The 72,089-nt window shown below is 48.4% G+C and overlaps 1 protein-coding gene across 2 annotated transcripts; it reads left to right on the plus strand.

The window, feature by feature from the left end:
• Nucleotides 1-20,003: 20,003 nt before the first annotated feature.
• LOC144114842 (uncharacterized) lies at nt 20,004-38,427 on the plus strand. 2 transcript variants are annotated; one of them, XM_077648832.1, is made up of 3 exons: nt 20,004-20,412; nt 30,254-30,419; nt 32,328-38,427. In XM_077648832.1, exons 1-3 carry the CDS (start codon nt 20,217-20,219, stop codon nt 32,593-32,595), a joined length of 630 nt encoding a protein of 209 aa, XP_077504958.1. In that variant the 5' UTR covers nt 20,004-20,216; the 3' UTR covers nt 32,596-38,427. The 2 variants fall into 2 exon arrangements, with proteins under 2 accessions (XP_077504958.1, XP_077504959.1); XM_077648833.1 differs by having other exon boundaries at nt 30,257-30,419.
• The last annotated feature ends 33,662 nt before the right edge of the window (nt 38,428-72,089 follow it).

The raw sequence follows: 72,089 nt of genomic DNA on the forward strand, positions 1-72,089 counted from the left end.
CGATCAATGAATGATTCAAAAATAAACAAAAGCAATAGGTAACGAATGAATGAATCAATAAATAAAATCAATTGTTCGAAATTGATCAATTTGTCAATTTACAAACCCATCCAATTGAATCAGTCAACCGATCGACCAATCGATCAATCAATCAGTCAGTCGATCTATCAATGAATAGTTGAGCCAGTCTATCATAAATAAATAAGCTCATTCATTCAATCTATCGATCAATATTAAAGCAAAAATTACTGATCAAATTAGCAAACATATCAGATTAAATCAATAATTCAATCAACAAACCAGTCAGTCTATAAATCAGCCAAATGACTGATTAATCGCCCAATTGACTGATTAATCGGCCAGTTGACTGATCAGTTGATCAACACTAAATAAATCAATCTGTCGACGGACCAATAAATCAATCGACTAATCGAATAATCAATAAACTCGTCAGGCATTACATTAATAGGCTAATGAATGGATCAATCTGATTATGAAATCTATCATTCAAATGATTCATTCAATCAAATGACTGATCGATCGATCAACTGATAAACAAATTACATCAATAATTGGATCTACGAATCAGTCAGTAAATCAGCCAAATGATTGATGAATCGGTCAACTGAAAAAAATCAAATAAAATATATGATCTACCAATCAATTAATCAACCACTAAGTCAATCAAGCTAATGATTATTTAACAAATTGATCACTAAATCTATCTAATCAACCAAACATATCATTAATTCAGTCAATTGATCAAATGATTAACATATATCAATCATTCGACCAATCATCAGTCAACCATCCAAATAGTTTATTAGATCCTCAATTCATTGATCATTTGGTCAATTTATCAAGCTATCAAAATAATTCAGTCAATTAATCGGCAATCATGGACTGATTCAATCAATCGATGGTATATTGCTAATGAATGAATCAACCAATCAAATTAATAATCACTTGGTCAATTGCTCACACATAAAAATTAATCAATGACTCAGTCACTCAGTTAGTAGATCTATAGATTAAGGAATTGATCAATCATTTTATCAAATAAATCAGTCAGATCATTAAAGCAATAGATCGATCAATGAGCCCCACCGCAGTAGTCCAATTTTTAGGGCACTCAGCTGCTGGACCCGGAGACAGGTACTTGGTCCCGGCCGCGGTTCAATGGAAGCGAAGCAAATGGAGCCCGTGTACTTCGTGATGCCAGGGCACGTTAAGGAAAAGCAGATGGTCGATATTAATCCGAAACTTTTCACGACACCACCCCAGTCCTCATAGCATACGTCGCTCTGTGGCCAGAGGGCCACGATGAACACATCTTTTGGGACCGCCTCGCAGACCCACCGCCCGAAGAATTCCAGAAGGTTATAATCTCCCAAAAGCAGGGCCCCCTGCTAGCCAGCTTAGGGTGCCTCGATGCCAGCGCCGCCGTCAGCGCTGGCATCGAGTCACCCTAAGCCAGCTCTAATTCGGATGTGCAGTCGTCCACAGACGTCTTTAGAGCGCTTGAAATCCTTTGCGGCTGCGCTCCGCAGCGCACAGAGCGCAGACGGTGCGGATTTTCAGCGGTCTAAACAGGTATGCGAACATCTGTACAAGTCCGGGTCACAGCACGAGCCCAAGAGGTCGCGTTCAGCACTGACTGAGGGCCATCTCGTGGTGTGGATAGAACCGATCAATCACTGTACCGATATTAAAGTTTTCTGACTGGCTAACTGACTGGGGCGTTAAACCCCATGTGCTAAGAAGGGGAGAAAGATGGACAATTTTGTTATAATGCATGGGTGAAAAGGCGTAAAAAGACAAACGGACGAAGAAAAAACACAAGGACAAGTTCATTTTCAACCATGCCCATATACTAAATCGCGCAACAATCAATCAGTCAACCAGTATATCGATCGCCCAATCAATCATTGCAATCGGGCAATGAATCGACAAATCGTTCGTCATATTGATCAGTCAAATAAATCGGTGATGATTAAATAAGTTATTCGCTTAATGAATTAGAAAATAAACCAAATCACAATATTCAACAAGTTAGTCTTGTCGCAAACTGCCCAAGCGTTAATATTAGTTCGCGAACTAATACAGAACATGGGCAAACTCGATGAATACACAAAATCACGCCTGCCCGGCGCGCCAAACATGGCGCCCTCTAATCCTCAAGCCACATTTCAAGAAGAATGGCTCTCAAGTCACCTCGTTGGAGCGGAGGATGTCTCGTGCCACGCGACCCCTCACTTAACACGCGCACCTGAGCGGGCGCTATTGAAATACCGTCACAAGCATCCGAGCACCTGCGCGAGTGAGCGCCAATAAGAAGCGCGCAAAGGCGTCAAACCAGCAACAACACGTCGCGGACACCGTAAAGATAGGCTTAGCACGACCCGGTCCCGGTGACTTTGACTGCCCGTGGAGGACGAAAAAGTAGGTCAACATGGCGGCTCTCCGCCCAGCACCACTTACCGCGAGGCTTGGCTCTCTCTGCCTTCTCACCCTTTGGGGTCTTGGTGGGCTTGAAGTCGTCCATCATCCCCGAGTCTCCAAAACAAGAGGAAAAATGCGCACTGTTAATTGGGGCATCAAATCGGAAACGTATCTTCGACCAACCGTCGCTTACCAGAGTCCGTCGCGTTATCCAGAGACTCCCCGTAAGCAAACGATAGGTTGTAATCTTTCCTCCATTCTCTCTCTCCTCCGCGTACGCTTTTGTTTGTTTTCTTTTTAATCGTCTGGTTTGCACGTCTTTGCAGACATCTTGCGTTCTCTTTCCCTCTTCCGCGCGTGTGCAACTCTCGCTCATTAACGTCCGAGCGCGATCGGGAGGAATTAAACTAATAACAGACAAAAGAAAAGACAGTGTTGATGGTGGACACCTTTGCCAGCGCGAAGGAGCTATGACCATATTTGGTATTGGCGACGGACGCTGATTTCATTGGCCTGCGTTTTGTTCTGTGCATCATGAACGGGGTTTTTGGAGATTAGCTTTACGACAGTTTGGAAACCGGCGATAGTTTATATTAGTATTACACTTTGATAAAAAGAAATAGCGTTTCTCAGCGTCATGATGTCTTTGTGGGTCGTAAAATAAGTAAAGGATATCGACGAAGCCTAATAAAAAAAAAGTCGCGGAATAAAATTTTGATACCCTGCGTCTACAGGATAGTGTGGCAATGACGGCTGTATTTTCGAAGCAAAATAAAAAAGGACAATTACTGCTTTTTTTATGAACCACGAAAGGAGGCAGTTAATTTGCGCTTTGAAGTGGCAATATTATCTCTCAAACAACAAAACAGCGCAGCTGACCGGCAAAGATGGTTCCGGGGAATCATTGCAGCCGCTTCTCGGTCAGCCTGTCGTAAGAGGGGCTGCATTTCACGTTATCTTACGCCTTAAATGAAGGTGTTTTGCTATTAATACCTCACAAGATTAAGACACGCGGCACTGTAGTAGATAATCTGCGATCATACTTGGTTCTTGATGTGTCCTGCGGAAATACATGGACAGGGATGCACAAAATTCGCGGCTTTGAGATGTCGTCTGACATCATTGCCATGAAATAACGCTGAAAATGTGAATAGAGGGTGAAACAGTATTAATTGTCACAAACTCATTGACCGCTGGCGGCTTGGCCTCAGTGGCACCCCCGTGGAGAAGTGATGGATGGCTTTGCTTAACAGCTTGGATGCCAGTGCCGGTTTTTCTTTTTGAGCTTGGTTTTTCTTTCAACCATTCTGAGATGAGTGCACAACTTTTTATTTCCTAAAAGAACAGAAAGTGTTCCGCTTGCTGGCCCCTTGTGTGGTGGCTTTTTGTTCCATTCAGGCGATTTCTTCTGGGCTGCGCAGGCATGAAAGTCGTCATGGTGGTTCTCGAAGCTTCGGAGTGTACCAGAATCTCCGCCAGCTACTCTTTATGATTAAGTTGACTCGAGGCACAAAATGTATTTAGTCAAAACTGGGGCTACGCCCTTGGCGGTCGTATCAGATACCGCAGCAGGAGCACATGTGGCTTTCTTGCTTCGCTTCCGTGTAGAAAGCTGCTGCTCTGAAGTTGCTATTTTGAGGGCGCTGGGTTCAAGCTGCCAGGTGCGTCTACATCGGCTCGCAAGCACCTTGGAGCGGCCATTCATAGAGAAGGAGGCGCGCTCATGTTGGGTAGATTAGTGGTTTTTCAGGAAATAAAGGGGCGCAGTAACTGTTTAACTTCTTGGTGGGCACCTCTACCGTGCCGTGAAGGAAGGAAGGAGGTGGATGTGAATGAAGAAAGGCTGAGATAGGCGCCGTAGCTGAGGGCTTCGAATTTCGGCCACTTGCTATATTCAACGTGAAACGAAATGACGCCGCCGTGGTGGCTCAGCGGTTTTGGCGCTCCGCTGCTGACCCGAACGACGCGGTTTCGTTCCCCGGCCACGGCGTTCGAATGTTCAATAATAATAAATTGGTTGTGGTAAGAAATGAAATGGCACGATATCTGTCTCAAGTCTCGGCGGTCACCTGAACCGCGCCGTAAGGAAAGGAAGAAAGGAGGGACTGAAAGAAGAAAGGAACAAAGACGTGCCGTAGTGGAGGGCTCCGGAATAATTTCGACCACCTGGGGATCTTTAACGTGCACTGACATCGCACAGCAGACGGCAGCCTTTGCGTTTCGCCCCATCGAAGGGTGGCCACCGCGGTCCGGTTCGAACACAGGTAGTCCGGATCAGTAGCCGAGCTCCACCCGCCGCGGTGGCTCTGTTTAGGCCGCTCGGCTACTGATCCGGAGTTCCCGGGTTCGAACCCGACCGCGGCGGCCGCGTTTCGATGCCCGCGAAACGCTAAGGCGGCCGTGGGCTGTGCGATGTCAGTGCACGTTAAAGATCGAAGCCCTATAACTTCGGTGCCTGTTTCTTCCTTTCTTCTTTCATTCCCTCCTTTATGCCTTCCCTTACGGCGCGTTTCAGTTGTCCGGCGATACGTGAGACAGATAGTGCGCCATTGTGTTTCCCTAAAAACCAATTTCATTTCAGCCGAGCGTGTAAATAGTTTGTATATATTACTTCTCCCCCTATCCTCTCTTCCTGTCCCCTCACCTCTTTCATTTCATTGGTCCATTCTACATGCTATCCTTTATTTCCGCTGCCCCAGCTCAGGTGCTTCAGTATCGATGGCAGATGCCGGGGCTGGCAAAAATCTTTTCCTTCCTTTTTACTAATATTTTAAAGAAGAAACACTACCACCCCCAACAGTCGAGCGCCCTAACCACCGAGACACCGCGGCGGGTTGGTGGAATTTTGATGGAGGCGAAACTCTCGAAGATTGTGTACTGTGCGATGTCAGTGCACGTTAAAGAACCCCAGGTGATCGAAATTTCCGAATACCCTCCACTTCGGCGTCACTTATGGCATGAGTGACTTTGGGACAATAAACCCCCATAAATAAAAACGAAATTATAATGGGCACCGTCGATTTGGGGCCACGATTGCACTGTGTCGTGAACAGGTTAAGCAATCTGAAAAACAACGCACGCAACAGCAGACGTTTTATCAAGAAAGGCAACGCAATGTTAGCTCCGACGAGGTGACGTGCGGCATTTCTTCTTGAAACGCGGCTTGAGGATTTGAGGTCGCCATGTTTGGCGCGCCGAGCAGGCATGATCTTATTTATTCAGCGAGATTGCCCACATTCTGTATTACTTTGTATAATAATATTCATTTTTAGGCAGATTGCGACAAGACTAACTCGTTGAATATTGTGATTTTGTTTATTTCCTAATTCATTATGTGAATAACTTGATTAATCATCACCGATTTATTTGACCGATCAAAATGTCGAACGATTTGTCGATTCATTGGTTGATTTGAATTATTGATTGGGCGATCGATATACTGATTGACTGATTAATTGTTGCGCAATTTAGTACATGGACATGGTTGAAAATGGACTTGTCCTTGTGTGTTTTTCTTCGTCCGTATGCCTTGTTTTGAACCGCTTGAAAACCTTGGAATCTTTCAAGTATACTTAAATACAGTTAGTTGTAAGGATCGATAAAAACCGGAGTAACTTCCCAAACGCCAAGAGATGTTCAAAACGAAAAAAAAACGAGTTCTTAGGCGCGTTTTCTATTAACTTTATGTTACCATTTCAAGTGCTACTTTTATTTTGGGTAGTGTGTTAATTTAAATAAATGCTTCAGCATAAATTGCACCGCTCAGTACTTCAGTAACCTTAGTATTATTGTTTCCAACAGTTGCGGCTATGGAGTCTAGCGGGCTTTGTGGTTGAATCTTAGGGTTAGTGCAGCGGTCACGATACTACCGGGTGAAAGGCTTTATTCAATTTCTGGGGACAAATATTCGTAGAGGCAGTAAAGAGCCTTCAGTTTTGTTTCGCTGGAAAGTGTGTGAATAAATTTGCGCTAATCTATATTCTAACGCACACTGCGCTGCGTTTCCGCTCGTGGTAGTGTTGAGGAATCCTCCTCACCAACCTATAAGGTCGCGAGTTCCAGAACTTTATTCAGCTTTCTTAGTTGAAGAAAAATAAAAAAAAACTTCCCAATTCTGAGGATTCAGACTTGCGGCTTGTATTTTCGTGAACTGAATTGTGTTGATTAGTAACGCGATGCACTAGAATTCGGAAAACAGCGCTGATTTTTAGTCTTCAGGTCCACACACTACGAAGTGGCAGCCCTGGGAATTAGAAGCCCCTGTAAAGATTTTCTGGTCTTTCAAAACTTAGGTTCACTAAACATGATTGAGATTCCCGCGCTTCGAAGATTTGTTTACGAGCTCAAAAAATCCCATTATAGGGTGACGTATCTAGCGTTTAAAGCACAGAGGAAAGTTTTGCGTTGCATTACCTCGGAATTGTACCTATTGTTTCGCCTAAGAAGTTCCGCAAGCGTTAAATCTAGTGCATCGAAGTTCTTTTTGAGTTATACGGGTACTTTTTTTGTGCATAGCATAGTCAGTGGTGTAGCGCGTCAGAATACAGCTAAGACGTGCTAACTACTAGGATCGTTACGTGTCAACTTTCTAGCTATTTCTCTTAGTTTCTTATTTATTGAGAAGCTTTTAGAACACCGTAAGGTCTATATCAATTTTTATAATTTCAAAAACGCAATTACCCTCGGCGCTGTTGCCCAAAACATTTTGCGCATTTCGAAAAGGTGCGCGTATTGGAGGGGTTGCATTGCGTGAAACCTTCTCGAAAGCCGAAGTTTTTTGTTGCGATGTCGGCAGTATTTGTTGGGCGACAGCGCAGTGGGTAACTGCGGATTGGAAATTATAAAACCGATATATATTTTACTCACACTGAGCTAGAAGCTCCTCAGTAAATAAGAAGACTAACAATAAAATCCAGAACACTAACTATTTAGTATTAATTAACCAGCCTACTAACTACCGCCTCTTGTGTGTAATGCGCTACGCCGCTTACAATGCAATGGTGGGAAAGCGCTCTACTAACTCAAAAGGCCATTTTTTTTTAAAAGTGCAGAACATCTTAGGTGAAACACACAGTATATGTGTACAGCCAGCCCTTCGGTCCGTTTCTCTATACTGGACGCCAGTATTTGTTTGATCATGAAAAAAAAAAGATTCATTGGTTTCGTTGCCCGACAAGAAATATCGACGCTGAGAGCGCCTGTCCTTGAAAGCTGACTTTTCCTGACGGACTCTCTTCTTGATAGGAAGACCCCCTCCGGCTATGCGAGTCATTCGCAGCTACCAAACAGGTGCACGTGCGCAATTTATGCACGAGGGTTCGATGCCTCCTTCATCAAGTCCTAATAACATCTAACCTATTGTTGAATGCTCCGTTTCTTCGCATGTCTGAAAAATATACCAAAATAACAGGCAGTTATTTTGTTGGAAAATTACAAGTGACGTCCTGTCAATAGGGCATGGGCCGGGAATAAGGGGGTATTTTGTATATGGCGAGGAAGTGAATTCATTTGATGCATAGGAAGGTAAAAATATAGATGCTACAAAACTATGTCACGAGAGCATAAAATGATGCAGGAAATCATGCATGTAGGGGACAAAAAAAAAAAAACTTCGCACTGCACCCGGACGATACCTCGGTGAGGGGTCTGGGGCCGCCGTCCGAGGGATGAGAGCAACAATCTCATTGCACTAAGTACCAGAGAACTCATCAGAAACTGAAATGATGGTGGGACATTCACGTTGGCTGCACGGAAGAATCAGTAGCGTTTTTGTCCAGAATTGTTGGGTATTATTGGGGAATCTGCGCTGTCAACATGGCGTACGCGTCTGTAAACTGGGCTAAGAAAATCTGCTCTTATGGGCCTATCGGGTCACAATTCAAAGAAGGAAGTGACCTAGGCACACGGGTCTTATTCGTTGAGTTCTTTGTCTCGGGGCGTTTCATACGCGGCCAGCTTGTCTTCGATACAGAGCACGAACCGGTTTCAGAACGGAGAGGAAGCTTCGGCACAGGATCCCTCCCGCACAGGGCGGGAAATAATATATTGTGGTGATATGTGGTACTGTGTTGCAATCTGTGGCGTTGTGTGTGGGGTAGCGTTTATTGCATGGCGGGCTGCTCTGGCGTTGAGTATGTCCTCGTCACTTCGTTCATTCCTGAAAGCATGGTTTTGCTTTTTCTTTGAAACAGTTCGCTGCAATAGCATTCGATACATCTGACTCTCGTAAGGAAATGAAAGAAGTACTTCTACACGTGGCGGTCCAGCGAAAAAAAAACTGAAAACGAAAAATCAGTAAAATAAACGAAGTCGTCATCTTATCCCATTACCACGCGTCTTTCAAGAAGGTTATGATGAAAGGAGAATAGTTCCGTGTTCTGTAAATTGTTTGAATTGTTTGAATTGTTAAGTATGTAGATACTAATTCAAACCTGATCTTTTGACAAGGCAGATGCGGAAAAATATTTAAAAAATCTGTCGCACAAAACTACCTGCGATATTCCTTTTCATGTAATGCCCTATATTGCGCTGTAGTTTACAGCCGTTTGATATTGAAAAGGACAAGCACTGCTTTTCTTGTATTGATCCCATTCGAAAGAGGTGACGGCATTCCTCTCTTCCCATCCTCCGCTTTATTCATTACTGCTGAAAATTGCATGTAGAGAGGCGGACTTTGTCGTCATTTTCATGAAAGCCATGCCTCTCTTAATCGTAAACGCCGAAATAGACATTCAAACGAATTAGCAAAGCTACACTCAAAACATAAGAGGAGTGTAAAGGGAGTAAACTGTCTTCTAGCGCCCTCTAGGGGACAGCATACTTTCTTTTTTCTTCCAATTAGGCGTATTCATGATTACAGTGTAGTACACGCAGGTTAAACTTCCCCGCAAACCAACATCTGCTATCCCCCGCATTGACGCCGTACGTGCAGAGAAGCCCCGCAAGAAAGAAGCCAAGTTAGACACTCGTGAATACGGCGAGGGACGTTCCCGTCGTGGCCGGGATGGCGCCCCCAAGAAGGCGAAGAAGGAGGCCCCCGGCTCCTGGCCCGAGGCCCAGCCGCCACGAGGCAACGTCGCCAATTAAGAGGAGCCGCCGCCAGGGGTGAAGAGCCTGACGCCGTTCCTCCATCCCGCGTCCGGCGCCACTAGCCTTTGTCCAAAATGTACAGCTCGGGAGGGTCGCGCAGTTCCCGGAATCAACGGATGGTTGACTTGAAACTAACGCCGTCCGCCACCAGTGCGTACTGGCTCTGCTTCTGATTCGTTCAAAACATCACCGGCTGCCTCAACTGCTTCGCTGAGCCTTTCCCGTCACGGCTTAACGTGGCGCTAAAATTTTTTTCATGGCTGCATGGAACTAACCTACTCTGCAAGGCACGAGCTATAGCCTATGTCTATTATCCTCACCTGTGTATTACGTGCAGTACAACGGAAAAGTAATGGACGAGATTATCAAGAATTACTTGGACAACATCTTGCCGGATATGAGCACGGTCGTCGAATCCAAAGAGAGGGATCCTCCATTGCCTAGCACCAGCCGCCAGTTCCGCTGCTGTGACCCGGACACCATCAAGCGACGCTGTCGTGAGAGAGAGGGAGAGAGAGAAACTTGTTCCACTTTCGAACACAACTTTCGTGGTGATGAGAGTTACTGTGTAAGTACTTGTAGTTGCGAGTAGACCTTTTTTTTATTCGAGAAGCGTGCCATGAGGCATAAGTTGAAAAAGGGAAAGGGGGGAAGGAATGCACGAGATTGAAAGTTAAAAGAATTAGTGAAGAACCGTTGCGCTGAGGTAGTCGCAGAGGTTGTTAATGAAACGGTTGTCCATAGTCCACTTCACGTAGTCACTTTCGCGGTTCCACCGCAGGCCCACCTCCCTGAGGAGCCGTTTTCTGATAGCAGCCGTCGCTGGGCACGTCCACAACAAGTGCCGCACATCACAAATGTCGGTGCAGCGCTACAGTGCGGGCACCTGTCAGGTGCTGGCAGATCTTTGGCGCGCCACCGATGACGGACAGATGGTGTCAGCGCAGCCCCTGCCCGAATCCGGCGCACGGATACCTCCACCTGCCGAGTAAGACTACGGGGGAGAGGGTGCGAACACGGAGGAGTTAGAGCGCGTGTTCGCTGGCGCAGAACTTCGGAATCGGAAACATAGGACAGGAACGGATCTGGGGGAAGAGGGGAAGGTGGCGGATCGTCTAATGTATGAAGATAAGTCATAGCATCCGCTTGAATGTTATGTGGATTCTGGGCATGGCCGCGAATCCAGTGTATGCGCACAGGACATGGATACTTTGCGCAGAGCACATGAATAGATTGTGAAATCTGGAACGTTCGTCGAACAGTCTTAAGCTGTTTAAGGCGGCGCGGGAGTCGGTGTAAATATGAACTGTATGAATGTTGGAACGAGCGGAAGGGAAGCAATGGCATTATAAATGGCTTGAAGTTCCAACGCCAGGGGAGTGCACGTATCCGCAGTATACGTCGCGCGAGAGTTGAGATGCGGATGAGATGGACTATACACAGCAGTAACTCCCCTCTCTGCAGAATGTGATGCATCCGTGTATGATATGCACCCTTCAGGCAGATACGCTGTTGATACCGACGGGGAAACAGTGGGGCGATTGTCAGTGAGCTGACAATAGGACCACGGTGGAAGTGTCTTTAAACGATGAAGTTTGAGAGACTGTTTTCGAGTTCTATTGGCCACCCGTTGGTCGATGATTTCACTGAGTGTATTAAGTTGGGCGAACTCCTGTAGCACAGGTATGGGTGTTAAACGAGGCAGGTATGTTATGACGCGCATAGCCTCACGATTGATAGCTTCAAGGGAGTCCCACTGTCTGCGGGTGAGACATTGAAATTGTGCCTGATATACTATCCGTGGCTGAAGTATAGAGCGCACAAGCTGGCGGGCCGTAAGAGCACGTTCGCCACCAGAGCGCATAACTATGCGACGAATCAGACCTAGAGTAGCGTGAGCCGATTTACGGGTGGCTGTCAGCCACGGGGTGCCAGTCCCAGATGTATGGAGGAGAAGACCAAGAATACGAACAGTGTCTACCTGAGGAATCAGAGAATTATGTACCGTAAAATTTAAAGGGGGAGCTTTCCGTAAGGCGGCTTTATTTCCAATTCTAATGAAACATGATTTAGTAGGAGAGAGCGTTAGACCCAGAGGTGGGAGACGAGATGTCAATACATCCAGCGCGTGTTGAAGGACCGACTGATGAATATACGCATCTGGATGACAGCACCACAAGGTGATATCATCGGCATATGCAAGCACTCGGATAGAAGGGATGGTCTCTAGGGCTCGAACAAGAGGAATTAAAGCCACATTAAATAATGTGGGGGCGAGAACGGAGCCCTGCGGCACTCCTCTATTGGAAGTGAAATCACCAAAGGGCTTTCCGTGGACACGCACGCTGAAGGTTCGATTTGCTAAAAAGGCGTGAATGGAGAGGAGGAACCGGTGAGGGAGACCAAGAGTTTGAAAGGAGGCAAGAATGGCAGAGTGAAGGATGTTATCATATGCCTTTGTTATGTCTGTAGCGATTGCGGTTCGTACAAGGTGACTCTGCGGAGAGTGGTCAAGCACGTCAGCAGCCAAAGTAGCAAGGCCGTCCTCCGTTCCAATTTGTGGGCGGAAACCAATTTGGGAATCTGGGTAACAATCATGGGATTCCAGCCACCACGACAAGCGTGCGGCTAGAATGTTTTCATAAAGCTTGCAGATGGTAGGCGTAAGGAAAATGGACGAAGGGCCGAGAGAGATACTGGAGGCTGACCTGACTTGGGTATTGGAACCACAATAGAATGCTTACAGTCTCCCGGCATGACGCCAGTAAGCCACATTTCGTTAAAAGTATCAAGTAGGGTTTGCAAAGCCCTCCCTTCCAATTTACGGAATAAGGAGTTAGGTATGCCGTCGTGCCCGGGAGTAGTAGTAGTTTTTAAACGTTCAATGGAGGCCAGCAGCTCTGCCATGGTGAGGTCAGAAGTAATCCCATCGGGGGGCTCTGCTACCGATAAGTCAGGTGGAGACGTAGCGGTGCAGTCGTGGTTTGGAAAAAATTGACGGGCCGCTTGTTGTGCAAATGTGTCCTCATCCACATTTAGCGCGAGACGAATGCTCTCTGTGTAATCTGCAACCTGAGAAGGGCGCTCCATGGCGTGAAACACTCTCCAAAGATGTCGATTGCCCTGCGTAGAGTACAGGCGGGCACACCATGCAGCCCAGCGTTGCCTACCTAGCCGCTTTGCATAGCGCCGCGCCCGTGCGGTAGCGCGGTGAAGAGTAGGAAGAGCCGAAGGGTCATCGGGGTGACGAGTAGCGTAAAGATCCGCCTGGCGACGAAGAGCCCACAGATTCAAGATATGTATGTCCGGGTTTGGGTCGTCTTCATTTACAGTAGTGGTAATAGTGTGAGTAGCGAGAACAGCAGAGAGAGTAGACAATGCTGAAGAGGGGTTGAATGTAGATAAATGATTGTCTGCGCGTACAGAGTCCTATGATGTTATTCTTACAGTGCGACGGATTTTCCGTAGACGCGTAGGCGTGAGGGAGATAAAAATAGGGCTGTGATCGCTACCCCAAGTATCATAATCAACAGCCCAACGAGGGTTACCGGGGCCTAACCACCAAATCAAATCAGGTGAATACGGGCCACCTCGTGGGCGGGTAGAAGTATTCGGGTGGTTTAAAAGTTGAAAGGAATGATCCGAAAAGCTCCCTTCGATGTGTGCACCCCTTGAGGAATCCGATGGGTAACCCCACAAAGTGTGTGCGCCGTTGAAATCACCACCAACTAGAATAGGGATACCCGAGTTGGTAGAACGTAGAAAACGAACCCATCCCAGATTGGGAGATGCGGAGCCAGGACGACTATAAAAAGAAACTAGAATAAGGGGTGTGCGTGCAGGTTTTACGAGAAGGGCGACAACCTCTTGACGTGTGTTGCACCACCGTGAAAGGTCGACCGGTGTGTGCGGAACTGAACTGTGAATATAAATTGCAGATTTACCTGGGCTGAGGTAGGAGGCGGTGCAACGGCGATCAGGGATAGAGGGTGAATGGTATGCGCAGAAACCTGAAAGGCGTGGGAGTGCATTATGCTCTTGCAGTAGGAACGCCCATGCCCTCAGCTTTCCGTCGCGAAGGCGGATGTCCACTTCAGAGGCCTTGTCAGCGAATCCTCGACAGTTCCACTGCACCACCACCGATGATGATGCGCAATCCATGACGAGGCCGAAGAGCTTCCACGATGAGGGTGTCACCTACTTCATCAGCGCTAATATTTTATCCACTGTCGGGGTAGTCACGGCTAACAGGTGGTCGGCACCTGATTGTGGCCCAGTGCTTACCCTAGGTGATTCCTCTGATGGTTGCTCCCGAGTTATTAGAATTCTTCGAGAGGATTGAGAACGACGCTGTTCCCGGCGCTGGGAAAGTTCGTCTAGTCGGCGGCGAGCCTCCGCGATTGCGTTGTCTAAAGCTGTGTCTTCATCTGTGGTATAAACATGTGATGGATGCACTGGACGTTTTGGCGTACCATTTGATCCGGGAAGGTGAGCCGCTTGTGCATATGTACGCTGGTGAGGAGACGTATGGTGAGCAGCAGGCTCAGATAAAGGAAGTTCAGGGAAGTCGTTGTCGTCACATGCGAGAGCTGCAAAGCGATTGCTTGTAGGAACATCCATTTTTGCAGGCGACTTGTGAAACTTCTTTGCTTGCTTCTTCTTTGGACAAGCGGGGGAGCGAATGTCATGGTTCGGCAATTTGCACAGGGCACAATGAACTGTTGGTTCATTCATGTCGGCCACAGCTGCTGGATTAGGGCAGGTATTTTGCATATGTCCTTCTTTGTGGCAGTGATAACAAAAATACGACGAGGTCGGAAGGGCTGTGGTTTGACGATCGCACCGTAGTAGGTAAGGCACTTCGGGAGAGTCAACGGGCCTTGCAGGATGGGCAGGTATGAGCCCCGGCGACCCATAGGCCGTGCTTGCAGTACAACATGAGTTGAGCAGCGAATATTTGCGCGCACCTCCTCGGGAGGGCTCGTGCTGTCGACATGATAAACCATGCAGCGGAGTGTGTCAAGACCAGATGCAAAATGTATTTGCACCGTGACATGCTTGCTGTCATCCAGGGGGATCCGCGTAACTGCGCAGTTTCTTGGCGTCCATCAAGGATGACAAGTTTACCGTGATGGTGTTTGATGGGCGATGGACGACAAACCCGCAGTAGTTCGAAGAGCCAAGAGCGTGGTCAATTGTGGCTTGAACATTCCGGGCAGGGATGGCAGTCATATCTAAGCGCAATGTAGGCTTGATGGTAACGCGGAACGAGTTCGCAGCAGGCGGAAGAGAGCCTTGACTCACGGGAGGAATCTGTGGATCAGGCCCAGACGCTAGTGACGGCCCTTGGTGAGAATACTGAACTGGCGCGACGGGCACAGTTTCTTGAGGGAGCGCCACGGGCACGGAAGCGGTAGAGCAGTCCATGTCACAGGCCAAAGTCGTAGCATCGGAAGACGGCGCAGGCTGGAGGCCCAGAGGCGCTGACGATTGCGTGGACGTGGAGGCTGCGTCAGGTGGCAACACAGCGGGCATCCGCGTAGCTGTCGTCGACAACGCAGAATCCATGCAGACGCGTAGCGCGGTCTCGCTCGGCAGCGCCGAGCTAAGCCTAGCTTGCCCCTGAGGGTTCCGGTTGGGTTTTCTCACTTGAGAATGCGCCCACCGTGCCGGGAATTTCTCCGCAGGGGCGTCGTCAGCATTCGGTCTCACGGAGGGCACTGTCCGACCCACGCCACACGCGAGAAGACAGCTAAAAGCGAAAACACAGACCTAGAAGCAGACACGCAGCCACCCACTAGGTCTTCGTCTTCTTCCAGTCCGAGTAGACCTGCCAAGTTGGCGCGGAAAGCAATTAAGTTGTGCGGCAAAGCCGCATTTCACGTTTGCAGGAGATGCTATGCGGAGAAAATCCGACGAGGAAATCATGGAGAGATTACAGTCGGCAATCTCATTCCAACATATTTTACCGTGGGCACTGCTAATTTAAGCAGCGTGTTTCATTTAATAGTTTACACAATTTTTAATAGGCTTTCTGAGTTAGAAGCTCGCTTTTTCGGCATAGTATTGTCAGCGGTGCAGTGCATCAGAAAACAGTCGAGACGTGCGAACTATAGAAGGCTGGGTAACTAATACTGAATAGTTAACTTTTTAACTATTACTGCCAGTGTACTTTGTTATTGAGATGCATGTATCCCACCGTAAGTAAAACCCATGCTATGTTTTTAGAATTTCGAAAAGGCGGTTGCCCTCAGTGGCGTGGTCCAACAAATTTTGGCTATTTCTGCGAGTTAGCTGCACTGGAGCGGTTGCTTTGCCCGCAAGCTTCTCGAAAGCGCATGTATTTTAGCGCGATGTAGCCAGAATTTGTCTAACCACAGCGCCAAGCGCAAAAGCGCTTTGGAAATTATAAAAATTGTTATAGATATGTTTCATCGTGCGCTACACGCCTCTCGATAATTGAATCGCCTAACGTGTAAAGTTAATTGATTGACTATCGCAATCTTAGTAAACGAACCTGTTAGCTCGTATTAGCTTTATTCTGATTTACTACACAGCTGAGTATGTTATGGCGAAAAAAAGCCTAACTCAAGAAGCCTATTTTTTTAAAATTGTGTAATATCGTGAAAAACCCTGGCCGATTGCACCGATTGAACGTCTGGAAAATCTGTTCCTGCTCTGGGGGCTTTGACGCATGGCTTAGATGCTTTCTGCGCGAACTGTGCAGATCTACGGGGCACTCCAGGTACAGGGTTGGTCAAAAGTTCCCAGGCCACAGGGTCTTCTTTGAAGCGGTATAGTACGGACCTTCACACCGCTATGGGTCTAAGAAGGCTCTGAGAGGCGAGAATGATGCCTCTCCTACGCCATTAGGCTTCGAAGGTGCTGTAAATGCCACGCCACACTTGTAAAAGCAGACCACGTGGCCTGGAAACTTTTGACCAATAATAATAATAACAAGTACAGGCTTTGACCAAGCTTGTACTTGCAACTCTAGCTCTCAGTAGGGTTCCTGTATATGCTCCCGCAGGGAGCATATACTCCCTACGGGAGCATATACAGGAACACGAACACTAGCTCTCAGTAGCTCTCAGCAGCAACTAGCGCCATCTGTCGGCAGCATATTGATAGCATACACGGTTGCAAATGCGCTGCAAAGGCCTGTGCAATAGTTCCTCTTCTTGCGCCCACTAGTTCTGACGGACACTGAAATTCAGTGGTGAGTGCCAAACGTCCAGAATTCCTTGCGCTATTATAGAAAATTCAGCGCCATGCAATACGTTGTGGGAGCGACGCCGACTAAAAGCGGGTGCCCAGAGTGTCTAGGCTTACGCGGGGGAATGTTAGCATGCAGTGGAGTTCACCACCGCTGCCCACGTTCAGCGAAGCGGATGAACAATTGCGTCCGCGAAAATGCGGTATTTTCTTTGAGTGATCACATGGTCTCAAACAAAGGTTTTAAGACTTTTATTGGGAGATTTGTGTCGCGTGTTTGTTTTTTTCCTTTGCAGCAAATACGAAAAAGCTGTAGGTTATTAACTTAGTTAAACCAAGTAGGGGTGCGAAATGATGTGTTTAGCCTGGTTGGTTCACTGTTTTGCTTTGCTGGGTCGTTGGCACTTCTACCGACAGATTAGACTCAAGTTAAGCTCTGATCGAGGTTAAGCTGATCTGATCTCTTCGCGCCGCAGATGGAAGTTGATGAATATGGCGATGTGCAGTGCACAGCGTGAGAGTGTATTGCTGTTGAACACGAGGAATGGTAGGCTGCTTAAGTGTAACAAATAGCATGTCAAAGAAAAGACTGGTTTGCATAGTGCCCTCGTGCACACAAAGCACCACACAAATGTGACAGTTCACCGACCATGACACAAAACTCCCCTTGGCGAGAAGCCAGACCTTGACGGACAGAGTCGATGTGTGGAGTTTAAAAAAGGAAGATTTTGCAGCAGGTTGAATATACATCCCGTGAACTCGCTTAAATAAACTCGAATCCATAAAACCAAGGTAAGCCTGCCGATACACGGTCACAGGGAACAGAGATTCTATTAGTACTTCTGTTATCTGCCTCCTTGACAGGTCAGACGAATATTGCAACGAGAAGCGAACAGTCAGGAAATGAAAAATATCAGCAACGTTCTTCAGGAAGTCTCACAAAACGCCCTCTCGGCCATGACCAGTCGAAGCACTAGAGGCGACAACTCAGTCGTCTTCTAAGCACCGCTAGCATAAATGGGTGGCTTGCAGGTTCGAAGAAGGAAAACCAGGATACAAGCTGATGGACAAACGAGTGAACAAGGCCAGCTCCTCCAGACTTGAGAAAAAGAAACAAATAGTCTCGACAGATAGGCTCGCGTTGGGAGCGCCAAACAAATGTCACGAATATCCTGCGCAGTGCTTGAACCCACTTCCTCGCATAGTGCGCCACTTGCAATGCATAGTCGTGTTTACAACTAAGAAGACGTTGTAGACTTGTGCCCGAGTAAAAATCGAAAGCTCACCGCTTATCCAACCGTGCGTTTGACGCCGAACAGAGATAATTAGTGACTCCCAATAAGGCCCATTATGGCGGACCTGATGAAGGGGTACCCCAAAACCGAGGGAATCAGAGTCCCAGCTAACGCCACCAAAACGTTTAGGTTTCATTTCGCAGTAACCCAACAGGAACCAGTTAATTTTTTTTGATGTTTAGAGCCGCGCCAAACAAGTCAAACAACTGCGCTGCTAAATGCAAAGGTTCAAGCGCAGTCTTCTTATCTGAACAGAAAACGGCGACGTCATCAGCATAGGCGAAAGTTCTAATTTCCGACTAGTCAAGTGAAAATCCTAGAATAGCTCGAGATCTGATGATGCTAAGGCACGAAGGTTCGAGGTATAAACCAAATAGCAGAAGTGAAAAAGGGCAGCCTTGCCGGACATACTAGATTAGTGGAATTGGTTTGGTCAATTCATGAGTAACGATCAATCGTGTATGGGACGATTTCTGGCATAGTCTAATGCCCTTAAGCAATGCATCTCCAATGTTTGTACGTTTAAGGACTGCAAACAAGAACTCATGACTCAACATATCAAAGGCCTTCGGAATATCAATGTGAATTAGAGTAACCTGACAGGCCTAATATTTTACAGACTCCAACAACAAACGTGAAGTATGTTTGAGTTTGGATGCCCGGTCACGATAGACACGCGCCTAATGCGAAACTATAAAATCCAGCCCCTAAAGCTGCGAGCGGGATGAAACGATTTTTGCAAATATTTTATAGTCTACATCACACAATAAAATTGGAAGTAGAACAAGCCAAAAAGACAGGCACTAAGAATGAAGGAAACGTTTTGTAGAATTCGCAACTGAAGCCATTCTGTGATGCAGTGTTTTTATGGGACATACTTCAGCGAATAGTCAAACGGGGCGTTAAGATCTCGCCTTACCGTATAAGGCTCTTGCCTGTCCTGAAAGACTCCGGTATTCCGTGCGATCTCATTAATGCTGATTGAACTTTTAGCTTGTGGAAGAGCCGCATGATGGATCAACACGCGGAACCACCTTGTTCATATAAGCCTCTGTTCAGTGAAAAGTGCGCCTTGGTGTGGGGTGTTTGCGCTTCATTTTGGCAGTAAATGCTTGGCGCTTTTTGCTTCGCAGGACCGACCGTCTGAATGGTTGCCGATTTTTTCGCACGTGTATGTCTACCACAATTTTGATGTGCTGGTGAAGTAGCAGTTTAGGAAGACATGAGAATATGTTTCGGTATTGCATAAAGTATGTATTTCCGAAAGCACTTGGTAGCCTAGCGGATTTTATTTCGATGCAAATAAAGAAAAAAAAAGATAGAGCTGTCGTGCAGTGGGCAGCGAAGCTGATCTATTCGCGCCGCCAAAGGTTTGAATCCCAGTGGCGGCAAAATTTCTTTTAATGTTTAATTTTTACTAGGTAAAGGTCAAGGCTTCAGCGTTGAATCGGCTTTTGCAGCTCTGATCGGGAAGATGAGCTTCCGCACTAAAAGGCAATAAGTGCACCATCTGGTTAGATCTCACGGAGAAGCGCTTTAGCTATCTCATTCTGGTCGGTTACTGTGCGTCCAAAGAACGAGAGCCTGTGTCTGCTTCAGCGAATATATATGGGCTAGAAGACTAAGGTCACGATGCCGAGTTCGTCTAGCATATAACGATGCTAATTAGAAGGAGTTCTCCAGACCGAGTTTTACGCGTATTATCTAATAAGAGAGACATTCTAAGAAACTTTTTTTTTAATCCATTAGCGCCCAGTTTACTTTGCAAAGTACACTTGGTTTTTGAGCTATAAAAAATTTTAACCGAATATTCAGATTTGGCTAGTTTGCATTTATGGCACCAGGTGTTACAGCAAGACACTCCTAATCTGATATATTGGCTCGGTACCCTTTCTTTCGATCTACGAGTCGTCATCATCCCGGAAAACGTGTGCTGTTCGAATGCTTCCGGTGAGTACTGCTTTTTTTCTGTGTTTTCTGCTGTTTTACGCCGTATATTGTATAAATAATGGCATATTCAGCATTATGTGGCGTAAGGTAATCGCTACCAAGCACAGGAAGCATCTAGAATGATCTATTTTGATTAGAGGGGTAGATAAATCGCGGTGTATTTTGTATAGTACAACGTGCCTTCGCTGGAGCTTAGACTTGTTTGTTGTTGTAGGTTGCCTCAGGATGGATCCCGGTGTTTTCTTTGGAAAAAGACCGTTTTGCCGGTTGTCTGAGGCTCTCGAGGTTGCCGCTGATGTTGCTGTGCATGCGGAAGAGCCTGTAGATAGTGTTATTGTGCCTCCTGAGCCTAGCGTGGATACTGATGTGGAGGAGGGAGACGACGACGGTACAACTGATACGGTGGTAAACGACGTCTCAGGTGACTAGAGAGATCCTTTTACATACCTTGATTCAAAATCTAGAGAAACATAAGCCTTTATATTGCTTTCTAGGCACGCTGGAGTTACATTGCGGTGGATGTGAGGAAACTCGGGACGATGCAAGGCCGCGCAACAGAAAAGCAAAGGTCTAGCGTCCGCTTTGGAAGAACAGCCAGCCAGAGTATCACTGGGCCACTCCAACTAGGGGCATTAAGGAGAGAGAGTTGAACCTCAAGTCTTTATTCTTTGGAAAGTCTCCGAATGAGGTGTTCAGCACAATACTCGATGATGAAGTTCTGACTCATATTGTAGTGCAAACCGGAAAATATGCGAAGGAGAATAATGAGCACGGTTTTGTCATCAACATAGAGGATGGTAAGAAACTCATTGGAAATCTGTTGCTTAGCGATATCACAAGCTGCCCAGCCAGCGAATGTACTGGTCCATTGACGAGGACGCTTTGGTTTCGTGTTTTGCAAACTGCATGAGCCGACAGCGATTTCTGGATATAAAGCGCTTTTTGCACCTAGCTGACAATGATTTGATTCAGAGCACAAGTGACAGAATGTTCAAGGTGAGATCGCTAATTGAGCTCCTGAACAAAAAGTTTAGACAGCACGGAATTTTTCATGAAATCCTGTTCATAGATGAATCAATAGTAAAATATTTTGGGCATCACTCATGCAAGCAGTTTATCAGGGGGAAGCCAATACGCTTCGGCTACAAAAACTGGATGTTATGCAGCACCAATGGGTACTGCTATGCATTCGACACATACTGCGGCAAGTCCATTACACCTGATACAAGGCCACTGGGCTCGCGTGTCGTTTCTTCTCTTCTTGAAGTTGTACCGACGGCAAGCGAGCATGCTGTATTCTTTGAGAATTTTTTACCAGTCACAGCCTTCTCGCGTCTCTTTACACTCTAGGATTTCGAGCAACCGGGACTATTCGAGAGAATCGTCTGAATGGATGCCCTCTGCTTTCTAAGAAGGAGATGGAGCGAAAGCAACGTGGAGAATAATGCTTTTGTTTTGATCCCGAAAACGAGGTTCTTTTAGTGAAGTGGAGAGACAGTATCATAGTGACGATGGCGACGAATTATGACACCATTGAACCCCTGAGCTCGGTGAATCGATGGTCATCTTCCGAAAAAAAGAGTAAAGGTTCCGCAACCAAATCTCTTCAGCAGCTACAACAGTGGCATGGGAGGTGTGGATCTTAACGATCAAACTGTGAACAACTACAGAGTTGGCATCCAAGGAAAAAAATGGTGGTGGCCCCTATTTACGCAGATGATCAACATGGCCGTAGTCAACGCATGGATAATTTACCAACTTGTAGGCGATTCACAGCTTGACTTACTCGCATTCACCCGCATCATAGCGAGGCACTACCTGCGCCTTGGTGTGCCTCACTGGATCACCAAGAGGTCTCCACTATATGTCCTATCTGCCATTATTCTCAATCCACACGGACATTTTCATAAGAAGCTGGACAAACAACTCCGCTGCACTGTCTGTCACAAAAGGTCGAAATGGTCTTGCGAAAAGTGCAGTGTTACACTCTGCATAAAGCATGGTTGCTTCAATAAGTTTCATGCACCGTGCTAACTTTCACATTTGCCATGGGAGCGCCCAGTGTACTTTCTAAAGTACAGTATCATAACTTGTGAACTAATAATGGTAAGGCCATGAAACTTTCCACGTGTTGTTATTTACTTCAGGTAATAAGGTGTGCAAAAGATAATTCAACTCCTATTAGTAGTTTCTCCGTGGGCCTTAATGGGTTAACTTCAGATCGCATAGTACAAGTTGACAGATTAGAAGTTTTACATGGCTGTTGTACATTATTCTTGCATCGTACTGTCGTTTCTTTACATAGCTGTGGCATTTACTCAAGTGGCACCTGCACTCTAAACACGAATACGCCTACAGAGAAATAAACTGGGAGTAAGCGCTCTTATGGCGCTCTTCCTTTTATGTAAGCAGTTGTAGTGAGAGACAGCTTACTCCCTTCTTACTCCTTCCTGTTTATAGTGTGCCCTTGGGCACATTTCAATTTCGGCACTGTGCCACATCCCCCGTGCTGACAAGGCCGGATTTGTGAGACGCTGTATAAATCCTCAGTTACAAGTGGTGCCAGTCTTGTCATTTTCACATGCCTGCTTAGTCCCCGTTTCCATTTGTGCAGCCTTCAGAATATGCTACAAATATGAACCAACTGGTCCAAACCAAAATATTACTTAAAAGCTTAGATTTTTTATGTTAATACCAGTCAGCTTTTTATTACATCCTTCACTGCTCTGTTCAGCATGCAGCAGTGTATCACAAGGTAGCACAACAAAAAATATCATAGGGTCATGCTTAACTAAAAAGAATTGCTCCTGCTCTTCGATGAAATTATTAGCTAAAGGCGCACAATGTCAAGCTTTTACCAGCAGCACCCATATATCATTTCCATTTTTTTTTACATTACTTCCTAACTGCTTAACAAACTATTTGACAACTATTGCTAGCAGCGCACAATGCTGCAGCGAATGGACATGAAGCGCAGCATAAATTCTCGTGGCACTCGCCTCTCACTGGCTGATTTTAGCGAAGTAAAGCGCATTTTTTTTTCTTCACGGTCCAGGCTTCTTCTGGAGCTTTGTTATAAGCATTAGAAAGCGATAAATAGCCGGGCATCCTGACTGTAGACCCGACGCACGCATGCCGCGGGCCGCACAGGAGCTTCAGACTGATTTGAAAGTGACGAGTAGCTGGGCAAGGAGAGCTGCTGGCTTACAGGTTGAAGATCCCAGCCCCGCGCGCGGGCTGCGAACCATTTCGGAAGCAATGAAATAACCTTAAAAAAAGTTTTTGAGGAAAGGAAATGGCGCAGTATTTGTCTGACATCTCAGCGGACAAGGGAAGGGAGGAAGATGGGAGTGAAAGAAGGAAGAAAGTGGTGCCGTAGTGGAGAGCTCCGGAATAATTTTGACCACCTGGGGGTCTTTACTGCTTGTGTTTTCGGCCGAGTCGAGCTGCGTGTATTGAGTGCACTGAAGAGTTCTCCGTAGCCGAGAATGGCACCGAAAATTATAAAAGGCATTACTCTCACGTCACACTACGCAGCTGATCGCTGGCAAGTGCCCAATCTCAATCCGGCGGTCTCAGCTACTCATCACTTTCAAATTAGAGTTTGTTGCTAGATTGTCAGGGGAATCAGGGACCATGAAGGAAGAGCAGAGAAGGTGCTCTCAACTAAGCACTCAATCGGAGGCGAGTGCCGGGAGAATTTCAGCCCGATGATTCTCGCGACTGCCGGTGGAACAGACACTGCCTTTGTTTTGGCCCTTATGCACTACCAACAAGGAAACTAAGCGTCGTGGGACAACGGTCGTGCTTAAGTAACTTACTCTAATATGACGCGACTTCGGTTTAGTGTCTCGCAAGGGAAGCGCCGTGCTGCACAGCCTAACGAAAACATGTTCTCTGGACGAAAAGGCGAACAAGACACGCGCAGCAATCATCGCGTTTGTTCAGTCGAAGCGGTTTCCATCAAAATAACAGTCACTGAGTGCTCCTGTAAGGCTCACTGATCATATCTCATGCTGGCACAGCTTCTGACAAATGTCGTACACAACAAGCGCAAAGGAGACTATTTTGTACTAAATAAATAGTTATGAAACACCACGATAGAAGCAGCGAAACCAGAGAGAAAACCGTGTGAACATGAGCGCCGCCATTAAAAACGATGGACTACTGGCTTCTTGGCTACTTCGGCGCTTCGACCATGTACTGCACTTTACACTAAATTAAACTATACAACAACATATACTTATTTTATTTATTTATTAATCCATAGCCCTGCATTATAGCTACTTTAAATTTTCAAACCTATTAGCGCTGCTCGCAACTAGAAACCGGAGCCGCGCGGCGCCAACGTCGGGGAAAGCGCGATAGATAGCGCCAACAGCGGAAATAGATTGCAGCATGGAGGAAAGAAAAAAGAGGCCGTCACGTGACATTTTTTGAAGCCGGAAACGAGCTCGGCACCAAATTGTCCCGGCGCGCTTTTGTTTATTTTTATTTGCGCTCTTGTTTACGTTTCTCCTCGTGCGCGTTTCAAACCACGCGAAGGAGCCAGACTAGAGAGACTCCAGTGCGAGTGCCGCTTGACTCCTGGCCGTTGTTCATGTATACGGGAGACGTCGGAAGCGTTCGTGTGAGACATCCAGCTGCTTCCAGTTATTGCTCTTTGCCGCGTCGTCTCCGCGCCGTCCCCGCTCTCTCGTTCGAACGAAACAGTCCGGCCTTGCATGGCCATAATCAAGTAGCATTCGGCAAAGGCACTTATCGCAACTGTGGCAAGCGCGGGAAGCAACTTATTACGGTGGTCCACCATGGTAGGTCGTTTATTGCCACCTTTGCCTGCGTCGTTTTGCGAAGACGGAGATATGTGTCCGTGAGTTTCTTCCAGGCTGCACTTTGCGAAATATACTGGTATACTTACATCCGGCTCATCCTAGACTCGTACGAGTTAATAGCAGGGCTAGAAGGTTAATTTCACCAGGTAAGGTGAAGGACAAAAACTAGTTCAATGAAATTGTGTATAAATACACAGCTGCTGCCAAAATATAGCAGAATAAAACAAAACCAAATCTTCCATATATATACTTTGAAGAGCATGCTTTTTGTTCTCATTTTTTTATATAAACTGTTACACATGGTGCCACTGAAATAGAACTTATAACTCTGTGCCGTGTATCATCTTTAATTCTTTTTTTATTCTGTGTGCCTTGGATTGCACTGTGTATTTCATGATACTTCTGAAAGAACTATCCCACTTTAATGCAATGTAAAGTACTGCCTTTAAATTTAAGCTTCCTGAAAAGCTTTAGAACATGGCTACCCTGGAAGCTTTCCGTGTCCAGCTTGCTGGCACAAGGCTTATATTTAAATGGCCCTCTGCAATACTTTGTACATGAGAACATCATGATTTTCGAATGGACAGCTGTCAAATGTGCTCATGAGGTTTTAAAACAATCTTTATTTGCTGGAATGAATTCAGAGCTTCATGCCTGAGATCCCTGAGCAAGGTTCTTGATGTCGAGATGTTTGCATGCTGCGTTCGCATAAATGTGGTCCGTATACTGGCCACACTTCAATCACGCTCTCTGGCGGATAGCACAATCCTCTCAGTATTATGCTGAATGAGTGTGCGCGTCCATGCTTTTGGCTAAGTCGTAAACAATGCTTCCATGATGCACGATAACACCGCAGCTTAGTGTTCAACCTGCCTTTTAATGCTGCTCTTGTTGATGAATATTGCAATCTCTATATTGCATATGTTTGGGAAGCTGGCTGTTTCAACAACGTCTCCTGCTGCAGCAGTGAGTACAAAAAGAATCCTGGAGTATTTTGTTATTGGTCTTGAATACTGTATTTTTCTTCATAGCAAGTTTTCGTGTGGCTGGCCATGCCGGGAAAGCTTTCTCATGCATCAGCGAGGATTGGCAATTATACTAAGAAGTCTGAGTTCTTGACCCTGAATGCAAAACTTAGCATCATAACATATTCATAATGATGACCGCGCCAACAATGACATTTGATCCACAACTTCAAGAGCCACTCATAGAGGTGACAGAAACAGAGAGTGCCGACAGTGGCGATAGGAGCACGGCAGGGAAGGATTTATGGTGGGGGGGATGTCATCCCCATTCAAAAACCTGACATTTTACATAGGAAAACCGTGCCGAGCCCCTATTTCTCAACAAAAAAATTCCAAGAAATACATGTTTCATATGAGACAGCCCCCTCCTCCCCCCCTTTAAGAATGATCCATAAATCCACCCTTCTAGCATTGACACGTGGCAGGTTTTGCATCCACAGATCTAGTGTAGAGCATGATTATTTATATACATGACCGTACCTTTTCAGACTGCTTCTAGAAGTTTAGGAGTACCCAGTGGCTTCAGTATAGGTTTCACAGTGCTGCTGTGCGTTATTTCATTGCTATGTTTCATGTTTAACGTGCACAGTTGCAGCTGTACACATAAATTTTCTCTAGTTGTTGAAATTTTAGCTTGTAATGCCACTGCAGAGTAGCACACTTTACTTGTGATCCACCATACAGAAAATGAAAGTCAATGTATTGAACACATCAAATTATATTTTTTCAGCATAACTGCAGGCATCTTTGAAATTGAATGCACATGTGCATTCTCATTTCAATGAGTACTTTTTACCACAAATGACACTGTCATAGGACATGGGAAAAATAAACACATGTGAGAAAAAGCGCCCAAATTCAGTTCGAGCTTCATTACGCAGTGAAAGCTCGGAGCGTAAACGTCCATACTATTAATACGCGAAGGGTGGCAAACGAAACCATATGGGGAGTTGAAACATTTTCGCTGTCATGAAGTGCGAAATTGCTTCGCCTTTTTCGCACTTTTTTCTCATGACCTCAACAAAGCAACTGCTGAACCTGCTACAGGAAACGGATCTAAAAACAGCGTGCGACCAGAAATACAGACTTGATCTCGATATGAACGAATACACATGAGCCCGGCACGTCCCAAAGGCAAATAGCGTGCACGACACTTCAGACAGGCATGCGACAAAGTTTCTATATACTAAGAACAAAGCGAGCGCCGCTGCTTCCTTTGCAATATCGCTCTCCGCCCATGTCATGAACCCCGCCGCTCACACAAGCGCAATCGTCGAAAAACAAAAATACCAGTTGTATTATAACCAACACCAGTTGCAATCGCTGGAGTGTTGCAAGAACACACATAACTAGCAATGAGGTTTCACTGCTGATCGAAACGGGAACGCGAATAGCACACAGCACGCACAAGACACGAAACATTCGCACAATACGCCGACGACCGCTCTGTAGTGCACGCCGTTTCGAATCACTGGTGAACGAACAGGGCGAGTGAACAGCGCCCCCCCCCCCCCTTTACTGCTGTCCGGATATTTGCTTCTCAGTTTTCTAGTTCGCTTTCTCCATTTCGTGTCAACATTCTTTATATACAGGTATCTGAAAACTTTCGTAGCCCACTGCCCATTCGTAGCCCGTCCATTTTAGCCGTGATGTTATTGTGACTCCTAGATACTTATATTCTTTTACCTCTCTGACTGCATTGTTATTTATGTTGTATGTAAAATTAAGTTGCGTAGTCTTTTTACTGATGCAGAGATAAACTGTTTTGTCGAAGTTAATAACCATTTCCTATTTGTTACACCATTTTGCTAATAATTGTAGATTTTCGTTCAAAGTAAGCTAGTCAGACACAGATTTGACAGAATTAAATATAGTACAATAATCCGCAAACAGCGTTTCGGTCACAGAGGGTTAGAGAGCTTCTGTGAGGTTTTTATGCAGATATTGAAGAGTACTGGACCCAAAACCGATCCCTGAGGCACACCTAAGTAAACTTCTAAGAATCGAGAGGTTGCTCCATCGATGTCGCAAACTGCTTTCGTTTTGATAAACATGATGTGACCCAACTGATTATTTGGTCCGGAATGCCTAATAATTTCATTTTTGTTGCTAGTTTATGATGAAGAACTTTATCAAAAGCTTTGGAATAATCTAAAAAATTATGTCAACCTGGCGACCACAATCAAACACTTTGACAATTTTACCTACAGTGACCCCTAGTTGTGCTGTAGTGGAATATCCTTGACGGAAGTCATGTTGGGCTTTGGTCATTATTTCCGTCTGGTCTGAAAAATTGTTGTGGTATTTGGTGATTAAATGTTCTGGCACTTTTGTAGGAGGTGGAAATGAGAGAAATAGGGCAGTAATTACCAACTTGCAGTCGGCTGCCATTTTTAAAATCCGGAATCACGTGGGAAATTTCCCATTCATCTGGTACTATACCCGATTCAAGAGACTCATTAAATATTATTATCGAAAACTTGGCTAGTATTGCAGCGTAAATTTTAAGAAAGGTAGTGGGAATATTATCGGGGCCGGGGGTTCCTTGGTGTCTAGCCGCAGGAGTAATTCTACTATTATTTCTCTGCTAATGGTAACACTTCTTTCGAGACTGTTCAGACAACAGTCGTTAAACGTTGTATTAGATTTAGTAAATACGCTTTGGAAGTAAGTATTAGAAGCATCAGCTATCCCCTTTTTATCTGTAATGGCACAGTCGTCGATGATAATCTTGTCAAGTTTTCTAGTTGCTTTGTTTGACAGAAACTGCCAAAATTTACTGGGATTTTCTGTCACGAAAAAAACCAAGTGTCTCACCATGGAAGCCAGGTTGAAACTCTTAGTCGTAGCTGCATGTTTGCCCCTACCAAAAACGCACGGCACCATACTTCTGTATAATGACGTGGTATGCAGCACTTTTTGGTTGAAATCAGCTTCACAAGATATGGACATTGTTGCTGTCTTCTACACTTTAGCGTTAGGCTAAGATTAATGAAAATGACTCTTCAAACATTCTTGGGTTGGTAGAGCGTATTTCGGACGCGTATTTCGGAGGTTGTGGGTTCGGATTCCATTGATGACATGTCGTTTTTTCTTCTGCTTTCTAATAAATTATTTTAAAAATAATTACCCAGTTAATCTTCCGTCGATGAAGATGACAAATTAAAAAGACACTCCTTGGTTTCAGTGAATATTGGCTTCTTTCATGTGTGTTAATTAGAGTGTGCGAATATCTGCGGTGCTCACCGCTGCTTGTTGCTTTCGCAGCGCTAGTCGAGGCATGGCAGAGAAGGCCAAGTGGCCCGTGCGCCGCGGGGATAGAAAATCAACTATTACAATTTAGTTAATCAGCTTACTAGTAAAAGCAATTTACCAGTTGGGAGTTGAGTTGTACGCTGCAGGTGGTATTAACCTTGTTTGTTCTGCGGGCAATCTCCACCGTAGCGTGACTTATATGTTAATAATGACATAAACCTTTCGGATCAGTTGTCTGGTGTCCGCTTTAACTCGTATTACTACGCGTCAAACGCCATAATGTTACCTCAAAAAGCCTATTTTTTAAAAAATTAGTGTCAAGCATTCCTGAAAGACCTGGTATATCGCCTGCGACGTGGAGCACCTAAAAAGCCCCAATTATCAAATAATTCCCTCCGCGTATGGATCTCAAGGAAGCGCTGGGCAAATTTTTAATAGGTCCGTTAGGTTTTCGGGGTCGCCGCCTGCAATCATCGCGTCCCGTCGGCATCGTCACTGGCATGAACGCTTACTTTCTGAGCTTTTTTGTCAGCTTTGGAACAATCGAACCTTGAAGCAAGTGCCAGGTATCGTAGTAGCTTATAAGAACGGTCAGCGTTCATGCAGTTGTCCCCGATAGTACAGAGGCGCGCTGGTGGTACTTCGCACAAGCAACTGCACGATGTGATTAAAACAAAGCTCCTCCTGCGGTAGCTCGAAAGTGGCCTCAATTTCGAGACATATTCTCGCGTCGGCTGTCCAATCTGCAAATTCCGGTTTTTGAGGCTGATATCCACCATCAGCTGTGGGTATGCCCGGCGCTGGAGCCGACGAGAATCTGGCACCTGGTGCGGCAGCGGGTCTCTCGCCGGCCAATACTTCGTTATATATCGCTTGGAGTCAGGGACCGCATTATCAGCTTTATTAGAACTGCCAACATTTTTCCTTTATTTAGCCATCATTATCTTTCAACCATCATTACATACCCTTTTTATGCCCTCAGGAAATAAATAAATATCGATTTGTAAGACGAAAAGACGAACAAACAAGAAAGCCGTGGTAACTCTTCTGTGCATGTCTGTAGACGTGAATTTGAGATGGCTGGCGATTAGTGCTGGAACTATAATTCGTTTCAGAGCTCTCCACAAACTATCTGCTTTTTTTCCCGCAGAAGGCGGAAACAGCGAGGTCAGACCAAAATGTGTCTTCTCCTGCGGTGCATGCGGTGAGCTGTTTTCAGCGCAAGATCTCTTGGAGAAGCACAGGCGGCGCAAGCACCCGCAGAGACCAGAGGGAAGGCACTGCTGCGCCCACTGCCCCTATTCGAGCGATCGAAAGTAAGACAAGATTTGAACTTTCCTCTCGTTTTGGTTTTGTTATGTGAGGTTTTAACTGGGGGATAAATAAGTTATCCCCGATTAACCGCTGCTCACATGGTTCAAAACTGCCCGGACCCTACCCCGTGATAGCTCGCGCTACCGAGCGCACGCCGACCACGTCGGGCCTTGCTCTGTGTGGGAAGAAAGGAGCAACACTCTGGCTGACTCAAACAGGCATTTATTGGTACAGCAACAATAACGTCGCCTAGCAACAAAATATGCGAAGGAATTGAGGTCATCCGACTCACCATCACGGTTTCGAGCGAACATTCGCCCACGCTAGGGCAAGCGAGAAACTCCGAGGCCAATAGGGACGAGCTAGCGGGAGGGTGTTCCCAACATGAGGCCTCGCTCCGCTAGCGAAGAGCGGAGCGCCGCGCCGAACAGTCGGTACGCGTCGAGTTCCCGAGCCGAAGATCGGGCGCTATATGCTGTTGGAGATGGCGCTTCGTTCCCACCGCTGGACACCAGTTGTTGAATGGGGGTTCAGTGTCACTCCCGACGGGACCACAGGTCAGGAACGACGCTTGCTCCGAACTGCGCCACCACCACCAGGATAGGACTGCTGACGAGGTTAAGGAGTTAGATGATCGGAGGAAGGTTACTGGAGGGTTCATTTACAATATTTACATAAATAGAGTCAAAAGGAACTTCTCTCCGAAGAGAGGATATTAAAAGGAGGCCTAAGGAGCCTTAAAAGGGAGCATGATCCCTAAATGAAGCACGATTCAGGGAGCGCCCAAATGGCGCACGATTTTCACTGCACTCGCTGTCCAGTTTTATACTGTTCTTGGTCCCTAGATTCCCCAGGTTGAGGACGTCTCCGCCAGGGTGGGAGTGGTCTATCTTATATTATCACGCACAAACACGCACCACCGCACAGAGGGACATGCCCTCGTCATGTGTTGAGCCAGGGAGAGAGGAGGATGCCCTCGGGTCCACTCCGACTGCGGAGGGAGATGATCTCGTAGCCAGCCGAAAGATTCCACGCACCGCCGTCATCTGTTCTTTAGATGTCAGGCGACGCCCCGGACAAGAACGCATGGTCGGGTCCAGTAGTCGGAAGGGTCGCTTCGTTCCTGGCGACGCCTGCGAAGGCTGGCGGACGACATTGCTAATCCGCCGCCGTTTTTTCACACAGAGCGTCTTCTACTGGGAATGAGGCCGCATTAGTTCCCTCAACTTAGTCACGGGCATTTGGGGAAAATAGTTGCCGTTGGCTCGCTGCGGCGGCCTCTCCGCTTCGCCCGGAGTCCGCCCGGGATCCGGGGTACTCGGGTCGGAAACGTGGGAGGATTCTTATCGCGTGGCTCGGGACCATCCCGAAGAAGCTTAGTGATGGCTTCCTGCAGGTGAACCTTGCCGAAGACGCTGCCAACCCAGAAGAGCGGGCCCCCGAATGTAACAATGCAATGCCCCGCGCGCACGTGCAGCAAATACGCAGTTTGTGGCACTCGTTTCGTTGCGACGGCGGCGCCCTTCCTTGTTATTTAAAGTAACTAAAAATTAATATAGAGTTAATATTAATATATAGAGGGAATATGCAGATACACCTGCGACTTGCGACAAAGGTGCTCCAATATTTATATTCAAAAATGGCAGGAAGAGGTGAGGGAAATAGCTGGGTATTACTGCAGGATAATGTTACAACCGGATGGTGTTGCATTATTGAAAAAAGAATACTCCCTTTCTTTCTTCTCTCCTTCCGGACGAAGCAGTGTCGGTGAGAGGTGGATCCGCGGCCCCGTGTGGTAGCATATACGCATGCAGTGGGCTTCTTCTAGTTTTTCAGCTCTGCGTCGTCAGTGTGGCTAACATGCTCACAGTGTCTACTTTTTAATCCCCCTTTCATTTGCTTCCACACAGACCTAATGTCGTCAGACACGTGCGGACCCACACGGGCTGGCGGCCCTTCTTGTGCCAGGTGTGCGGGAAGGGCTTCGCACGGCTAGACCATCTCACCGGCCACCAGCTGGTCCACTCGGGGGAGGGTCTGCACGAGTGCCCGGAGTGCGGACAGCGCTTCAGCCAGGCGTCTAACCAGACTGGCTGCTCACCGCAGGGTGCAGCACTGTGTGGACGGCGGGGCTGCCTCGCACCTGTGTACCCGCTGCGGGAAGTGGTTCAACCATAAGGGCCACCTCAACAGGCACCTGCTGACAAACACGGGGGAGAGGCCCCACGTTTGCTCACAGTGCGGCAAGAGGTTCACGCGACTTGTTGATGCCGTGAGACCTGAGAGGGTGGTGCACGGCCGCCAATACCAGCTCCAGTGCCCGCTCTCGTGAAAGGCATTGTGAACATGGCCAACATGAGAATACATGTGTGCACATGCCACAGCTGTGCTAAGGATAACGAAGAGCTGTGCAGCGATGAGTGAGGGACTCAGTGCAGGTGGAGGCATGTAAAAGGCTCCTCTTGAGCCCTGTCTTGTGTGTTTTTTCGTGAAATTTTCACATCTGTGAAGAATTACACAAACTAGAATTTGTTTTTAGCACAGAAAGACACCACACGAAGAAACTAACTTCACAGTACCAAGCGCTAAGAACTCGGTTTTTATTGACAGATCGCTTGCTTTTATACAGCAGCTGCTCATATCACATCACATCACATCACTTTATTTTCCTTAAAGACCCCTTTCGGGGTGTTACATATGGGGTGGGGTTTACAAGATGCAGGCGATCACAGAAGTCGAAAATGTGGATGGACAGGTTATGGCAGCGACATGGTGGGGAAGGCCGTACCAGTCAGTTGCTGTTCGTGAAAAAAATGAGTTCATGAAGGTAGTAGTACGGGCTCGTGGACGCAAAACTTGACCGATGCGATGGGATCTGCGTGGTGGGGGTGCGCAGATGTATGGTTCTTGTCTTAGGGGTGAATAAAAAAACTTGTGATACAAAACAAGACTGGCAATGCGACGGCGAGCAGAAAGATCACACAAACCTGATTGTAATCTTAGAGATGATATGCTAACGTCGTATGAGTATGAAGAGAGAATAAATCTGGTAGCTCGGTTTTGTACAGCTTCGATGGCATTTGTTAAATATGCTTGATGAGGGTTCCAGATGGGCAATGCGTATTCCAGTTTAGTTCTGATAAGTGAGATGTATGCTTTTGTCACGTGTTGAGGGGCTTCCCTCAGGTGACGTTTTAAGAAACCTGTTTTATTAGCTGATGATATCAGATTAGTTACGTGCAGTCGCCAAGATAAATCATTAGAAATGGTGATACCTAAGTATTTGTAAGACTGGACGAGGTCAACAGGGCAGTTAGAAACGGAATATTCAAAAACAAAAGGGTTGCGACGGCGGTGAAAAGACATGTACTTACATTTGTTAGGGTTGAGTGTCATCATCCACTGCGAACACCAGTTTAGTACGAGGTTTAGGTTTGCTTGAAGGGATTCTTGGTGAGAAGGGTTAGTTACCGAACGATAAATAACGCAATCGTCAGCGAACAAGCGGATATGGCAAGATACGCGCTGGGGTAAGTCGTTAATGTAAATGAGGAATAACAAGGGACCAAGGACGGAACCCTGCGGGACGCCAGAGGTGACTGGGAGTGGGTTGGAGGATTGGTTATTAATGTAGACTGACTGAGAGCGGTGCGTGAGGAATTCGTTAATCCACGCGTTGATGTTTGGATGTAGGTTTAACTTGGAAAGTTTAAGAAGCAAGCGTTGATGAGGTACTTTATCGAATGCCTTAGCGAAGTCTAAGAAGATGGCGTCAGTTTGCAGATTAATATCAAGGTTGGCGTGAATGTCATGAAGAAAAATGGCTAGTTGAGTCTCGCACGAAAAACCCTTACGAAAACCATGCTGTGACGGATGAAAGAAGTTATTGTAATCTAAGAATTGCATGATTTGGGAGTAAATGACGTGTTCCATGATTTTGCAGGGAATACTTGTTAATGAAATGGGAATGGCCGATAATTAAGAGGTGAATCAGTATTACCTGTTTTGTGCACGGGAACGACCTTCCCCACTTTCCAGTCGTCTGGAATGGTTCCTTCGGAGAGTGATTGCGAAAACAATAAACAGAAAATACTGAAACAGGCTGGGTTAGCGTTTTTCAAAATTTTTGGATTGATGTCATCTATGCCGGCGGCAGAGGAATGTTTTATTTTATCTATTATGCACGAAATTCCACTACTGCTGAAAGTTATGGCGTCCATGGCTGTAGTAATAATAAGTGGTAATGTAAAACATGGTGCTTGGGATTCGTCGGTGAAAACAGATGAAAATGCAGAGTTAAAGATGTCTGCAGAGTCGGAATCAGCCACGATTTCACCAGCATTGTTAGTGATGGTGATAGCGCGCGATTCCTTCGGGTTTATCACCTTCCAGAATTTCTTGGGGTTATCAACTATCATTTTTGGTAGTACTACTTCGAAAAATGAACGCTTAGCACTTCCAATCTCGGCCAAGTATGCGTTCTCAGCTTCATAATATTTTTCCCATGCGTGTTGGTTTGCGTGGCGTTTCGCTGTACGAAATGTGCGTTTTTTCTTGTTTTCGAGCCTTTTCAGTGTCTTTGTGAACCAGGGTTTCTGATTACTCCTTCGTAAACTGCATGATGGAATATATTTATTTGTTAGTTCGATAACTTTATGTTTGAAAAGGGTCCAGTTCTCATTTACACTTCTGGAAAGATAGGACGTTTCAAAGACCGACAGAAAGTTCGTTATTTCAGAGTTGATTGCTTCATAGTTTCCCTTATCGTAGAGCCTAATAGTTTTCTGGGAAGTTTGTCTTAATTCAGGTGAGAAGTTAAAGGTGGCATGGATTACTTTATGGTCGCTGATTTCTCGGAGGCCTGTAATGAAATTAAGACTGTGTGGATGAGTGGTCAGTATGAGATCCAGAGTGTTCGCTGCTTCCCCTGCGACGCGTGTCGGTTCCGATACAACTTGGGTCAAGTTAAAATAAGTCAAACGTCAATGAAGTCATTCGGCTCTTTTTGACTAACTATGGGCTGAGGTTGGTTACTCCAGTCGATATTGGGGTAATTGAAGTCCCCAAATAGTAGGATGTGTGCTTTAGGGTGCTTTGATACTAGTTTGTTCAGAACATTGTGAAGCTTGCGGGGAGAGTCGGGACTTTTGCGAGGTGGCCTATAACACACACCAATTAATAACGTCAGAGGTGAGGCACGGCACATAATCCACAGCATTTCTATGTCTGACGCGATATCAATGGCAGAACAAGACAATTGTTCGCTGACTGCAATTAGGACTCCTCCCCAGCGAGAATACTTGTGATCAGCGCGAAAAAGATTAAATTTGGGCAGGTCAAACAGAATTTCTGAGTCAGTGATATCGCTGTTCAGCCACGTTTCGGTCAATATAAGTAGATTGCTGCCTGACGAAGTTACAAGGTTCGATACGATATCGCATTTCACCAGGAAGCTGCGAACGTTAGTAAAGATTACTGATAGTGAAACGTTGGAGCATGGCGTAGGTGGGGGATGAGCTGAGGGCGATGATCGGCAAGGATGAGCTGATTGCTAGGGTATTTCTCTTACAGATTCTGAAAGTTCATCGAAAACGTAACGTTTGGGGCCAATATGCAAAGTTTTAAATCTCAGGGAAAAAGGCACGGACTTCACCCTGGCAAAAGCGACAAGATGTTTCCGGCAGTTTTGAACGCGGCGCGAAAAGTCTTCACCTACGCTGTAGTCTGTACCTTTGAATTTAGAACCTTTAGAAAGAATTGATTCTTTAGTTTTAAAGGATGTAAACATAACGATAATTGGGCGTTTCCTGTCCTTAGAGTGTCGTCCGAGGCGATGGGTGCGTTCAATGTCGTTAGGGCTCAACTGGGTGACCAGGTGGTCAGAGCAGTGGCGAATGATCAAGTCTTCTGTAAGCGAACACGTTTCGGTGGGGTTGGTATTGGGTAAACCATAGAAAAGTAGGTTATTGCGCCGAGAGCGATTCTCTGCGTCATCTAGACGAGCTTCCAGCACACCAACTAAACGAGACGTTGCAGCCGAAGTGGCCTGAATCCCCTCCAGATCATTGCGGAGTGTAGACAGACTTTCGTAGTGAGTTTCTAAGGCGCTGAGACGCGTAGTTAGATTAGTCATTTTCAGGTCTATTGAGAGCAGTTGGCCCTTAAGCTCTTGCACTTCCTTAACCAATTCTGTCTGGCCAGTAGACATCTTTTTTAGTTCGCCAAGGATTACGTCTAGCTTGTCGGGGCCGGGGTTGCTCTCAATGTCACCGCACATCAGTAATAGGGACCGAACAACATGAAAGCACTCGATACAGGTAGCAAGGCAACACTGGGGGCTCGGAAGCTGTACCAAAAAGTAGTTGCTGTTTTTTTTTGTGAATATAGTTCGATGGTTACCAACCTGCATGGCGAAGAGAAGTGGGTTATGCAAACGTGTTGTGGCACAGCCACCGAGCCCACAGGGTATGGTGGATGGTCGCTGCTCCTTTATAGATGGCACGGTGAGTGTTGTTGCTGACGATGGGGCCTCCCAGTCTGCGCTGAGTGTCAAGTTGACTTGAATCGGCGGGTTGGTAGTCGCTGCGCACAATGTCCTTCCGTCAGCCGCGCCGCGCAACGGCGCATGCTCATTCGCGGTCGCCCAGGTAGCGCAAAAGACAGCATTGAGCAAGAGCCAGATGATCGAGGGCGAGTGCACCTGCATGGCGAAGACAAGTGGGTTATGCAAACGTGTTGTGGCACAGCCACCGAGCCCACCAAGTGAAAGAAACAAATTCACTCCAGTCCTCCTCGAGGGATGACGGGATCTCAGTTGATCTGATATGTTCGTGTGTGAATTCTTTTCTTCCACTTTGTTGATATGAGCAGCTGCTGTATAAAGGCAAGAGATCTGTTGATAGAAACCGAGTTGTTAGAGCTCTGCCCTGTCAAGTTCTTTTCTTCCTGTGCTGTCTGTCTGCGCTAAAAAAAATTCGAGTAATGCACCAACTAGCCTGCAAATACGTTCTCCCAAGTTATAACAACCAGCCCTACAACAAGCCTAACTCATCCTATGCAAATATTGTGGAGCAATTAAGTACACTCTGCAGAATGCTGAGGACTTAGGACTAAAGCTAGCGGCATTGCGATCTCTCGGCAGGGTCGATATACGCGCGAGGGCAAAATAATAGTTTCCTTTCAACAAACATGTTAATCCGGTGATTTTCTGCAAGAACTAAACAAAAATATTTCTGTGACGAATTGATATATTAATATACAGAGACACTAAAACGGGCCATAAAAAATGCACTTGCCTGAGGTGCAGTGATGTGTGCTGCACTGCGTTTTCTAAAGAACAACAAAATGGAAAACCTGCACGCATTTTTCATTAGCGTAATTTCTCAGTCAACCGTGACTGCTTAAATTTTTGCCTCGTGCTGCATTCAGTCAGTTCTTGACACCTATGCGCATCATACCCACATTGAAGGTGTTATGAGGTACAGCGACTATAGGCGGCTTGAGGCTGTAGTGCTTGCCCATGAACTGACCCCATTCTGTTCGCTTTTGTCCTGTTTCTATTGTGCTGCTTGGAAAGTGATGCTTTTCATTGTTTCATTAAAAGGCGTGGTTCTGCATGTGCCAAAAGGTACGAGGAGAGGGGGGGGGGGGGGTGCCAGGATAATTCATCTTGCACCATTTTGAAAGTTCACAGTTTTCTTTTTTCACACTTCATTAGAAAGTGTCTGTCTCATGCTGCCGTTATTGTATTGTTCGCGTTGCACAGCCCACTATTGTTTGCATTCGATGTTCAATCTGCTCGCGCTGTGCTACGTTCTGTAGCTCCTGTATTTGACAATGCAACTGAGTTGTGGCATGTTTGGCATTTGAGTTTTTATTCTACTTTTCTACTGTTGCTTGCGGTTGTGGTTAGGAACACTTTCTGAGCTGTATATTGCGTTTGTGTTTCTAACCCGCCCTGTAGCGTTCCTACAAACAGCAATGTCAATAAAAAGTGAGTAAAAAAGAAAAGCACATGCTCTTTGATCCGCATAACATATGAATCTGACCGCCAGTATGTCAGCACCATGCATGAGCTATTTATACAGCTTTTTTTTTTCGGAAAAGCCGAGGCTAATAGTGAAGAAACAATGTTGACTAACACCAAAGACGGAGAAGAAAATCTGGCTGGATCTTGCTTTCAGTTTTCCTGCGGTATATGGCGTGCTTTACGCTAGGATTCACAGCAGATCATCTGCTCACGTATAGAATCTCGCCAAGGTAAGTGTCGGAAGCTTTCTTCTTGAGTGAATGATTAAGAAAAGTTGTTTGTATGGCGGTGTGTGCCTCGCGTGCTATGTTGTAACAGGCACTACAACCTCCGTATACGACCTGACGCAGAACTACAGCACCAATAACTGAGCTCCCTCTTCCTAGACGAAAGTCTGGAGGAAAACTGATAACTACTTGCGCAAATTCTCATCTGCCCCGTGTATTGCTGTGGAGCATGTCTCCGCCTCAGTACGCTCGGTGGCCTGGTCGCCGCCGCTGTATCGGCTTAAGCGTCAAATAGATTCCACACGGCTTTTGCTATGGCCGTGAAATATAATCTAAAAATTGTAAAGTTGAATATCCTGTCTGCTCTGTTTGCCGGGTAATGAAAACTACAGTACTGGATTATATCACGTAATACGGACTGTTATGACGGTGAGAAGTATGTTATGTTGAGCACGGGCCGTCGATCACCCCCACGGGTCTGTTCTCTTCGCCGAAAACTGAATTGCTGGCGCTGAATTGCAAACGGCGTAGATGCTTGACAGCATGCTGAAATTACCAGCAGATTGAGGGCGCAGGCTACTTGACTGCTTATTAAGGGCTAAGCTTAGGCTTCGAACGGATGCGCATTTTTGCTGACGCAGTCCGTCGCGTCGCCTGTCGCCGATGCTTACATGCAACCTGGTACGAGTTAGCGGTGCTTGCCGCGCGCAACCAGGCGTGCAGATGGCGATCTGTGCTATGCTGGTAAGTGCGCATCTTTGTAGCATCTCGAAAGCAGCAAATAGAGAGTGTAACTTAACTGCGTAGCCTATTCATTGAAGAGCGCGTAGCAAGCAGCATGGAGGGCTTACTTTGAACGAGGCTTTGGCCATGTGTTTACAGCGATGTCCGCCGTAACCTAATAATGAGAATCCACGGAGAATGTTGCAGGCATAATTAAACAATTTATTTTAACTCAAGGATGAACCAACTAGCCCGATTTAACACTCGAAGTCAGTGTTCGTGAGTTCAATTATGAACCGTATAGAGGGCATGACACACGCATGCCCCAGACAACCTCGTCAATTCGATTTGATATGTACGTCGCTGTGAGACATTCATGTTGCACCAGGCCTCTACTAGAACTGATTGGAATCACAGCCTGCTGGAATACATGCAGATTTTAGAGCATAGACCTGGTGCTTTTCTCCTGGCTTAAGTATATTAATAAATAAACTTGCTTAACGGTATTTCAAAGGCTGAGATTATCTCTGGTGGGTACTAGCAAATCGGTAAAGCAAATTAATCCTTCCATGAATTAATATTTATATTCTGTCATGTATTTTCAATATAGCACGACTGCTGGAGTCAAAGAATTAAAGCTGAATCTGGCTACTGTCGTTACTCTATAGTGGGATCGGGCAATTCCTGCAAAAAATCGCTACTGGGTTGTGCGGAGCGAGAAAATCTTATGCGTGCACGAGGGTTAAAAGCGAGACTGAGCGAGCAAAGCCTGCGTCTCATCAACCTCACCGTCATCCGATTTCCGCCGCTTTGGTTATTTCGCCTTTAGTACGGCGTTCTTGCGGGATGGTTGGTTCACTCTCGATGATGAATCAACATTTCTTCTCGATGGAATGAGGAAGCTGCGCAAGAGGACGGGGACAATGAAACGAACACTACACCAGGGGCGCAGACTGCCAACTGTTTATCTGCCCGTGGTGTGATGCACGTTTCTTTACCTTCTGTCCTCGTCCTTTTGTGCAGTTTCTAACCTTGGTTAGTTATTTTATTGTCTGGGATGATGAAGCAGTAAACCATGATGCCCCTGAGCAAAGTAAGCAAAGCCAGGTGCGATAGCGCAGTCGCTTGCTTGGTGGGAACTTATTAGAGTTTTAGTTGTGCGTCCGCAAAGGCTTGGCGTAAGCAAGGAGCTTGCGGGAACGGTAGTTCGCATGAGCAGAACGCAAGCGCTAGGTGGGGTTCTTTTTTAAGATTTATAGATTGTATTTTGATAACTTTGAGGACTACGCCGGTGCTTTCTGTTGTGCCGGATAGTACATCAAAGTGTACATACTGTACAGCCCCCGTCAAAAGCATACAGCCCAAGGAGTTTATTCTAAGCTGTTTAGTGGGACTCCGAAGCCCATCCAGCAGTCCAAAGCTTGGGAGGATTGAAGAGGCGAAGCCAGTCCTCTTTCGAGAGGTTACGGCCACTGAGGATGTATAACGAGGCATACACCAAACCTTACAAACAAACCCCTTGGGTCGTAGATTTTAGACAGGGGTGTACCTCATATCGCTCAATAATTAGACGATTAATGAGCCTAACTTAGCTAATAAACTGTGTTATTTCTGCTTAAGAGGGCAAGGTTATATTGCAAAATTTATTCGTTACCATAGAAGGTTAACCTTGTTTTTAATTTTTTTTACTCCGCAACGTAGTTCGAAGTATCGAAGGAAAGCTTGTCCAATTGGCTGGCCCACATTACTTAACTATACAATGCAGTCGCTGTGCATGGTATTGGCGCCGAAATCTAGTTAATTTATACATCACCCAATGCACTAACTGCGCCTGTATTTGATGCATGCATTAGAAGCGCGAGAAGCTTTTTTTTATGATTAAGTAGTGCTGAAAAGCCGACTCAACGAGCTTTTAGGTGCGTCTTTTTGAGAGCCGATAATTCGAACGATACTGCTGATTAAGAATATTTAAAACACAGGTGATATTCGAAGTTGACTGCTATTATTTTGCAATAAAACCTTGCCTCTAAGATCAAAAACATAAAAGCCTATCAAAGTTAATCCTTTAACTACTGACACATTTGAAGCCGCCGTGGTGGCTGAGTGGTTATGGAGCTCGGCTGCTGGCCCGAAAGACGCGGGTTCGATCCCGGCCGCGACAGTCGAATTTCGATGGATGCGAAATTCTAGAGGCCTGTGGGCTATGCGATGTCAGTGCACGTTAAAGAACCCCAGGTGGTCGAAATTTCCGGAGCCCTTCACTACGGCGTCTCTCATAGCCTGAGTTGCTTTGGGACGTTAAACCCCCATAAACCAAACCAAACCATGATACATTTGAGGTATACATAATGTCTGCTTCTCTGTACAGTCCAGCTCAGAAGACCACACCGACGTAAATAAGTACTTAAGATAAAGATCTGAAAAAGTGGCGAAAATCACCATGTGTATAAAATATAATTGGATAGAAAAAATGTATCTGTCCTGCTCTTTATCCGCCGCATTTCACACACACACACACACACACACACACACACACACACACACACACACACACACACACACACACACACACACGCACGCACGCACGCACACGGTAATGGAATCAGGGTACGGCATTCCGGCTTTTGTTTTTTTATTGGAGAGGGGTGCGTTCTGCCTTGGGAAACTGTGGTAGCTAGAGGTAAGGCAGAAAAGACCGTAACGTTTTGAAAAAGCACGTTCACCTTGTTTTATCAATCAATTCTCCTCATTCACATGGCCACATGTGCTGTCGGGGCTATGAGTTCCTAGGACGCATGAGCTACGAACGAAGCCGACAGCTTTTTATTAGCCAGTAGATCTAAACCTCACTTGTGGAGATGAAAGTCTATCTCCAGTTCTTTAATTTTTTTTAGTAAAATGATGCCATCAGTCGGAAACATGGCACATAATTAGACATTACAAGAGTCCTATAAAACTTCGGTTTCCGATGGTACCTGTATGACTGGAAACTCCGCCAACACATACGCCTCGTAAACAATGAGAATGTAGGAGCACCACATGCTCTTTCCACCTAGCAGTATCTGCGACTCCAGCTGATGTACAGTTTTCGTCCTGATGTACGGTCCGTCGGCTGGCGGGCGCCTCAATATGGTGAGTCAGCCACCTACAAAGGCTCTTGCCTTTGACGTCGTAGTCCCTGGTGGCACTAGTCCTGAGGATGTCTTCGATGCGACAGCCTCCGTAGTTGGATTAGAAAAAGTTTACTGTGTCCAGCACCTCAGTGGACGCAATTACCAAGTAGCCGTGAAGAGTAAAGCCGCCATGGCTGCAACCCTTGATGTGTCCTGCAGCATAATCGGCAAAGAACGTGTCGCCATCGTCCCCCTAAGCATTCAGGTAACTGTTCTTTTTCTGCGCTCCCGCGTACCGAGTGATGCGCTTGCCAAGGCTCTTTCGCCGAATGGCAAGGTGCTGCACATAAGTCGCGGCATCATGGGGTCGCGTCCCACTGTCACCACCGGGACGCGGTACGTCCGAATTGAAATGAAGCCGGAGTCGGCCATTGCTTAACTACATCAAGGTCGCTGGCCACCGCGAGACATGCGATTACAAAGGCATGCAGCATGTTTGTCGGCGTCGTGTGTCGACTGCACACTTCAGAGCGCAGTGCACGCCTCCGTTCTACACCTGCTGCTGGGTCTTCGGGCACCGAGAGCAAGCTTGTGTGCAGCCGTGTCTACGTTGTGGTGATCCACACGCTACCGTGGCATGCGCGATCACGCCCTCGTACTCGTATGCTGCGACCCGACCTGCACCTCCGCCGGCCGCACAGGCATCCGATGAAGCCATCAAGGAGCCCGGCGTTTCCGACACCGACGCTGTTACGGGTGGTTCCTCTGCGTCTCAGAGCGTCTGTGTGGAAGAACAGGTGCCTGCGGCTGATGCGTCCAGTGATGCGCCTAGCAAGCCCACAGTAAATGTGCCTGCTCTGTAAGTCTCAGGCTCTCCAAGTGTACCTGCCGCTACTGAGGCCGAGACCATTGTGCCCCTGAAAGTCTCTGATGCTGAGGACAAGCCGCTCTCAGAGCCCGCGCGGCAGCCAGCAGGCAGCGTTGCGGCTTTGAGTAACAACGCCGTCATATCTGAGGCCGATGATGACGAGAGCAGCCTGGGCAGGCGCCAAGGCCATCTCCTGACGCGGAACCTGTGCAGTCGCCGTCCTCTTCTATATCGAGGATTAGCGCGAGCACTTCTAGCACCCTGTCTTCAGATGTTGAGATGGTCGCTTCTAGTTCGAGCTTAAAGCATCCACATGCGTCGACAACGGACTCGGACATTTCTGCTAGTCGACCAAGGAGGCCTCGTTTCTCCACTGGTCCGACCGTACGAAAAAAGTGATGTGGTTTGGCGCCGTTAGCAGCGCGATTTGTATTGCCTAAACATCATGGCTGCTCGTTTTATTTTTAATTTCCAAAATGACTATTGTTAACATCATCACTCTTAACGTGCAGAGGTTCCGCAATGTTACGAAGCAGGCCGCGGTGGAGCTTTCGCTCGTTCATCGGGCTGCGATATTCTCTGCATACAAGAATCCTATTTTTTTCTCCTCAGTCACGTGTTGGAATTTAAGCGTCGGTTTGGCATCGATGCTTTCTTTTCGTACGCCAGCACGCATCCTAGCGGCGTTGGCGTTCTTGTTTTTACCCGCGTACTCCTGCGAGACCATCATGTTACGTATACGATGCGCTTTGATGCGTGCTTGCGTTCGACTGCACGTTGATCATAGTGCGCCTGAGATTTATTTGCAACTGCGCATTCTAATTTGGCAAAATCATTCTTTAAAGATCTAGATGGGTATTTTCTTTGAGGACGTAATGTTGTGATGTTGGGCGATTTCAAGTGCGTCTCGATACGGTCGCTTATGTGCAGGGCCTCGGTAGGGGCAGGCCAGGCTGGAATCTGCGCGAGTTGAGCCGCCTAGTCAACCATTTTACCCTCACAGACTTCTTATGAGCTCTTAAAACGTGGAATTGTGGACGCCGACCACAACATAGAAAAGAATACACAAGAGACGTTTCGGCTGCCATACGGGAGCATTGTTCACAGTAAAAAACAAGAAGCGAGTCTCCTCAGACACGTATTACATGTGCGATACGTTTGCAGTGGTGTGCGCAGATGCGCATTTTAGGCGTGACCTACGACTGTGTTGGAATGTGGGGTGGTATGGGCTCTTCGGTCGTAGAGGACATTACAGCCCGTGCGCAGAGGGCGCAGAGATTTCACCTGCCTCTGCTTGAGAGGCGCTACCTGGTTCATTCGCACATGCTGGGTGCCTTCTGGTACTTTTCCACGTTCTTAAAGCACCCTTCTACTTCACAAGGCGGGTGCAGACTACAGTTTTTCCTTTTTTTTTTGGCCAGGCGGAACCGAGCTTGTGGCTCGTTATGTTCTTGGAGAACCACGGGAAAGAGGTGGGTTTGCCTTTCCAACTTTGTCCATCACGTCCTCGCAGTTAGCTTTGAAGTGCCTTTTGCGTATCCTGGTGAGGGACGGGCCTCCCTCGCGTTTCACCTGCTTGCTGAAAATTTTAACTGAATTGTTAAAACTTCCCAAACTCAGAAGCACCACATACAAGCAGTTCTACTTTCTCTGTATTATTTAAACTACCGACATGTGACACATACAGGTGCAATGATCAAGCCTCGCTGTAGAACAATTCATGTTTAGGGCATTTATTGTCACAGACACCAGCCACAACGTAAATGCTATAGAAACCGGGCCAGTTGTTTACGCAATACGCTGACTGATCGTTGCAGGCGACGGAAATAAGCCCAGAAATGAAAGTGGGCAAGCGGCAGCTGTAGAGGTAGTAAAGAAAGAAAAAATAGAAACCGCTTATCTTCCCGTATCCCTCGTCATTATATCGGCATAGTTCAGGGATTTCGGCGTTCTTTTACCTTGTGTGCATTTAGCGGAGCAGTACTCCTCTTAGGGCTCTTGCTGTGCACTTATGTTGAGTCATGCCGTTTTTGCGCTGTGTCTCATAATCAACTTGAACAAACTGCCACATCTACTACCTTTACTTCCGAACTCTCTGCACCGCTAATAACCGTTTATTTCACTTGAATTTCCCTAAAGTGTCGAGGAGGACGACGATATGATGTCCTGTTAACAGAGAAGGCATGTTCGCAATGTCAGCTGTGCAGTGAATTGCCGCACAGTTATCCTCCTTCGCAGAATATACCTTCAAAGATGCAGACTCTCTATTGCCCCACACTGTTCATGTCTATACGTGTCATGCTAAACGGTTGGCAGAAAATTTTGAGGAATTCAGTGACAATTCCGCAATCAAGAAGGTGGGCTTCCCTTCTCAAAAGCGTGAGGGAGCTCAGAAAACGTGGTGGCCGCCCTGGCACCAGCTGGAGCAGCCACTGCTGAATTTTCGGCGAAGCTCATAGAACGCGATTTCTGCAGCTCTGGATGAAACTTCGCATTGGGGTGTCTTCTACTCTTAAATTTGCATGAAAATATAAAGAAGTTGTGTTCAGACTCCATCTGTTCTGTGCAGCTGTGTACCTAGATCCTCGATAACACGTGAAGTTGTAATTCTTGACGCTCTGTAATTGTCTCCCTAAGTTCCTAAGCAGAGCAATGGCATAACCCTATTGAATGCTGCTAAGGTTTTTTTTAGAGGCGAAAGCCTTTAATGGCTCATAACCCCGGTCGAGATCATGTCCGTCTGTTGCATCGCCAACCAGAAGTCACGACAAAATAAGTGACGTCATACCGTCCGTCCGTTCATTATGCTCAACTGATTAAGAAACAAAATTTTTGTGCACGATTGGATTCGAACCACCATCCTTACGTTCAGCAACGTTCAGCGTGCTAACGACTTAGCTACTTCCTGCCAACGCACACGTAGTTCTCCTTGTCTAGGATGCTGGAGAGTGTTTGCAGAAAGACGTCGAATGAGATGGATGCCTCCCAAATGCCCTCCAGTGTTTACAGCATTGAATATTGTCACGTAGTGGTGACGGCAGTCGAAGCAGCGATGAAGACAGACGAAAGGGACTTCTAAAAGAAAACTGTTTATTGGGCTGACTTGCACCCAAAATGGACTGAACCACTCGCCGGCGGTGAAGCCACCAGCGTGCTCGGCGGTCGTCGAACTGAATGCCCGCCGCTATCGGCCGTGCTCAATTTAAAGCTGACAGCGAACTTTCGAGATAAAGAGCGCCAAGTTACTAGAACGTTCCGGAACAACGTAGAATCAGCTCTGCCTGGCTGCGATCAGTCGAGATAAATCTAGTCGCGTCTTGCGTCGCAAACAAACCGATAAAGTGGTGTGGCGGCAGATTTGAAAAACGAGCGAACACTGCAAATATTCGCGGCATTACTCCCCTCTCAAAGAAGCATCGACCCGATGCATTAAAACAAATAATGCGACTAATAAGGGAAAAAACGGATCTTGCGAAAATAGAGCTTGGAAATGCAGTGGCCTTTACCGCGCATAATACGGCTTCAGACGGACTACATGGACAACTTCTGGTCGTACGCGGCGTCGCTGGGATGCAGTCATTGCGTCAGGGATGACTTCATAATCCAGTTCACCCAGCCGACGAAGAACCTTGTACGGGCCGAAATAGCGGCGCAAAAGCTTTTCACTCAATCCACGGCGGCGAATTGGCGTCCACACCCAGACTTGGTCTCCTGGCTTGTATTCCGCGTTGCGTCTTCGTAGGTTGTAGCGTCTGGCGTCGGACCGCTGCTGATCTTTGATCCGTAATCGGGCAAGCCTTCGAGCTTCTTCTGCGCGTTGAAGGTAGACGTCAACGTCGACGTTCTCTTCTTCTGTAACGTTAGGCAGCACGGCGTCTAGCGTGGTCGTAGCATCCCTGCCATGGACGAGCCTAAAAGGCGTCATCTGGGTGGTCTCCTGCACTGCGGTGTTGTAGGCGAAGACGACGTAAGGCAGGATGACATCCCAGGTATTATGTTCGGCATCGACATACATAGCGAGCATATCGGCGATGGTTTTGTTAAGGCGCTCGGTCAGTCCGTTGGTCTGCGGATGGTATGCAGTTGTCCTCCGGTGGCTGGTTTGGCTGTAGCGCAGGATAGCTTGCGTTAGTTCCGCCGTAAATGCTGTTCCTCTGTCCGTGATGAGCACATCGGGGGCGCCAAGTCGAAGAAGAATGCACTCCACGAAAAATTTGGCGACTTCTGCTGCTGTTCCGTTCGGTAGGGCTTTCGCCTCGGCGTAGCGGGTCAGGTAGTCGGTCGCTATGATGATCCACTTGTTTCCAGATGTTGACGTTGGAAAAGGGCCAAGCAAGTCCATGCCGATCTGCTGAAAGGGCCTTGAGGGAGGTTCGATGCGGTTCAGAAATCCTGCTGGTCGTGTGGGAGGAGTCTTTCGTCGCTGACAATCTCGGCATGTTTTCACATAGTGTGCGACATCGGCAGACAGTCGGGGCCAGTAATACTTGTCTTGAATGCGGCGGAGGGTGCGAGTAAACCCGAGATGTCCAGCTGTCGGCTCGTCGTGTGAAGCGTGTAGAACGTCTTCGCGGAGACAAGTAGGTACAACAAGGAGGTAGGCTGTTTTGTTGGCTGTACTTCACAAGGACCTCATTCTGCACACAGAAGGAAGACAGTCCTCGCTTGAATGAAGCGGGCGGTGAAGAAACCTTGCCTTCCAGGTACTCGATGAGGCCTCTTAGGTTGGGGTCCGAGCGTTGCTGCTGAGCAAAAGAGCTTGCGCTGATGGGTCCCAGGAAGGCGTCCTCATCGTCGTCCGGCGGCGGTGCATCTACAGGGGCTCGTGAGAGGCAATCGGCGTCAGAGTGCTTGCGTCCGGACTTGTAACGACGGTGACGTCAAACTCCTGGAGACGCAGACTCCATCAAGCGAGTCGGCCAGAGGGATCCTTCAAATTGGCAAGCCAGCAGAGCGCGTGGTGGTCGCTGACCATCTTGAACGGCCGTCCGTAGAGGCAGGGGCGGAATTTCGACGTAGCCCAGATGATGGCAAGGCACTCCTTATCAGTTGTCGAATAGTTAGCCTCAGCCTTGGAAAGGCAACGGCTAGCGTATGCGATGACCTTCTCCAGCCCGTCACTTTTTTGAACGAGAACGGCACCTAGGCCCACGCTGCTTGCGTCGGTATGAACTTCAGTATCGGCGTTTTCATCAAAATGCGCGAGGATCGGTGGGGACTGTAAACGACGCTGAAGTTCCTTGAAGGCTTCTGCTTGCGGCGCTTCCCATTTAAATAGCACGTCTGTTTTAGTCAGTTGGGTCAGGGGCTTGGCGATGCGCGAAAAGTTTTTCACAAATCGTCGGTAATAGGTGCACAGTCCGAGAAATCTGCGCACTACTTTTTTATCGGCCGGCGGTGGAAACTATTCAATAGCAGCTGTTTTCTGCGTGTCCGGGCGTACTCCCTTCTTGCTAACGATGTGGCCTAGAAACAGTAGCTCTTCGTAGGCAAAGTGGCACTTCTCTGCCTTCAAGGTTAGGCCAGACGACTTGATGGCGTCTAGTACTGTTCGAAGCCTTTTGAGGTGTTCTTCAAAGTTTGAGGCAAAGACAACGACGTCATCTAAATATACCAGACAAATCTGCCACTTCAGGCCTGCCAGCACTGTATCCATTACTCGCTGAAACGTCGCCGGTGCAGAACAGAGACCAAACGCCATCACCTTGAACTCAAACAGCCCATCCGGAGTTATGAATGCTGACCTCTCGTGATCTCTTTCGTCGACCTCAATTTGCCAGTAGCCGCTCTTGAGGTCCATCGATGAGAAATATTTGGCGTTGCAGAGGCGGTCCAGTGTGTCGTCGATGCGGGGGAGGGGTAGACGTCCTTCTTTGTTATGTTGTTCAAGCGGCGGTAATCCACGCAGAATCGTAGTGCGCCGTCTTTCTCACAGAACAACCGGTGCCGCCCATGGGCTGTTTGAAGGCTGGATGACGTCGTCGCGAAGCATTTCTTCGTCTTGGTCCCGGATGGCTTGTCGTTTTCGCGGAGACACACGGTAGGGGCTTTGACGGAGAGGTCGGACGTGTTGATCCGTTATAATGCGATGCTTGGCAATTGGCGTCTGTCGCACCTTCGGCGATGTCGAAAAGCACTCACTGTAGCTTTGAAGCAGATTGCGGATCTGGTCTTGTCTGTTCCGGTGCAGGGTTGGGTTGATGTCGAAAGTGGGCGAGTTCTCTTGGTCAGGCGAATCTTCTGCGGAGGGGTCGGAGAGGGCGAAGGAGTCTCGTACGTCAGATATTTCGTCGAAGAAAGCAATCGTCGTTCCTCTGTTAATGTGCCGGTATTCTTCGCTGAAGTTAGTCAGCAGTACTTCGGCCTGGCCATTGCGGAAATGTGCGATGCCTCTTGCGATGCTGATTCCTCGGTCTAGAAGCAACTGCATGTTCCCCTCGATGATGGCTTCAGCGTTAATGCCTTTCGTGGCGCATACAGTCACGATAACGCTTGAACGGGGTGGGACGCTCACTTCTTCCTCCAGGACACTTAGGGCAACGAGATTTTCCCGAGTTTTCATCGAAGCGATGGCTTCGTCCGTCGAAAGCGTGATCAGCTTGGATCGCAGGTCGATGATCGCTTGATGCTCATCAAGGAAATCCATACCCAAGATCACTTCGCGGGAGCATTGCGGTAGCACAACTAAGGTCGCAGTGTAGGTATGTCCTTTGACAGTCACTCGCGCTGTACATCGTCCTGATGGCGTAATGATGTGGCCCCCTGCGGTGCGAATTTTTGGGCCGTCCCAAGCCGTTGTGACTTTTTTCAGATGCGCAGCGAATGTTCCATTCATCACGGAGTAATCGGCTCCTGTGTCGACTAGAGCGGTAACTTTCCGGCCGTCGATAGTCACTTCTAGGTCGGAGGTCCTGGCTCTTGCATTGCATGTCGCTCTCGGCGTCGGGTCATGGCTTCGTCGCGTATGCGAGTCACGGGTTGGGCGTGTGGTCGGAGCTCCTCTGTTTGGCGGCGTCGATTTCAAGGTAGCTTGCGTCGTGGTCGAGGTTCTCATTGTGTGCGGCGTCGGTGCAGCGAGTGTCGGTTCTTCATGCGGCGTCGCGGGTGCAGCGTCTTCATGGGGCGTGGTCGGTGGAGGATCTTCGGCGTTTAGCTCGTGAGCAACCTCACCTCCAGAGGTTGCTGCCTTTAGTTTCCCTTACGGGGGCTGGGAGACCTTCCTCGTACCGCGGCTGCGTAGCTGCGGCGTGGCGACGCAAAGCGCGAGGTTGACGGCGATGGTGAGCGCGAAAAGCGGTTCGGCGTGTACTCTTCTCGACGCAGGTACTCGTCGATTTCCTGCGGACGTTGTCCGAAGCGTGGTCTTGGGGCGTTAACGGCAAATCCTCGAAGACCGATACGTCGGTACGGGCAGTGACGAAGAATATGGCCGGCCTCACCGCAATGGAAGCACAGCGGCCGTTTGTCGGAAGTCCTCCAGGCGTCGCATTTCCTGGGGCTTGAGCGTCGGTCATAGGCTGGGCGGGCGGGGGCTGGGAGGCGGCGTTGTGGAACAATTGGCTCATCTCGGGGAGGACGTGGGGGTTGTCGCTGGGGCTGAGCAGTCCTTACTGCAGCGGCGTAGGTCATGGCCTGGGGTTCTGTGGCCGTCGGGTTGCCAAGTGCCTGTTGCACTTCTTCCCGTACCACATCCATGAGAGTCGCTGCTTGTGGCTGTGGGGAGGATGGCAGTAATCGGCGTAGCTCCTCTCGTACGATTTCGCGGATAACTTTCCGCAAGCTGTCGCTGGTGGTGGCCGGCGTGTCCGAACGGATTGCACAGGCAGAGGAAAGGCGATTGTACTGCCGAGCTCGGACGTCGAGGGTCTTCTCAATCGTGCAGGCTTCTTGCATAAACTCCTCGACTGTTTTTGGCGGCTGGCGGACGAGGCTTGCAAAGAGTTGTTCTTTTACGCCGCGCATTAAAAACTGAACTTTCTTTTTCTCGGTCATCCCGGGGTCGGCGCGGCGAAATAGGCGCTTCATCTCCTCGACGTAACCGCTGACGGGCTCATTCGGAAACTAGATCCTGGACTCGAGGAGTCGTTCGGCTCTTTCTTTCCTCACGACACTGGAGAATACCTTCAATAGTTCTCTCTTGAATAGCTCCCATGTCGTAAGGGACGACTCGTAGTTTTCGTACCACGTGCGTGCGGAGCCATCCATTGAGAAGAACACGTGTCCAATTTCTGCCGCATCATCCCACTTGTTGAATGACGCCACGTGCTCAAATTGATCCAACCATTCTTCAGGGTCTTCGCCTAGGGATCCATTGAAAGTTGGCGGCATCCGCGGCTGCTGCAATATGATCGATGTCGACATCTTCGGAGAGGTTGCGGTGCTCGTAGCAGCGTCTTTTCGCTGTCTGGTGCGGTCCGGCAGGGTCCCGAACTCAGGCTCTTCTCCCTGGAGACGTCGGCTGGCTCGCTGAGCTGCTGGCTCGTCCTCGGGTGCGAAGCGCTGACGGCTGGCTTCACGAATTGAAGGGGGCGTCCGGAACCTGGAAGGCTACTCCGCACTTCCACCATATGTCACCTAGTGGTGACGGCAGTCGAAGCAGCGATGAAGACAGACGAAAGGGTCTTCTAAAAGAAAACTGTTTATTGGGCTGACTTGCACCCAAAATGGACTGAATCACTCGGCGGCGGTGAAGGGACAAGCGTGCTCGGCGGTCGTCGAACTGAATGCCCACCGCTGTCGGCCGTGCTCAATTTAAAGCTGATAGCGAACTTTCCAGATAAAGAGCGCGAAGTTACTAGAACGTTCCGGAACAACGTAGAATCAGCTCTGCCTGGCTGCGATCAATCGAGATAAATCTAGTCGCGTCTTGCGTCGCAAACAAAGCGATAAAGTGGTGTGGCGGCAGATTTGAAAAACGAACGAACACTGCAAATATTCGCGGCAATATTCACTAACACTCGTGTGCTTAATGTTGTGTCCCCTGTGCTGCGTCCCCTTCTTTCGTTCTGTTCTTTGTCACCAGTGTTCTTTTCTAACGGCCACTTGCCCCTCTTCGCGCGCTGTCGCAAGATGCCCCCCACGGCGGGCCCCCGCGCCCTCTTATTCTCGGAAGCCACTCCCTCGTGTGGACGCCGCGCCGTCCCCTCTGTCCTTCGGGCGGCAGTTCGGCTTCCGCCTCGGTCGACGCTGGTCGCACCCTCTTTAGTAGTAAATAAACAGTGCGAAATTATCGCGTGTCTTTTGCTGCATTGACAACAACTTCCGAACACGACAGTGGCGACAAGAAAGTGGATTCGACCCGCGCTACGCAACGCTATTGACAAGCCATGGCTACGCGAGGGTTTCCCAACCAAATACCAGAATTCAACGGCTCATCGTGGTCATCGTGGTTTGGACGCCTCCAGTTCTACTTTGAAGCTAACATCACAGACCCAGCCTTGAAGAGGGCCAACCTGCTGACGCTGTGCGGGGAGCAGACCTACGACACTGTCTGCGCTCTTATTCAGCCAAGCACACCAGCGGCAGTGTCTTACGACGACATCGTAGCAGCACTGCAAAAGCACTACGACCCAAGGCCATCCGAGGTCTACAGCCGGGCTCGCTTCCAACGAAGAGATCAACTGGAAGGAGAAACTGTGAGCGCCTATATAGCAGCGCTCAAGAAGCTTGCTGCCCACTGCAATTTTGGGACGCTGACCACAACAGCTACCGGGCAGGAAAGAGACGCAGCTTCTTCTGCTAACACTACCATGCTTCCCTTGGACGTGATGTTACGTGACAGATTTGTGTGCGGACTGAGTGACGAGTCACTGCAGCAGCGCATGTTCGCTGAGAAGGATCTCACGTTCAACAAAGCTTACGACATCGCCGTACGAGCGGAGAGCGCCGATCACCAGCAGGGGCAGATTCGCCGGAACACCGAGCCGGTATACCAAACAAACAACCAGATACGCAAACCTTCTGTTGTTTCGAAATTCTTTCCGCGCCGTAAGGGAAGAGAAAATCTCTTCCCTTACTGCGTAGTTCAGGTGTCCACCGATATGCGCCATTTTCCTCTCACGGCCAAAGACGCCGACCACACCGGCTTTTCTGCCACACGAGCTCCTTAACGCTGTCGCGTTAAAATTGGTTTTTGGGGAAACGATATGGCGCGCTATCTGTCTCACATATCGGCGGACAACTGAACCGCGCCGCAAGGGAAGGCATAAATGAGAGAGCGAAAGAAGAAAGGTGCCGTAGGGGTGTACTCCAGAATAATTTCGACCATCTGGGGATCTTTAACGTGCACTGACATCGCACAGCACACGGGCCTCTAGAATCTCGCCTCCATCGAAATTCGACCGCTGCGGCCGGGTTCGAACCCTCATCTTTCGGGCCAGCAGCCGAGTGCCATAACCACTCAGCCACCGCGGCGGGAAAAAGAAGAAAGGAAGAAAGAGGTGCAATAGTAGAGGGCTCCGGAATAATTTCGACCACCTGGGGACCTTTAACGTTCATTGACATCGCACAGCACTCGGGCGCCTTAGCGTTTCGCCTCCATCAAAACGCGGCCGCCGCGGTCGGGTTCGAAGTATCAGTTGCTGGTTTCGGTAGGGCATGCGGTGCACGTCGCGAGACAAGGGCGACCTTGTGGACTACGAAGGCGGTCTCGGGGACCGAAGTAAAGGGCATTTTGTCTATCATCGTTGTCGACGACGGTTCGTCCTTTCATGTCAGCCGCTTCCAACCAGCCGGGGCGCGATCAAAGCAGTTCTGTTTCCAGTTGCAATATAGTGTATCTGAATCGGCGATCTGGAGCAAGTTTTATTTCTTTACGGAGAGCGTGTTTCAATAGGCCATTTAAAGTGAGCTAAAAAGTTTTGCTTCGACTTCGATTCGTTCTGCGCCGCGAATGTTTGCTAAGGCCGCTGAAAAACAGGCGAGTGCTATATGGCTCTTCAAACAGCGAAAAAGACGTTACGAACGCAGCGAGAGGTGTTCAGCACGCCACCATAATACGACAAAGAGCAGAAATGAACGTGCCGGCATTTAAAGCACATGTAGGGACCCGCATGACCAGTGCCGGCCACGTGCAGTGGAAGAGAAAGTGGTGCCTGGATGTGCAACAGGTCGTGGTCGACGGAACGCAGCCGCGGCGTCCGCGGAGGCTAATAATAATAATAATAATAATAATAATAATAATAATAATAATAATAATAATAATAATAATTGATTTTTTGGGGAAAGGAAATGGCGCAGTATCTGTCTCATATATCGTTGGACACCTGAACCGCGCCGTAAGGGAAGGGATAAAGGAGGGAGTGAAAGCAGAAAGGAAAGAAGAGGTGCCGCAGTGGTGGGCTCCGGAATAATTTCGACCACCTGGGGATCTTTAACGTGCACTGACATCGCACAGCACACGGGCGCCTTAGCGTTTTTCCTCCATAAAAACGCAGCCGCCGCGGTCGGGTTCGAACCCGGGAACTCCGGATCAGTAGTCGAGCGCCCTAACCACTGAGCCACCGCGGCGGGTAAGGCTAATAGCGCACTCTAACGTTCTGTGTAGCGCCTGCTGCTGCTGCTGGTGGTGATAATAACTTTATTGATAGAATTATGTAGGTGGGTCTCGGTGTCGAGTCACTATTCACATATATTGACGTGGTCTGTGGCTCTTGTAAAGCAGCTAAAAAGATGTGTGTGTGTGTGTGTGGGGGGGGGGGTGTTTGGCTAATCACGGAGGCTTCCAAGACTAGAGTGCAGCTAACGCCATGTATGAGCAGTCTTTAGATTGCGCTACGCGTTCCTCCCATTCGATTCCAAAATTGCGGCGAAGTTGACGTCAAACCAACGTGGCTTTACATGGCTACGTGCCAAGGCAAGAAATTGGGCCACGCGTCGCTGAAGCTATAGAAAAGGGGGCGGTCAGAAAAATTTATATAGACTGACAGACACAGATCAATGGAATACGGCTAGTAGCGCCTATTATTCGTCTCCTAAATGTACCACGCCTGCTTGTAAAGCATTTCATACTCGTCCCAGCTGTAGGACGAGATACAGTGCAATTTTCTTTTTTTCACTTTTATTCAGAGCACACAGAAGTTACAAAAAGCACACACAAAAGCGTTACTATTCACTCTGGAAATGAAGGTGTGCTGCTAAACGCGAGAAGATCAAAAGGAAAAGAAAAAAGTAGAAAGGTTAATGCACCGTGAAGATCCTTGCCTCATTGTCCTTTTTGTAGGCTCGGTCCCGACGGCCGCTATATCGACACCAGTGCATTGGGCGCCTGATTACTGGAGGCGCTCTCTCTCTCTTGCCATATGTGTCTCTGCACATCCCTGATCGCGGTTTCACACGATCACGCAATCCTGGCACTCATTAGTGTCCAAGGTCATAGAAAAAAAGGAAAGTGCTCTCCCTTTGCCAGGCGCACTAGGCGCAGTCCTCGCTCCACACCCGCTCTCAAAAAAGTTCCACTCCGCTAGAATGAAAACCCGCCACCGCATTCCGTCGATGATGATGAAAGATTCGTTCTGGTTCTGCCAGCTTCGCTGAAGCCATTCTGATTTGCATTCCGTCGCTGATGAAACACTCTGGTTCCGTTACCTCGCTCAAGCCGCACTGCGTGGCATCAGACCTCTGCGTGGAGTGCAGAGTCGCAGCACCTTTACTGGCAGCTGCGGCCTCTGCAGCTCCCCACTCGCCGCCACTGTGAATCACCTTCGGGCTCCCGGCCCGTGGCTGCCTGCTTCGCATCTGGTAACTCTGGCCAGGATGAATCACTTTGGGGCACCGGGTTCCTGGCTGCCTGCTTCGCATCTTGTACCTTGGGCCACGATGAATCACCTTGGGGCACCGGGTTCGTGGCTGCCTGCTTCGCATTCGGAAACTCGGGCCACCATGAATCACCTTTAGGGCACCCAGTCCGTGGCTGCCTGCTTCGCATCTGGTAACTCGGGCCACTGTGAATCACTTTGGGACACCCGCTCCGTGGCTGCCTGCTTCGCTTCTAACTCGTGGATTGCCACCGCACAAAACGCGTCGCTGGCAACCAGGCTGACGAAGAAGTCGCCTCTGCCTTGTCCTCCTGCACACCCGTCTACTCACGCCCGAGGACGCTAGCACCAGGGCCGCCGTGGTCGCGACGAGAGGGCGTCGGCGCATATCTCCTGGTCCACCAACCTGTTCCTCTGGATGCGGGGTAGCTCCGTTCTTCCTCGTCGTCACGCTTGAGCTTCCTGGTGTTGTCGCTCGGGGAGGCGAAGACAGGCATGGGCCGTCCAGGAGGAGCGCGATGGTCACCTGCCGGCTCTCGATGGGGTTGACCTGCGCCTCGGTCTTCAGCGTGCCCTTCTCGTCGATGCCGGCGAGCCGAGGCGCGCCGCGGCGCCATGGCGCCGGGCCGAACGGCAGCCGCAGCAGGAGGTGTGACCGTCACCACCACCACCCAGGATTTGAATGCGGCGTCAGCGATCCGAGCCTGTGGTGGCCAGTGGGGCGCGTGCCCTCCATCTGCTTCCGCTTCGTCGCCTCCTCCGCTGCTGGCAACGAAAGCTTACCAATGGCACTTGCACATCGCGAAGGACGCTCTGCCACGCTGAGTGGCCTTATAATTGCATCTTGCAAATCTCAAGATCTGTGGAGAGCATAATGCGCTCTCCGCATGCGGGTCGTGCAGGCACTACTTTTCAATTGTTTGCTTATTATTTCTTTCAGAGATGCCAGCGCCGCGTACTGGCAGAAGTTAACACAGCACGGAGTAATACTGTGGCAATAAAAAAGAACAATGACACGTGGCTGTGTATGATTCGTCGAAGCTTCTTCGTTGCTTCCACATGAATTCCAATAAATATTTTTATTGCTTACACGAGGCGTTCGGCAGAAAATAGCTACGCTGACGGTTTGCAAGGAAGATTTGAAAATCTCCCATGGAAAGAAATTTCTTTGTGTTCGAGACGGCCCTTTCCAAAACACTCGTAGTGGTGCGAACCCTTTCATGGCCAGAACTTTACGCGGCCTCTCTGACTTCGTCCTAATAGGTTCACGCATATAGCGGAACATAAAACGCATAGGATCAGGGGACATGTCAGCTTTCGTATACACTCCAGTCCCGTGTGTTACGTTGTGTTATCTGTGCTAAAGGTGTTCCACTGCCTACAGCACAGAGTGATGTCATTTCGCATTCCGCCAGTCAATGCACCGACCACGAAGGTGAGTTTGAGTCTCTCTTTCAGATGCAACAAATTTCGTGGAAATTGCTTCAGCGGTCGCCGAGGAAGAAGCGTTTCGCTGTTTCCAATTGTTTAGGCAGAGCCGCCCAAGCTAGACATAATCGTCTCGAAGACGGTTCGTAAACATGTACCATGTATTCCATCGTTATAACCTCGACAGGGATGCTGAGCAAGTAGAAGGGAAAGTGAGCCCTTAAAACAGCAGTCTGAATGCGGACGTGCGCAAGAGCAGCATGATTGCCCCCGAAGACGAAGAAAGAGAAGATAGAACAGGGCAACTTGTTGCGCTCAGGCTGCACTGGAAAAATGAAAATTGGTTTTTGGGGAAAGTAGGTTGCGCAGTATCTGTCTCACGTAATATCGGCTGACACCTGAACCGCGCCGTAAGGGAAGGAATAAGGGAGGGAGTGAAGGTAGAAAGAGGTGCCGTAGTGGAGGGCTCCGGAATAATTTAGACCATCTGGGGATCTTTAAGGTGCACTGACATCGCACAGCACACGGGTGCCTTAGCGTTTTGCCTCCATAAAAACGCAGCCGCAGCGGTCGGGTTAGATAGAAGTATGAGAAATGAAAATTGGTTTTTGGGGACAGGAAATGGGGCAGTATCTGTATCACATATCGGCGGACACCTGAACCGCACCATAAGGGAAGGGATAAAGGAGGGAGTGAAAGAAGAAAGTGGTTTAGTTTGGTTTAATGTCCCAAAGCGTTTCAGGCTATGCGGGAGACTGTAGTACTTGACTCTGGAAATTTCGACCGCCTGGGATTCTTTAACGTGCACTGACATCGGACACTACACGGGCCTCTAGAAGTTAGCCTCCATCGAAATTCGACCGCCGCGTCCGGGATCGAACCCGCGTGTTTCGGCCCAGCCGCCGAGCGCAATAACCACTCAGCGACCGCGGCGGTAAAAGGAAGGAAGGAAGAAAGAGGTGCTGTAGTGGAAGGCTCCGGGATAATTTCGACCACGTGGGGATCTTTAACGTGCACTGACATCGCACGGTACACGGGCGCTTTAGCTTTTTGCCTCCATAAAAAAGCAGCCGCCGCGGTCGGTTTCGATGGAAGCATGAACATTCACCGCTCCATTCCCAGGCTTTACATGTTTTAGTGAGTTCCGTGAGTGGCCTTGAGTGGCGCAAACGCTGTAAGTGTTCTTCATTACTGTTGGAGAACATGACGCCGTGTTAGTGTACGCACGACCGCATTTTATATATAAAAGGACAGTGTCCATCGCTGTTTGGAAGGTGGTAAGAGCTGAACGCAGGCCGGAGGAGAACCTCTTGAATGCGGTCCTTCCTACGGTCGCCTACATTTACATCTCGTGCTTTATTATCCATTGCGTAGATCAATGGATGTACAGCAGCTGGCATGATGCGTCGATCACCATAAGGGCCGCGTTTGGGTGAGTTGGGTTTCCATGCTGAACGTAAAAGCACAAAAAACAAGGACATAGTATCAGACAGGCCACACTAGCGCTCGTGTTATCGGTCTTATTCTGTCTTTATTTTTTGCGCTTTTACGTTCCCCATAAGGTTCAAGGGTAAGTGCACTTTTTGTAACTCGTTTGAGCCATCTATAAACAACGCCAAAACTGGGCGTTCAATCCTGCTTTGCGATTAACACAAGTGAAATCCACGGGCTAGGTGACGATTGTATTAGTCTTAAAACTTGTATTGTCACCGAATCAGCTCACGGTGTTTTGAGCACAGTCGATGAGGGTGTTTACGTACAGGATTTCCGTTTTAATTTATACTCCGGCACTTTGCGGCTGACATCCATCCATTACTAAAAGATTGAATCAGAATAGTTAAGAAAAAATTCTGTGATGGATTGCAGTCGTCGTTTTAGACCTGGTGCGTGATCGGGATTTCGTCAAGTTAACGGTTGTACTACAACGCCAATTTCATAAAAATATATGCTTTCGTTGCTGGTTTCAGCAAATACGTTGCTAAACTGGTTACCACTAGTTTAATTCGGTTATTAATCAGTTCAAGGATTTTTTGGGCTGCGCAAACTTACCGGCTGAAATGTGGTGGCATATTCCCTTCGGCGATACCGTGGGTTATGCGGTCGTTTTCGCACTCTACATACAGGGCGTTTCATGTAAGACTCTCCACAATTTTTAAAAATAGTCTTTATGAGTTAGAAGAGCGCTTTTTTGCCATAGCATTTTCAGCGGTGCTGTACATCAGAATAGCCCAGCCTGGTTAACAAATATTGAATAGTTAACCTTTTGACTATGACTGTTAGGCTCCTTAGCTATTGAGGAGCGTGTAGCCCACCGTATTATAATATCCATATGAGTTTTTAGAATTTCGAAAACGCGGTTGCTCTCGGCGCTGTAGCCCAACAAACTTCGGCTACATCGCGCCAAAATACATGCGCTTTCGAGAAACTTTCAGGCAAAGCAACCTCTCCAGTGCAGGTAACTCGTCGACATAGGCAAAATATGTTTGGTCAGAGCGCCGAGTGTAGCTACGTTTCCTAAATTATAAGTGCTGAAATGTATATTGCTTACGGTGGCTACACGCCTATAAATAAACAAGGAAACTAACAGCAGTAGTTAGTGGGCGGTTGCCTTAGAGCCCCAATACTGAAGGCATATAAATCAATTCTAAGGCCAATTCTCGAATATGCCTGCATTGTGTGGGACCCCTACACTGCAGATGACACCCAGAAACTAGAAAAAATGCAACGTCGTGCGGCTCGCTTTTCTTTCAACGGTTACTGGCGCCGAGACTCTCCTTCCGCCATGCTGAAACTTGCAGACTTAGAACCGCTTGTAGATAGAAGAAAGCCCGTCTCGATTTCCTTCATTCATTATACTTTTCTTGACTTGGTATTCGATCCGAAAATCAAATCGCTAGTTATTCTAGACAAGCCTCGCGCCACAAGCATACCCTTAGCCTGGGACCTATTTTTGCACGCACAAATACATACAAGTATTCTTTTTTTCCAAGAGCAGTTTCTTAATGGAATGTTCAACCGCAGAACTCTCCGTGGCTTTCTAATCATTCCTGATATCTTCACTGCTGGCTTAGTAGCTGCACTGTAACCGAATTTTCAATTGTTTTTGCATTGTTTATTCTGTGGCATCTATATTGTTCTGTACTATCGTACCTGCTTTGCTTTTCCCCTGTATGTATTTCCCTCTCCTGCTTGGAAATACAGCATGTCCGTAGTATTCAATAAATGCATAATAAATAAAGAGGTAAATACTCAATGTTGGTTAACGAGCCTGCTAGTTAGCACATACCTTAGCTGTGTTCTGACGTACCACACTGCACCAGACATGCTAGCAGGTGGCGGCAGCGTGACATGTTCGTAACACACTTGCAAGTATGGTGCGCCTAGTTCTCTTTCTTTGTCCACGGACCGTTCGGTCGGGAATGTTAACATTAGTTCACGAAGGTAGATAGGCGCGCCATATTACCGAAAGAAATACAACCCAAGAATTAAGCATTCGACAAACACAGCGAACCACCGAATGAAAGTTATGTCATGAATCTTTATTCTAGAGGTGCAAACTCCAAGTCGTGTCACTCCGCGGCGTCCTGCTGTGCGAATCTGCGGTCGGCGCCAAGGTTTCATAACCTCTTTCAGTGCCATTGCAAGCGTGCGACTGATCACAGAAAAGTACATACATAGACCTTGCATAGGGAGCGAAATGAAAGGCAAGCGCGTTTGTAGCACCCCGAGCAAACTCTAAAACAAGAATTATCGAGTGGAAAGCGAAATGTCGCCACCCTAGTCGCCGATGTTAAGGCAGTTATGAGAGACCATACGTTTCGGCCGGTATTCCTATACCATTGTGAACTCCATGTAGTATTTGGCTACTTTTACGAAAGCACCTGCATTACATGTGACGACAGCTTTATCAGTTTTGTACATTTCCTGTACTTTGGTGATTTAAGCTTGTTCGAAGGGGACAGTTGGGGGCGACACTTAAGCTTCGCCTTAAGGATGAGTCAATAGCGTTAATGAGTAACTGCCCATATATCTGTGGAATCGGAAATTCTCAACTTAACACTCATATGCTCCTGGGGGTTCTCATCCCACTCCTTGCGCAGTGGTTAAGGGATGCGCCACCGCCCTGCCACGTCAGGTGCTGCCACCGGTGGGTCTTGTGCGACCCGAGTTGTTCTTCCCGAGCAACCACTTGCGATCAACATTTAACTGAACTGCCACCTGCTAGTGGGGTCACTTTTCTCACAATCCGGTGGGTAGGTTGGGGTGACCCCACAATGTCTCGTGACCTAGGTTGCCCACCTAAGTTCAGACTCCGTGGTTGGCGCCCTGGCTCACCCTGCGCCACCTTTTTGACGCTCAGAACGCCGAAGCCGTATTTGCTGCGTTACGGGGCCTTTAACGCTACCGTGTTAATATAATTTCGTTATCGTCTTGCGAGCCGATGCGGACGGCCTCTCACCCACAGTTATCGTAGAAGACATGCGTTACGCCTTGATTAGAATGACGACCATCCGGTTGGCACCTTCATAAGCGAGCTGTTTAAGTGCGGTCAGCTTGCCTTCCTTCTCTTCGTCATACACCGTGACAACGACGTTGATGGCAACGTCATGACAGCACGCAGCTGCCTTGTCAGCTAACTCATATTTGGGTTCCATAAGGTCTGCAGCTTGGGTCATAGCGTTAATTGTGCGTAATATTTAGCGCCTTGAGCGTTTAAGGCGCTTTGTACACGATGGTGCATATTGAATTCAGATATTTTTTCTGGCGGCGCATGACAGCTAGCAGGTATATCTTTGTTCGAGATAAATTTAGAACCTTTCATATCCTAAACTAGGTGTACTTATACTTCAATTAGCGGACACAGTAAATATTATTACTTAAAACAGTAGCACGTCTTGCGCCATTTTCACAGGGACTGATTTGGTCATCTGTAATAGATACCACATTTCCGCTGTTCTATCGTCATGACTATTTTTAAAATAAACTCATATATACCAATTAGACAAATCCTGGTGTATTGACGTCGCTATTTCCAGGTATGACACTTTGTATGAAATTCTGTACGTGCCTCTAAGCAAATGCAGTTCGCATTTGCCGCTGTAAACCAGACTAACTGTATTCCTTGAGGCCCGAATAAATTTTTTAGGCGTAAAATGAAATTCGTGAAGAGAAATGGCGAGCGGGCCTCATCATCAAAGTTACGGGGGGCTGACTTATACTATTTTGTTGCGTCATGTGCTGCTTGCTGGGGCGTCGACATTCTCGCTGTCCAAACGCCGTCACCCATCTAGTCGTCTTCGACTGGTCGATCCATCTCGTTGGCCGGAGCGCTCGACTGAACCATAATCCGCGCCTGCAGCCTGGCGATATCCCGTCTGAAGCATGCAGTTCTGCGAGGCGCAGTCAGGCCTATAGAATATCGCCGCCGCGCATGATGATCGAAAGTCCACTGAGGAACAGGGCCAAGGCTCCTCAAAACTGTTGAGCACACACCGGAACCACTCAGGAGAGCATCCACTCATTCTCAACAGGCAGGTCCGAAATTAACCGGTTGAAAATAGGAACAATTAACGGAGCTGACGCGAAGAGCCTCCCTTCGGTCGCATCAGGGTCTCTGCTTTTCGGAGGGGGGATCAGAGAAAGAAAATTAAATTCTTTATCAAAGCGCGGATCAGCACGATATTGCAACGTCTGAAATGGCGTAACAGCGCTTTCGTTGAGTGAAACTCTCTGACGCCTTAGTGATGGCTGTTGCAGAAAACGTGCAGGCATGCGGCCCCGACTGACGAAGGATAGGGCGTAGTGGTGGCAAGGCACAGGCTCATTCGTCCTGTAAGCAAGCCGGGAGCCTGAGCTGCATACGGAAGAGGTCACACACCTACTGAGACTGCGTTGTTGTGTACCCTGCAGCCTATATAGAGGGCAAAGTTGCGTACCTGCGGCCACGGTGCTATATAGTCGGTCACTACGTGCATGGTGTACGGGCATTGCCGCGATGCGAGTAAGCATATCCCAGCAAGCAACGTACCTCCCTATGTGCGCTCAAAAAAGATGGAATGTCCCTGTCGCAGTACAACATTCATCACACATTTCTAGACCGCAGAGGCAGGACATAGAAACACAACCAAAAGGGCAGTTCTCCCACTAAGGTTTTTTTGTGTGTTAAGCAGCAACGAAAACTAATGATATTATTTTGGTCCCAAAAAGCTAACTGGGTATAACGTTTCGAGCCCAATGATTTTCAGCAAGAAATAAAAATCGACGTGATCGCTCTTTTTTCTCTCTCCCCCGCGCCACAAGGTGCGGTTTGCTGTTGCACTCGTTGTTTTGAGAGATCAAGCAACAGTTTCGTTCGAACAGCCGAAGGAAGCGGCTAACACCGCATCTCTCTCGGCGCATGCATTTCTCGCACGTGGGCCGTCGGCTCCCTGTCGCAGACAGACGACAGCGGTCTGCCTTTTCATCGCAATGCGTGCCCGTCATAGGCAGGAGGGACCTTCGGGGACTCACCACCCTCTTGCTGAGAGTGCCCATGGATTACCGTGCTCTACCTACTTCGCCATCGCCCAGTCATCCTATCGGAGCAGTATAGTTTGTGTTGTGTTCGCGTCGCTAGTGGGTCCGCCCCCCCCCCCCCCCCCACAATCGGATTACTTGTGCCTTGATCTTGGCTCCCACGCCGGACATGTGCGCGGTCTGCCGCACCTCGTTCCGGCGCTAGACGTCCCCCCCCCCCCCCCCTCCCACCCCACGTCTGGCTCCAGCAGTCTTATGCCCACACTTAGTCACAAGAAAATAAATCTCAAATGATCGTTACGAGGGTGTAACGCGTATGTTTGAGCGTTCGCAGCGCAGGACAGAAGGCTGCGTTGATTTCATGGTTGCAGCTGCAGCAGCCTTCTATTTCATCCCTGGGTTTCCGTTGGCAACGTCGGCAAGGTGGGTTGGTTTAGGCACATTTTTTTTTTATTTCAGCCTAGTAGAACTAAAAATACTTGTTTTATGTTTTGATAGAAAGTCGGTGAAGCTTGCTCTGAGGCTTATGTTGGTCCCTAAGCGAGAGGGGGGTTTCAGTTTGTAGAAAACCCGTGACCTGAAGCCGCGCATCAGCATGGTGCGCCCATCTCGTCTTTTCTTTTGGCCACCCAAATTACTCTTTACTTGCGTTTGCTTTTGCGTGTGCATGTATGCCTTTTGTAGCCAATAGAATGTTTGCTCAAAGTGCACCAGCTTCCAGCCTGCATTATGTATTTCTTTTTTCCCCTTTTCAGACTTCTCAGAGCTAAAGAAAAAGGGCCCATTATTATATGGTGATTCCGATGCTGATGGTGATGATTATATGTAGTGCTACGTACACTGTGTATTGAATGGTACCTTCATATGCGTCTGCTCTTTGTATTCATTTAAATGCAAAGAGCACAGTTGGTAAACTGAAATGACTTCTATATGCTGCAAGTTGCTGTTATATGGGCAAGATCGGGTGATCTTTAGTTCATATTTCCTTTGTGTGTAAAATGCTAGGTCATATCATGTAAACAGGTAAGTGCAGGAGAGCCGTCCCAGCACGCATTCACATGAATGGACAGGTGTATTACACCCACTGTAGCGTATGTGCCTGGAATTTGGGATATATGTGCGCTCAGATGTCTAAAGGATGCGTGAAAAAGGGTGAATAACTTTATTGATCCGCAGCCGCGAAATCAAGCACTGGCGTTCCGGGGCTTTCGCTTGGAAGCACAACTTTTTGGACGCTAGAAGTTGTGGGGACCTTTTTTGGATGTGTTCGGGAATAATGAGAACCTCTTCGGGCTATTCCAAATGTCCCGATTGGTTATTTTTGGAAGATTTTGACCCGCCGCGGTGGCTCAGTGGTTAGGGCGCTCGGCTACTGATCCGTAGTTCCCGGATTCGAACCCGCCCGCGGCGGCTGCGTCTTTGTGGAGGCAAAACGCTAAGGCGCCCGTATGCTGTGCGATGTCAGCGCACGTTAAAGATCCTCAGGTGGTCGAAATTATTCCGGAGCCCTCCACTACTGCACCTCTTCCTTCCTTTCTTCTTTCACTCCCTCCCTTATCCCTTACCGTACGGCGAGGTTGAGGTGTCCAACGATATATGAGACAGATACTGCGCCATTTCCTTTCCCCCAAAACCAATTATTATTTTGGAAGATTTTGAGGAGGTTTTGTGTACGGCCCGCCGCGGTGGCTCAGTGGTTAGGGCGCTCGACTACTGATCTGGAGTTCCCGGGTTCGAACCCGACCGCGGCGGCTGCGTTTTTATGGAGGAAAAACGCTAAGGCGCCCGTGTGCTGTGCGATGTCAGTGCACGTTAAAGATCCCCAGGTGGTCGAAATTATTCCGGAGCCCTCCACTACGGAACGTATTATCCTTTCTTCTTTCACTCCCTCCTTTATCCCTTCCCTTACGGCGCGGTTCAGGGGTCCAACGACATATGAGACAGATGCTGCGCCATTTCCTTTCCCCAAAAACCAATTAAAAAAAATAGGTTTTGTGTTTTTGGGATGGTCCTCCGTACTCATTCTTATTGTATACTACAGTAAAATTTGCCCACATGGGCCGGACACATGATATACAGGCCAGAACCCGCTGTGGATGTAAACGCATCTTAATTTCTGCAAAAAAATTCAAGCCTTGCCTTCACAAATTCATGCAATTCTTATGGGGAAAAACATAGATCGAGAAATTTCCTGTCTATGTATCTGTCTTTGGCACTCAATAAAGACAGAACTGACAGGTTTTGCTATTTCTGCTGCGAACGGCAAGTGAAAGTATAGTGATGTAGCCACCAGACGAGGAGGCAAGCTGGGACGCATGTGTCGACGACATACAAGCCGGCGAGTGTAGAACTGAAGCGAGCTCTTTATGAGCAAATTTGTGCCCACGGAGGATTGAAAACAACTAGGCGGCACCGACAGCAATGCGCACACCCGACGGTGGCCGGGCTCGGAATCAACTGTGGCTCTCGGCCAGGGTCTACATATTCACGACTGGAAACTGCTGGCAACGCACTTCCGATGCGGCGAACTCTCCTGAACGTCGTGGAATTGGCTGCGCATCATTGCGGTATTTACCCTACTGATCTGGGCGCATCGAAAAGCAAGATTACATGCCGCGCACGCGGCTAACATCGACCCCCCCCCCCCCCACCCTCGCACACACACACACACATGTACACCTAGCGCTAGCCCCGCGCGGCCCCTTGCACGCTGCAGCTCTTATCATTGGGCTGTCGTGGACTTCATGGCTACGGATTCACGGCAGCTTTCCCGCGCAACTCAGCGTGCTCACGCCATTCCTTTTGGAACTGATGCAGCGCCGCGTATCCCAAGTCCTGTGCGAGCTTCACGGCCCTAGTAATGCCGCTGTTCGCGGTGGCGTTCGCGGCGATGGATTTCCTGCAATGGGCGACTCCTAGCACGCACCCTGCATCCCTCAGCGCCTCCGACGACTGCAGCGTGCTGTTGGTGTCAGAGTGGCCGTCCACTGCGGTTGTAGGCGGGAGGGACTTTCGGAGACCCACCACCCTCTTGCTGCGAGTGCCCATGGATTAGCCTGTTCTACCTACTTCGGCATCGCCCAGCCGTCCTGTCGCAGCGTATAGTTTGTGTTGTGTTCGCGTCGCTAGTGACTCCCCCGGCCGCCGGATTACTTGTGCCTTGATCTCGCCTCCCACGCCAGACTGTGCCGCCCGCGTGGTGTGCTGGTGCGCCGCGCCACGACTCCTACCTCAAGACGTCCACCCACCCCGTCTGGCTCTAAGCAGTCTTATCCCGACACCTAGTCACAAGAAAATAAAACTCGCAAGATCGTTACGAAGGTGTAACGCGTATGTTTGAGCGTTTGCTGTGAGAAGGCGTATTACAAAAAGCTGCGTTGAATTCATGGTTGCACCTGTGGCAATCTTGCCATCCCTGCGTTTCCGTAGGCAACGTCGTCAAGATATGTTTGTTTAGGCACTTTTTTATTTCTGCCTAGTAGAACTAAAAATTATTTTTTTCTTCTGTTTTGATAACTCGTCGCTGAAGCTTGCTCCGAGGCTCGTGCGAGTCTCTAAGCAACAAAGGGGTTTCAACATGTTGAAAATCAGTGACCTGATACCGCATATGTGCCGCATACGCCCACCTCGTCTTTTCTTTTGGCACCCAGGTTGCTCTTTACATGCGTTTGCTTTTGCGCGTGCATATATTCCTTTGTAGCCCAATGAAAGTTTGGTTAAGGCGCATCAACGTTGAGCCTGTATTTTGTTTTTTTTCTTCACTTTTCAGGTTTCTCAGAGCTAGAGAAAAAAGTGGCCATCATTATATATGCTGATGCCGTAGTGCTGTGTACATCGTTTATTAAATGGTGCATGCATACTCTCTGTTGTGTGCATATGAACAGGTAAGTACAAGACGGCCGAGCCAGCACGCATTCGCACGAGTGGACAGGAGTATTACACCACCTGTAATGTATGTGCCTAATATTTGGCACATATGTGCGCTTAATTATTCGCGTCTAAGCGCACATATGTGCCAAATTTCAGGCACATATGTGCGCTTGGACGCCTGCAGGCTGCATGAAAAGGAAGGAATAATTTTATTGAATCAGAGCTGAGAAATCGAGCATTAACCTTTTGGAGGTTTCCCTTGGGAGCATAACTTCTTGGACGTTGCTAGTTGTGGCCACGTTTTTTGAACGTGTTCGGGAGAAATGAGCACCTCTTGGGTGGAAAAAAGATGTCTCGATGGGTTATTTTTGGGATATTTAGAGGAGGTTTTGTTTTTGTTGGGTACTGTGACGTCCCCGTTCAGTATCGGACGAGATCGGAGGTACAAAATGTTCTTCGCCGGTGAGTAATCGCACAGTCGGGATGGCTGGACACAGGAATAGATGACACTCCGTGCGACCGACATGGGCCACACTGCCGGCCACGAAGTTCCTTGCTGACTCGCGACGTACATGTTTCTAGATCATACAGGCGCTACGAAAACATCGTGACTTCGCCACACGTGTCACTTCACCAAACACTGTACAATGGTCCAGAGAGTACCGCAGTGCGATCCCAAGAGTGGCGACGTCGACTGTTTTCCCGGCCACACGTGTGGGACAGGCCGGAAAGTGCAATGAGTTTTCAGGAGCGGTAGCGCGGCCTACCGCACAAGGCTGGCCATGCAGAGAAGCCAGTGTCATCTGGAAATGGAAGGAAGAGCGGCGAAAGCACACACAAGCGGACGCACAGCGCACCGCGGTACTACCTTGATTATGATAAGAATTAATAGCAGCCGGCACACGGCGCACCGAGGCGAAGTCGAAACAGGACCATGGAGACGCATCGAATCCAGGACGAAACGTCCTAGGAAATCCAGGACCAGACGGCGCAGTGCATCCGGAGCCAGGCTGCGCATGGGCGCAGGCGTTGCTAAGCATGACAGAGGAGCCGTTAACACATCACCTGTTTCCGGCGCCATCATGCAGGACAACGTAGGTCGTACTGAGGCGCATGGAAAGTCTAAGCGTTGCGCCCATGTGAGCAGGAAGGCGCACAGGCACTCGGAAGCTACGAAATCGCATGCCCCTGCTCACCCAAAAACACACAAGCATCGCCGCAGTAGGATTCAAGTCATGGCAAGGCAAAAAGACAGAGTGAAGAAGAGGATTAACTCACCCTCTAGCGCTACTTTAAAACAAGTATGATCGACGCAAGAACGGAACAATGTCCGGTACCTTGCGAAGGGAAAGCAGAAGTCGGACTGCCTTGGTCCATGGCTGCCACAAAAGAAGACGGTTCTCGTACTTCACATCATCCCATAGCACAAGCCTAAGAAGCCGGAGAACCTTACCTACTCTATGACGGTTCGAAAACCTTGCAGCACGCCATCCTCGAGAAGGAGAGCGGCTTTCAAAATTTTCCACCTGACTCTTGAAACCTTGCTTCTCAACATTCCGAAGGCTGCGACACTGTTACTTCTGCTGTACCCTTGTCGCACGGCCCCGATGCTTGCGCGGACGTGCAAACGGGGTTGAAGCCGATGGACACGACCCAACTGTTCCTCACACCGCTGGAGACGATGTGAAGGCTGGAGGATCTGGTTCGGAGTTCATCAACTCATTCGATCCTGGAGCAGCTGAGTGTACTGGCCGCTCATAACGCCAGGCCCGTCTTGCTCAAGCCCAGGTCCCATTCTTCCGACGAGAGGAAGACGTGAATTCCATGGTTCAGCAGTGGCTGAAAGGTTCGTTTCCTGGCAGAAGCGATGCTAGCAGCATGCATGAACGAAACCGAGAACAAAACATAGTGCTTTCTTTTAGACCAATTCCAGAGGCAAGTGGCGACGGCAGGTTGGCGGACACTTTCCTACTGCACAAGCATAGGAATCCTGGGAGAGACAGTATCCATGCCTTCGACCCAGTCTGAAGATGATGTGACAGTCGTGTCCAAATGCTTCCTCGCTCGGGGAATTTTCCCGGCAAAGCAGTGCCACATGTGTGTCTGGCTTTACAGAAATGGTAGAGGCACAAACTGACTGTGCGGCGCAAAATACACAGCCATCGCCTGTTGTCGGCCCGCCTTTATACCCGCCATGAACAATAAAGAAGGCGGTACTCCCCTGGACTGCTCGACTTTGGCCATGTACACAGTGCTATATATAGTTGGTTGTTGTGGAGACGAGAAGCACAAATTTACGACCAGTGGCTCCGAGGTTCAGCAAAGAAAAGCGGAAACCCAGCCACCTAACTAACGCGCGGGGTGCGGTTCGCCGGAGGCTTTCGGATACCCGTGCCCTAAATGATCCGCGAAGCGCCGTCTATGGAGACACGTGGTGCCTCCCATGTCAGTACGAGAACGAGACCCGGCACACTGATGCTCTCTCCACGCAAAGTCGGAGTTGACCCGCGTTTCAAACGCATCGATGGCCGGTGATGAACGCGCGGACCGTGTCGCTTAAGGCGCCCGGCCTCCGCTCGGACCGACAAACAAAAGACAAACCGAAGTTCCCCCGCGGAGGCGCGCGGCCTCTCGGCCACGCGGCTCGGTAGTGCAACTGTACAAAACGAGACTGCGAACCACAAACCAAAGACAAACAAAAGCTTCCCCCGAAGACGCGTGGCGTCTTGGCGACGCGGCCTCGAAGGTGCAAATGCAAAAAAAGAACATACAAGCAAACGAGACACGAACAAGCTGAAGTGCATGACGACCTTACACACAGGGTGGCCTATTTTAGTCGGCGCTGACTTTGCGATCCTCACCCGGACTGGGGTACCCCACTTCAGGCCTCCATTGTAGGCGTGTGCGGGACGTATTCACGGATGCACTGTTTGTTTTACTCATCCATCCAGACTGAGCAACGCGGACTGTGCACCATTCCCGCAGTCCTACATTTGCTCCGGGCCTTGCGTGGTGGTCAGGTCCCGGCACTCCATCGTAGCACCTGGAGCAGCCAGACTGCTGGGGTATTGACCACCACCCTATCATCATCGGTCTCCATCGATCAAGGGCCCGCCGATTACGCCGTAGGTGTTCTGTGGTCAATTGAGACACCTCTCTTACCACCGTCGAAGATCTCTCTCTCTGCAGTCATTTACACTACTTGTGGACTGCATACAAACTGCGCTGAATAAGGCTACTACTGTCACCTGCACTGACGTCGATCGCCCGGCGCCGGATGTGGGTCTGCTGAACCTGTGGGCTGCTCGCCGACAAGCGTAGATGGCAGCTTCCCGAGGCCGCACTTCTGCGCAAGCACGGACAAGGCTGAATTACCTTACTGCCTAGACTCGCAGATATGAACATGATCTCTCGCGACGGGAGTGGCATGCGTGGTGTGAGAAGTTCTCGGCAAAGTTATCGAACCCTTTTCTCTGTCAAGCGTTCCGTGCAATTGAACATGGTTCCCGCTGTCCTGATGCAGCGGCCACAGTATGCTTCGCAGCTAACTTAGCTCCGGATGATTTCGCCAGAGAGGCAGCGCGGAAGTTTTTCCCCAAGAATAATGCGTTGCCTCCAAGGGTCATAGGAGCCCCCTTAGCTGCCATTTAAGCATATGTCGATAAGCTGCCATCTAAAGCCGACGCCGACGGAATTGCAAGCCCATTTTCTATGCCCGTGTTGCTTGCAGCAATAGATGAGGCCCGTCGGAGGACTGCGCCCGGTCAGGTCTCCATTCCGTAGGAGGTTTACAAGAACTTGAGTTCCGCTGTAATCCCTCAATTCCTCGCCACCATTAACAGAAAACTGGAAATCGGCTTTTGTGATCACCATCTCAAAACCGGGGAAGCCGCCGACCGACCTTGGAAATTTCCGGCCTATACCTCTTAGGCCAACATTGTGCAAGCTTACCGAAAATATCCTTGCCACACGACTGTCCCCGTTTCTTGAGCACCATGCTTTCTACCACCCCGCGCAAATTGGCTTTCGTACGTTTATAGATACAGAAGATGGACTGGCTGTCTTGGCGTCAGCAGTTCTCGCATCAACTCTCAGCCACAATATACTTACTGCACTGGTCATGGACGTTGAAAAGGCGTACGA

The sequence above is a fragment of the Amblyomma americanum genome, chromosome 1 (genome assembly GCF_052857255.1).
Source record: "Amblyomma americanum isolate KBUSLIRL-KWMA chromosome 1, ASM5285725v1, whole genome shotgun sequence".
NCBI classification, from domain to species: Eukaryota; Metazoa; Arthropoda; class Arachnida; order Ixodida; family Ixodidae; genus Amblyomma; species Amblyomma americanum.

Bases quoted from the DNA above. Each gene is read 5' to 3' on its own strand.
- LOC144114842 (XM_077648832.1), top strand. From the start codon at position 20,217: ATGGATCCCGGTGTTTTCTTTGGAAAAAGACCGTTTTGCCGGTTGTCT. The intron at 20,413-30,253 runs GTGACTAGAGAG...TTTTTCCCGCAG, and splicing joins GGTGGTAAACGACGTCTCAG to AAGGCGGAAACAGCGAGGTC. The intron at 30,420-32,327 runs GTAAGACAAGAT...GCTTCCACACAG, and splicing joins CCCTATTCGAGCGATCGAAA to ACCTAATGTCGTCAGACACG.